Source organism: Sorex fumeus, unplaced genomic scaffold (assembly GCF_029834395.1).
Source record: "Sorex fumeus unplaced genomic scaffold, SorFum_2.1 ptg000019l, whole genome shotgun sequence".
Taxonomy (NCBI): Eukaryota; Metazoa; Chordata; class Mammalia; order Eulipotyphla; family Soricidae; genus Sorex; species Sorex fumeus.
In genome coordinates this window covers 1,722,359-1,794,447 of record NW_026606076.1, presented here as the reverse complement: position 1 = coordinate 1,794,447, position 72,089 = coordinate 1,722,359, and positions in this window count along the sequence as shown.

Genomic DNA, 72,089 nt, shown 5'->3' with positions numbered 1-72,089 from the left:
ATCAAGTGGATCAGGCCTCCTCCGGGCACACGTTTAAAGGACAAGTGATACTTCAGTCGAAGGGGGACACTGAAGGCCAATTAGTGGCAGAACACGAGGACCTTTCACTTCCAGTGCCTATAATGTGACCAACAAGATTTTGCCAGCTCTTGGGGCACTTTTGTGGTTGTTTTTTTACTCCCCCCCATCCATACCCAGTGGGTTCCTGGGGTCTGCCTTGCTCCGGAGGCTTTAGGAGGATATGAGGCTTTGCTCGTTGCACTGGGGGGATTTAGCATGGCAAAGGGGTCTCGAGTGTGAGTGCATTATCCTTGGGGCATCTTCACCTCCAGCTCTGCGATGGAGCAACATGGCCTGGGGTGGAGATCAGCATGGGGGGCTGTGGGTCTTGAGTATGCCGCACCTGCTGATGGCAGAAGTCTTGACCATCCCAAACTTCTCAACCAGGGGTTGTGCCGGGCCCTGTCCTGCAGCTTTCTGTGTAGACATGTGTATGTCAAACTGCCAGATCACTTTGAGCGGCCGCTCATCAGCCCCCAATGGTGAGGAACCCTGTTGAAGCCAGTCTTTTTCATTGGCACCTGCCAGGAGGAATCCTGGGGGCCTGGTCCTAGCATGTGGCTGAGGGTTGTAAATGAATAAACAAATGAACGTCGGGACTCAGAGAGAAGGTCTTGCGGCTCTTTGCAAAGTATTTTTGTGAATTTTATTTGCTTCTTAAATACAAAGACTCTCTGCTCGACATGTTATTTGTTCAGCTCATCTCTCTCCCATCTATCCCAAACCTGGCGACTCCCAGATGTCTGGATCACCTGATCCTATCCCGTAAACGAGGAAAATGAACCTTCCTGACCAGGCAAGTACCTGGTCAGGAATATTCGAAGCCTGGCCCTTTAAGGCTCTGGGTGACGTCACAAAAGCCGTGACCTTCATCCGACGGCCCTGGCGGTCTGTGCCGAAGTGCAGGCGGGTCTCGTGGTTGGGAAGGTGAGGAGCGGGTGAGGGGCCCCCCAGGGGAGGCAGGGGGGTCCCGGGAGGTCGGTTTCACCGTTGCCCGTCCGGGTGGTCGCTCTGAGCGCCTGAACCTCCGGGGGCTCCGCCTTGTGGGCGGCGGGGTCGCTCCGTGGCGGTGGCCCGGGGTGGCGGCCCCTCACCCGGGACGCACCGAGCGCTCCCACCAAGAGGTTTATAAATTGATTTTGGGGGAAACAGGGTCCTTGATACTAAGGACGATTTATTTAGAAAGATGTGTAAGGGGGGACCACGGCCGCCCGGGTTCGATCCTGGCACTGCACAGCGTCCGATCACAGCCTGGAGTGAGCCCTTGGCAAAGCCCCCCAGACCTCCCCAAAAAAGTGGGTGGGTAGAGGAAGCACGTGGTCGAGGAGAAAAACGAATTGGAAGCGCGAAGGTCGTTCTGAAAGTTCCAGAAACAAGGACAATAACTGAACAAGCAAAAGTGAAAATAAAAATTTTAATTTTTTTCATGTGTTTTAGACCTTTTCCCAGTGGCGCCCAGGACTCCCTCCCTGGGGATCCGAGGACCCTTCTGGGTGTCGGGATGCGAGGCCAGTGCCCTCCCTGCTGACCCATCGCTCGGGCCCCTCCCAAAGCAGAAAGTGCCAGAGCTAGAGGGAGCCTCAGTCTCCCCCAGATCTGATGGGGCGAGTGAGGGCCGCTCAGCGTTATCTTAGTTTCGGGGCGACAACCAGCACCTGGTCAGTCACAGTGTGGGTGGATCATCCCAAGCAGTGTCCCCAGGACATCCCGTTCCTTGTCCCCTGTCATTCCTTAGGCGGATTGTGGATTAGGACTAAAGCATGGGATTCCCTCCTCAAAGGGACCTGGGTGCGCATTTTTTTTCTTGTGGGGGTTGTTGAGCCCCACCTGGCAGTGTTCAGGGGTCACTCATGGGGTTGCTCAGGGTACCCCATATCTGGGTCAGCAGCATGAAGGAAAAAAACACCCTCCCCTCTGTCCTGCCGTTCTTGGGAGATGGCGAGGCTGAATGGGGGGAGGGGCACGGCATATTCCTCATATGCTTGAGGCCCAAAGCATTTGGCAGAGCCTTTGATTTTCACTGGTTCTTGTGCATTCAGTGGGTTCTGGGAGTTCAGGGAGGTGGGGAGCTTCTCTTTCCTTTTGATTTATTTATTTTGCATTTGGGGTCACACCCAGCGAGGCATTGTGGTTACTCCTGGCTCTAAATCCAGCAAGCACTCCTAGTGGTGCTTGGAACCATAAGGGATGCCCAGAATTAAACCAAAGTTGTCCACCACCAAAAGAAATGCTCATTTGTCTATGCTGTCACTCAGGCCCCAAGGTGTGGAGCTTTAAGGCAACTCAGGTTGCGGTCTGGAAGGGTGCAACAGGGTGGAGCTGCAGTGGGTCTTGCAACCAAATGTGCCATCTTAGCAGGAAGTAGCTTGGGCACTTCCAGAGTGTGCCCTAAACCCTTTAATAATGCAATTTAGGATCACTATTGGCCACCACACCTTTATGCGTTTAAATGAAATAATGATTCAGTCTGTAGGAAGTACAACTGCAAGACTCAGTTACTGCTCCTGCCTTTGCATTCAGGGATCACTCCTGGCTGGGCTCAGGGCACCGTAGGGGATGCCAGGATTCAAACTTGGCTTGGCCGAGTGCAAGACAAGCACCTGCTATACTGTGTCTCCAATCTCTTTACACAGAAATTTCTTTTTTTTTTATTTTTAGGGTCACAGCCAGCGATGCTCAGGGTTTACTCAGGCTTTGGATTCAGAAGTCACTCCTGGCAGTGCTGGGGGACAATATGGATTTAGGGAATCGAACCCGGGTTGGCCGCATGGAAGGCAAACTCCCTACTGCTGTACCATCGTTCCGGTTCCAGAAATGTCTTTATTACTTAATTTATTGTACTTTTTTTGGCCACAGCAGCACTCAGTGCTCAGGGGTTACTCTTGGTTCTGAGTTCATGTATCATTTTTAGCAGTGCTGGAGTGGGTGAGCCTATGTCCTGTTGCATATTGACCCCGGATTAGCTGCTTGAAAGAAATGCACCCTATAAACTTACTATCTTTGCTAACCCTATGTGATTATATTTCATCAGAAAAAAGAATTTCTGCCTCACCTGTCCCGATTTCAAGCATCTCCACTGTCCATCTCTCCAAGACCAGGGGTGTGCCCTGCTGTTGAAGTGAGTTCTTGCAGAAAGGGGTTTTCCAGGGATCAGCTGCAATAGGTTCTAAATGTCTCACTCTTAGTGGTGGTGCAGTAGTACAGCCAGGAGGGCATTTGTCTTTCTTGCGGTGACCAGAGTTATAACTGCCACAACATCACTAGGTGATACTCTCCTCTGAGAATCACTAGGTATGACCCCAACCCTCCCACTCCAGAATTTGTCTTGACACATGAGCATTCTTTGAGCATCTTTTTGGTGTTGGAGTGTTTCTCTTGTCTTTCCCTCTCTCCCCCGCCCCCGCTCCATTTGCTACAAACTTGGAGATAAACAGAGACTCTCCCCCTCTTGTGTCTGTGTGTCTGAGATGCAGGGGGAGCCATGCCATGTCCCCCAAAGGTAAATCAGGTGCTCAGCCCTCTGAGCTTCTCTCCTTGGGTATATCTCACTACTTGGGGAGCAGAGGAGGTGAGATTTGGGGCCACACCTGGTAGTACTTGAGGTCTGTGCCCTGCTCTGTGCTCAGGGGACTAGTGGACACTGGATACCAGGGAAGGCCCTCTGGGCTTCCAAGTGGCTGTCATCTCCTTCAATCTGGTGTGCTCTCTCCTGTTTCTACCTTCATTGAGGGCTCTTGCATGTGAAATTTCTTGAGCCCTTTCAACAGATGGCTGTGAAGGGAAAAAGGAGTTCTAGGCTCTGGGCAAAATTATGGACTTTAAAATCTCGTTTGGGCTAAATTTAATTTTTCTTTTCTTTTTTTTTTCTTTTTTCTTTTTGGGACACAGCGGTAATACACAGGTGTTATTTCTGGCTTGGCACTCAGGAATCACGCCTGGGAGTCATTGGGGAACTGTATGTGATGCCGGGGACCGAACATATGCCCTGCCAACTGTACATCACTCTGGCTCCAAGTATAATTTTTAATCCTCTTTTTCTTTTATTAAATCATGTACCCATAGTAGTAAAATCATAGTCTGAAAACCTGGCCTGTAAGCTCTGAGCATTTCTGCATGTGGTCTCAAAACAAAACAACAAACCCAGAGGACTGACTATTCAGAATATATTACTAGATTTCACACCTCTTCAGTTGGCAGTTAACTCCTCATAGCCTTTTTTGGGCAGAAGGCGGATTGGCTATGCAGGATTTTGCCAAACCCAGCAGTACTCCGTGATCACTCCTTGGCAATTCAGGTTGTGAAGTTAAGTCTTTTGCGTTCATGACAAGTGCCCTCCCACTCACTGTCAGCTCTTCCAGGCCGCTGCAAACCTTTGAAATTGCAGCCTGTACTTCTGGCTCAGGTTTGCACCAGGAGGCCCCAGGTGCCAGCAACCCTGCCCTGACCTCTATCTACCAGCTGGGCCTCATCCCTGCCCCCTGCCTGTATATTTCTCACAAGGTTCACATTATTTATATAGAATTTGAATTCCTGCAGTCAGAGATAGGCCAGGAATGCAGGACGGGTCCTTGCAAGCAATCTGCCATGGTACAGTCTCCTGTACAACGCAGTATTCCCCAAGCACCACTCAGGTAAGCTCAAAGTTCTGCCACCTGTAGCAAAATCCAAACCTGCATTCTATAAAACTGGTTGGTGGAGGTTGACTTGTGAACAAATTACATATATCGATATAGATATACACACACATACACGCATATATTTGTGTGTGTATATATATATATGTATATATATATATATGGTCATACCCTCTGGTTGCTGCTAAAAGGTACCAAACGGTACTCAGTGTGTTGCCGGGGTATACAGGTCAGCCGTTTACAAGGCCAGTACCCTACCAAACTATAGTTCTGGCACCTAAATTTATTGATTTATTTTTGGTTGGCTACACCCAATGGAGATTAGAGTTTACCCCGGCTCTGTTCTCATTGATAATGCTAGGTTTGGGGACCCTGTGAGGTGATAGGGATTGAACCCTGGTCAGCTATGTGCCAGACAAGGAACTCGTGGTCTGTGCTATCTCTGTAGCCATCATAAAAATGCTTTTATGCTAGGTCGAGAAAGTTGTTACTCAGTAAGCCTCAGCTCCTTGTAGCAGAGGAGAAATGATGAACCAATGTTAAACCTAAATTGTTTAGAACCAGAATCCAACCAAGGTAAATGGTTTTGTTTTTTTTTTAAACAAGAAAGTTTTGGTTTTCCAGGAGTCAGGACATTGGCTCAGGAATCCCACTGGGTGTGCTAGGAGCACATTTCCTTAGGGCCGGAGCCACAGTACATTGGGTAAGGACTTAACCATCCAAGCAATCAACCCAGGTTCTATCCCCTGCATCCCATCTGGTCTGTCCCAGATTTATTCCTGCATGTAGAGCTAGGAGTAAGCCCTGAATCTGCCGGTTGTGGCCCCGAAACAAAAATCACACAAAGTCACACTTATATATACACATATACATGCATGAACAATGGCGAAAGAACAATAGGGATTCAGGAGAAACGGTGAGTTTTTGTCGCAGGGATAGATCAAAAATAGGAGATTTTTTTTCTTTTTTGGATGATAGCTGGCAATGCACAGGGATTACTCTTGGCTTTGCACTCAGGAGTTACTACTGGCAATGCTCAGGGGACCATATAGGATGTTGGGAATCGAATCTGGGTTGGTCGCGTGCAAGGCAAACACACTACCCGCTGTGCTGTCTCTCCAGCCGCAATAATAGGGGATTTTTAAGTACCAGAAATTTGAGTCTTTTAGTGTTTCACTCTCGAATTTGTCTTTTTACATCATCCCCCCCCCCCTCTGCGGTAGAATTTGCCTTTTTTCTTGTTATATTTTTCACCACAGCATACAGTGCTCAGGGTTTACTCTTGTCTCTGAGCTCAGGGATCATTTGACAAGAGTCAGGGTAACATTTTGTGTTTAGATATCATTGGTTCGATGTTCGTTGACAATGCAGGATCAGGGGACTTCTTACCCCCAGGCCCCCAGTGTGTGACCGACCAGTCCAGCATTTGCCTCTCCACCCCTTTATTCGAGTCCATCCCCCTTGCAGCACAGATTCACTTGGGTGGCAAAAAGATTCTCAGTGCCTAGACTCTGGCTCTTTAAGGTACCTAATAGAAACGGAAGTGATGTCAGAAGTGATGTCATAAATGTCAGTTCGTTTTCCGTTCCTGACTCAGACACTGGGGCTGTTGCTCACTTGGCAAAGGACAAGTAAATTTGCGCCCCATCCTGGAAGGGGGTCTCTGAAGAAGGATTTAGTTGCAGGACTCGAGCAACCTCCTGTGAACACCCCGCGCCTTCCCGTTTCCACTCTGAGCCGAGGGGCCGAGCCAACTTGGGGGAATTTTGCGCTGGTTTTTCACTTATTCGCCAACATCCAGGTGGATCGTGAGGTGTGGTGGAGGTTTTGGGGGGAGGCAGAGCTTTGTGGGTGCAGTGGGGGCTTTCTCAGGGTTCAGGAGTGACAGTTGTGAGTTCGTGATTCTGGGGTGCCTCTTTGGCCACGATCCTCTGCGGCTCAGGATGGGGCAACAGTGGGTGAATGTGGGACTCAGCCAGGGGCTTGGCCGTACCAACCTTCCCAGCACTCCCATGTTTGAAACATCAGCCCTATGCTCGATTCTGTAGAATCTCCAGATTCGAGGGGCAGAGCTTCTGTCCCTCCACCTAATGGCAGGAGACCTGTTGCTGGTCATTTTCATTGTCTGCCGTGAGAGCCCGGGTCAGGCTGGGGATCGGGAAGGGTACTTGCTGGTGGCTGCGATTTGCTAATGAAATTGTATTTGGGGGGCTATTTTTGGTTCTTTAGATTTTGGGGGGGAGAGGGTACATACACAGAGATGCTCATGACTTACTCGAGTCTCAAGCTCAGGTATTATCCCTGGAGCTACTGGGGGCCATATGGGATGCAGAGGATCGATGGGTTCATCTAGTCAAGCACCCAACACACATTATTGCCTTCTAACCACAATACCAGCGTATCTTTTTCTGGTTCATGAATTTCAGCTCCCTAACATCAAGCTGCAAAGTACCCCTGACTCCTCATCTCTCCCTGAGCAGACGACACCTGCATTTGTGAATAATACTGAGGTCCCCAGGACAGAGTGCCCAGGGGCATATCCTTGTCCACCCTGCAAGAGAGTGTCGAAGGTTTCTCCACTCTAAGTCACATGGTGGAGCCACATGCCAGGCTACGGTTCCCACAGGGCAGCACTGCTTCCAGCCTATTTGGGAGCTCCTGGGCTGAGAGTCGGCCCCTGTCAGGGCCTATAGGGACTTTCCTTTGGGAGCCGTAGAGGAATCCGGGGATCAGAGAAGGCTGTTTTTTCCTCCCCTGTAGCTTGGGCCCAGCTTCCTCTCCTTAAGTGCAGCACAGATGCCAACAAAATTTGCATCCCCAGTGGAGACAGGAACTTATGCCATTGTCTCCCTGAGGTGGAATTGTGAGGCTGTGCGGGAGGGTGTGGCTGGTCTGAGCTCAGGAGTGGGAGGGGGTGCTCATCTCTGGTGCTCACTGTTCTGACTTTCCAGGTCTTTGCACGGAGCCTCCTGCTGATCCTCAGAACAACAGTGACAGGAGAAGATGGTGATGAGGCTTCTGGTAAACCGTCCTCAGGTAGGAGTAGACAGATAGAATGAAATGAGTTAGTAAAAGGAGTGCCCAGGCTTCCTGGGCCTTCTGTTTTGAGATTCTTTTGGATGGATTCCAAGATGAGACTTTGATCGGACTGTCCCATTCTGCTGTTTGAAGCTGCTTTTGTGTATGCTTGTTTGGTTTTATTTAGCTTTGGGGCTGACCCAGTGGTGCATGAGGAGTACTCAAAGCTCAGTGCTCAATGCTGATTCCTGACAGGTCTAGGTGACCAATGGGATGCTGGAGGTCCAAAGGCTTCATCTTGGGTTTTCTGTTTTATTTGGGGTGGCAGAGCAAGGATTCTCACTATCACTCCTTGCGCTGCACAATGGCATTGCCCTTGGCAGTGCTTGTGGGACCATATGGGATTTTGGGGATCGCCAGTCCTACGTGCTGTCCCGGGAACAGCTGTCCTGTTACGCCAATCTGCTGCTTCGGTTTCTTTTGCATTGTTTTTGTCATGAGCTGTCCTCTTGACTCTGGGCTCTGGATTCAAAGCTTACTGGCCTCAGAGCACCCTGGGGTGTGCTGGCCCCATTTTCGCCCTGGCAACTACTGTGACTTGGGCCCCGAGACTTGCTTTTCTCCTGTTTTGTCCTTCCTGCGTTGGAGAGACTACCTGCTCGGTCATATAGTCTTACGTTCACATAATCTTGTGTGTGGATTTCTGGGCATGCACCAATCCCAAGGAGAAAGAGCCAAGGATCTCTGAGGCCAGTAGAGATGTTGGGGTCCAGAAACTTCTACCTTCTTTGAGCGGGATTTGGGGTGGTCCTGAGCAGTGAGTTCCTACATGCGCACATGCCATGCACCGCTCTGAGTAGTTGTCTATATGGACTGCCAAGTTCTCAATTCTACTGGTCATGAGCTCTGGGGGTGCAGTGGTGAGCATGCAGTGGTTTTTGCTACACTCAGTGATAGTCTTTTGGAAAGTACAAGTCTGTGTTCAAGTGATCCTCTCTACAGTGCTCACTGCACCAGTGGTGCTCGAATTGGCCCTGGGGTTACCAGGAAATTTAGATACATCCAAGAACCTTCTGTATAACGTCCTCCCGCTTTAGCAGATCCAGCTGCCTTATGTGATTTCTGGGGCCCGTCAACAATGCATGTGCATGGAGGCTGGTTCATTCAGAGCGGAGAGGCCCAGCGACAATATAGGACCCTGGCTCCTGGCCTCACAGTAGTGGCAATGAGGCTAAGATAGAATCTGACTCCCACCCTCTCCGTGTGTTGACTCAGGACGCAGTGACCTTCCATGACGTGGCTGTGCATTTCACCCCGGAGGAATGGTCATTCCTGGCGGCCTCTCAGAAGAAGCTCTACAGGGACGTGATGCTGGAGACCTACCAGCATCTACAGGCTGTCGGTGAGAGCAGTGTGGAGACAACCGTGTCTGAACAGACCCGGGTGGGCTCCCTGGCGTTGGGAGGCAGCTGTGTGTGGGAGGTAGCTCTGTGACGGGCTGGGACGGGCTGGGATGTTGGACAGCCGTGCAGTAGCTGTTCGCTCCCTCATTTTTTTTTTAGGCTTTACCTGTGGATACTCAGGGCTTACTCTCAGCCTTGTCCTCAGGAATTAGTCTTGTAGGGTCGCCAGATCCTATTGGGTGATTCCTATCAACCCGTTTCGACTGTGTCCATGGGAAGAACCCTATCTGCCCAGTTATTGCTCAGGTCCCTTTAAATAGTTCCATCCATTGGTGCATCAATTTACTTTGTGTACTACACGAAATTTTGTGTGTTTACAGCAGGGAGTGCCTTGCAGTGCCCGATGGTGACCTGTTCAATAATTTGTTAAATCACCTGGTTCCCCGAACAATACCAGGTCTGCTCAAAAACAAAACCTTTTGTAGAATTGCCAAGATCCTCACAGTTTTCCACTATTCAAATATTTTGTTTAGTGTGGGACTCTTTGGACTTTGAGAACCACAGAGATGTACTCTTAACTACATGGCATCATTTTGCTACATTTTTTTGACAAGTGCTTGAATTGCATGTTTTGTTCAGTTTCAGAACGGAAATCGCGACTTCAGGATTTGGCATTACAGCACTTTGATTTGGGAATGGGGTCAGCAAGTACGAGTGAGTTGGTAAGATTCGCTAATTGAGAATAAATATTATTATGCCAGCAGGAGCAGACCAAGTATGTGATTGTTAAGGTGGAAGCCTGAGAATGGCAGGGAGGAATTTCAAAGCCTGATGCTTGGAGTAGAGGACCCTTAGCTTTGTTAGGTGCTGAAATCAAGCATGTATAAAAATACTGTTAGTTTTGATTTGCTTGACAGTGGTAGTTGTTTAGAAAGCTAATTTGTGCGCCCTAGAGATGGTGTAGAGGGAAATATACTTGCTTTGCACAGGAATGGATGGTCCTTACCCAGCACACCTTATAGACACCATAGACCCACAGAACTGATCCTAGATACTGCATGGTGTGCCCCTCCATCCACACAACCCCCAATAAATAGAAACTACAAAACAGAAAGAAAAGAAAACTTCATTGATCCTGAAAGTCATCCCTTGTGGTGAGAGCTTTGCAATGGCCATGTGGTCTGTCTCAGCTGTGTGATGATGCAGAGTTGTCTTCACCCCTGCATCACAGATTCCATACTACACTTTAACAAAACCCACATGAGGTTGTACTTCACTTTCTCTTGAAATGGATGCGTCCGTTTTCTATAGAAGGAATTGTTTCCAGTTGTATTCCTTCATTAATTTAAAGGGGATGATGTCACAGAATTTACTGACTCTGCATCCATCAATTTTGTGCATCCAACTTACAGTAACATGTAGTTGTTCTATAGTAAAACTATTCATATGTCAGTAATTGAATTTGTGCGGTGCATATGTGTGAAACCACATCTGAAGGGCTCAGTTTTTGGACAGGTAGTCTCAGTGAATAAGTCAATAATTAGAATCCTCTGTTGTTCTACAGGAAAGCTGCCACCCCAAGTGGAATGGCTCTGATCCTGCACTGTACAATAATGTCTCGTGTGAGCAATCCTGCCCTCAGCCCCATGAGGATGCCGAGACAGGCGGGATGTCTTCTGAGGGTGATCAGAATGGCGAGGGCTACCTCACTCTGAAGAAGCCCTCTCCTGGAAAAAGGTCCTTGGAGTGTGTTATTCTCAGTTCAGAGGCACAAAATCCCCCAGTGCGGCAGCTGCTAGGGAGAGGAGCACTGTTTAAAGTGAGTCCCTCACAGTAACATACCCTCAACGACAGTCACCATGAGCAGAACCCACCTATGTGTAGGAATGTGTGGGAGACTCCACATGTTCTCAGCACTGTGGTATTCCCTTAGAAAACCACAGTTGACAGAATCTCCAGAAACGTCAGCCCCAAGAACAAAGTGTGAGTCAGGGGTTGCTCCATCATGACCATATGAATATAAATTCAGGAGCGAAACCTTTTGCATGTGAAGCATGTGGGAAGGCCTTCGATCAATCATCACATCTTATGCATAGGAGAATTCATACAGGAGAGAAACCTCATGAATGTCAGACATGTGGGAAGGCCTTTATTCACACCTCTAGTCTTAATAGACATAGGAAAACTCATAGTGGAGAGAAGCCTTATATATGTCAAGAGTGTGGTAATGCCTTTACTCGATCCTCAAGCCTCAGTATACATAGAAGTATTCACACTAGAGATAAACCATATATATGTAAGGAATGTGGAAAGGCCTTTACTCAATCCTCAGGCCTCAGTATACATAGGAGAATTCACACTGGAGAGAAACCGTATATATGTAAGGAATGTGGGAAGACCTTTGCCGTAGCCTCAAGTCTTAGTGTACATAAGAGAAATCACACTGGAGAGAAACCTTATATATGTAAGGAATGTGGGAAGGCCTTTACTAGAGCCTCAAAACTTACTGTACATAGAAGAATTCACACTGGAGAGAAACCGCATCTATGTAAGGAATGTGGAAAGACCTTTGCTTGGGCCTCCACACTTAATGCACATAGGAGAATTCACACTGGAGAGAAACCATATATATGTAAGGAATGTGGCAAGGCCTTTGCTGTAGCCTCAAAACTTAGTGTACATAGGAAAATCCACACTGGAGAGAAACCGTATATCTGTAAGGAATGTGGGAAGGCCTTTGCTACATCCTCAAAACTTACTGTACATAGGAGAATTCACACTGGAGAGAAACCATATATATGTAAGGAATGTGGGAAGTCCTTTGCTGAATCCTCAAACTTTAGTGTACATAGGAGAATTCACACTGGAGCGAAACCGTATGTATGTAAGGAATGTGGGAAGGCCTTTGCTGGAGCCTCAAGACTTCGTGAACATAGGAAAATCCACACTGGAGAGAAACCATATATATGTAAGGAATGTGGAAAGGCCTTTGCTGGAGCCTCAAGACTTACTGCACATATGAAAATTCATCTCAGAGGGAAAGCTCATCAGTGTCAGACATGTGGGAAGGCATTCACACGGTTCTCTACCCTTACTCTACACATGAGAATTCATAATGGAGAGAAGTCTTAGATATGTCTGGAGTGTGGAAAGTCCTTTACTTCATCCTCACAATTGACTGTACATAGAATTCACAGTGGAGAGAAACTGTATATAGGTAAGGAATGTGGGGCGTCCTTTGCTGAAGCCTCAAGCCTTAGAGTACTTAGGAGAATTCACTGGAGAGAAATCGTATATGTAAGAAATGTGTGGTGGCCTCTATATGTCCTCAATACTTAATGTACATAGGAGAATACACACTGGAGAGAAACCATATACATGTAAGAAATGTGGAAAGGCCTTTTGAGAAGCCTCAGATTTAGTGTACATAGGAGCATTCACGCCGGAGAAAAACCTTTTATATGCGAGGAATGTGGGAAGCCCTTCTGCCATTCTGAATCCTTGCTAAGTACAGGAATATTCACAGTGGAGGGAAACCTTATCAGTGTCAGTCTTTTGGGAAGTCCTTCATTTGGTGCTGTTCTCTTACTCAGTATGTGAGAGTTCATACTGGAGACTAACTGCATATATGTCAGGAATGTGGGAAGGGCTTCATGTACCCCTCACACCTTAATAAACATATAAATGTTCATGTTGGATGGTTTGATCCCTTAATAACAGTCTCTAAGGACAGAACAGGACAAGTCAGTCAAGCAAATTTCCTTTGGACACGATGGTCAAGGGTGTTAAAAAAAGTGCAGTTAAGAGGGAAGTAAGCCTACCTGCTTGGGACAGGCTTCTTATGTCATTGAAAGGTACCTGCTGATTTTCACCGTGGCTATACCTATGCCAATATTCTAGTGCTTGGAATTGCTTGTGTATTAACTTGGAAATAATGGGTCCTGGTGATGAAAATAAGGAAGAAGGTGACTGAATGAACAGGTACAGAAACAACCCCTGCTCAGAGCTGTCACGGCTCTCTACTCTTGTTGTTTGCTATGCTTCTGGCTTGCCCCAGAGGGCCTGGTTAGCGGGAATTATGGCAGGAATCAACTAAGATGCAGCATTGAATAGTTTGAAAATGAAAAAACAGGAAAACCTTCATTCTTCATTCTTTCCTGTGTTAGGATTTGGAATGCTTGAGCGCCCTGAAAATCCCGGTGCGAACTTGAGTGCCATGTCACGCCAGCTTGTAGTGCGCTTTCACGCTTCTTTCTTACTTGATCTGGATATCCAGGCTTTAGAGGATGTGGAGCTTTTGAGGTGTGCATTGGACACTGCTCTGTGGCACAGGTGTAATGGGTGAGGGTGCGTTATCCTGAGGGCCCCTGCAGCCACGATCGCATCCAGGTCCAAGATTGCACTGGGGGGTGGGCACCTGGACTTCAGGCTTTGGTTTGAGGAGCCTGCAGAGAGTGGGGGTCTTGGCCATATCATTCCTCCCTACTTGAGAGTGCGAAGGACCCTGTTTCGAGCCTTTGGACTGGACATAACACTTATCGAAACTCCAGATATGTTCCCGGGCAGCCCTCAAAGGAAAGGGAGACTTTTGCGGTTGGTCATTTTCATTGGCTTCCGTTCTGGGTTTGGGACTTTGGGTCGTGTTTGGACAAGTGAGAGATATTTTGCCTCTGAAAATTTACTCTTTGGATTTTTTTTTCTTTTTGGGTCACACTCAGCGTTGCACATGGGGTTATTCCTGGCTTATTCGCTAAGGAATTACTCCTGGTAAAGCTCAGGGGGCCATATTGTTGCTGGGATTCAAACCTGGGTTGGTCACGTGCAAGTCAAACGGACTACCCGCTCGGCTATCACTTTAGCCCCTCTTATATTAATTTTAATAAGTTTTTTTATTCAGGGGAGTTGGAAGGGACTCTTTGAAGCTCAAGGTGTACTCCTGATTCTGCAGGTCAGGAATTATTCTGTGGTGCTTCTGGGTTCCTATGGGATAAGGAGGTTTGACCTGGATCAGCAAGGCAAGAATCCTACTATCTTTACAGTGAGTCCAACCCCACTATTGTTTTTATTTACATATATAGAATTTCTACTTCCTGGGAGTATGGTGCTGCCAGCAGGTCAATGTGTGCCGGTAAGGCGAGTGCATCAGCAGCCTGATGGCAACATCAGACTTTCAGATACCTCAAAATTGCTGCTCTGCCTTTGGCCAGACTCCAAAAACTTTGGGCAAAGTCTTCAAAGAAAGTAAACGGCCAAAAGTTAGGTATGTGTAAGACACACCAACAAACCATTTCCGGCTCAGTTATATAATTGGAGGCAAAGTCTCTCTGGTTCCTGATGAAACTGCTTAAAGGTTATGATCCCAGAGACTCAGAGATAAATCTCGGAACCCAGCAGCTTTTGGCAGAGATGTGCCCAGTTCCCGCAATGAGCTACCAGCGACAAACCACAACAAGGGGGAAAGAGTGTGTATCTCCGCCTGATCCCACTTGGTGGCTCGGTGGCCACCATCTTCCATTGGACAGACAGGTTTGGGCCTGCAATGACAAGAAATGCAGGGCCTAATGGGATAGGGGTGGACTCTGCCCTTTCCTCCCCACCTCAATGAGACCCCGAGTCGCCGTCCACGTACGGATTCTCTGGCTCTTGATCACTCGGCCATGATCCCAGAGTCTCAGAAACAAATCTTGGAACCCAGCGGCTTTCAGCAGAAATGTTTCTGCTCCCAGGAGTAGGTTACCAAAGCTGGGTATTTCAGGTCGGAATAGGTTTCGTGCCTGGCGGCTCAGTGGCCGCAATCTCTTATGGCTTCTGGACGGTTAGGTTTGGGACTGCTGTGAGGAGAAATGCTGGGCCTAACTGGATGGTGGTGGAGCCGGCCCTTTTTTCCCCACCCCAACAAAACCCCGAGTTGTCTGGTGCCCACGATTGACCTCAGTGGCTCGTGATCAAGGTGCGTAATGGCCATGATCCCAGAGATTCAGAGACAAGTCTCGAAACCCAGCGCCTTTTAGCAGAAATGCGTCTGGACCCTGCAGTAGGTTACTGTCCCTGGTTCACCCCAGCGGTAATTGGTGCTGTCCCCCCAACTGCTCCCACTTGGCGGGTCGGTGGCCTCCATCCTCCAAAGGCCTTTGTAAAGTCAGGTTTGGGCCCACACTCACGAATATGCATGGGGCCTCTCAGGATGGGGTGGAGCCGGCCAATTCCTCCCCACCCTAACAAGAGCCTATGTTATTACCACGAACCGCCTCTCTGGCTCGTGATAATGCTGTTTAATGGCCATAATCCCAGAGACTCAGGAACAAATCTTGGAACCCAGCAGGTTTTGGCAGAAATCCCTCCAGACTTAGTTGTTAAAATTTCAGAATTCCAAAATCATGTTATTTATAACCAGCAATCGATGAAGAATTATCTTCTGTTGTGTTTTTGCCAGATTTGAGTGCTAGGGTAAAATCCCAGATAATAATGGTGAGTCTCATGTCAAAATATTGATGTAATCAAAGTAGAGTTAAGAATGTGGAAATTATCTGCCCCACAGTTAGGGGGAGGGTGTAGAATGGCGGTATACTTGGGTTTTTAGTGGTGGAAAATGGGCACGGTGAAGGGACCGCTGTTTCATTGTATGACCGAGACTTAAACCTGAAAGCTTTGAGAGTGCTCTCCCGTTTTTTCCCGTTTCCGTGCATTTATTTAGAAATGCCCAGAGAAATAGTAGAGAAAGTAGGATGCTTGCCTTGCATGTGGCCAACCCAGGAGTCCTCCATTCCAAAAAATCTTTGAGTTGCTCATTGGATATTGAGTGTCCCCTTCTCATCCCTAGAACATGTGATGTGGGGGTGTGTCATGGGGTAGGGTTGTCCTCTCCCAGGAACTGTTCATTATGGAGGGATCCTGTGCTTTGCTTTCTTGACTTTGTTGTCTTTCTTCCTCATCTGTCAGGTATGTCGAATAGTCCATATGTTTCAAGGCCCTTGTGTTAGCGGCTTTATAACTAGCCTGACTGTACACCTAAAGGCTCAGCTGCCCTTTCTGGGCCCCGGTTAGTCAATCTGACACCATGCATATCTTTGCTTTTGGATCATTGCAATGGTTTTTTGAATATGGGAAGAAATTTAGTTTTCTTTTTTGTGGCGCCTGGGGATGCTCAGCAGTTATTCCTGGTGGTTCTCGTAAGTTACTTTTGTCAGTGTTCAAGGATTAACCCCTGTCAGTCTCATGCAAGGCAAATGCCTACCTGCTGTAAGCTTGTGTGCACCAAAAACTGTTTTATTGTGTGTATGTTAAATTGTGACTGTGAGCCCATCGTGAAGCTAATTAGGACCAGAACAGCAGTGCATCACCGAGGGTGCTCGCCTTACAGATGCCGCCTACCTTCGATGTCCAGCATCCCCTATGGTATCCCATGCATCACTGTGTCTGATTAAAAACAAAACCCAAAAGGCTTTTTTGGGGATTGCCGAACTCCTCCCAACAACACTTCCCACAGATTTTCCCTTTCTGTAGGCTTGCTAGGACTGAGAGAACTATGGAGATGGCCTCCACCTGCTTGGTCATTCAACTGCATTCCATTCAACATTGGACTAATTCTCATTGTGCGTTTTGTTTGATTTCAGAACTCAAATCACAGGTTCCGGATGTGGCATTACAGCAATTTGCTTTGGGTACAGGGGAATTGCATACAAGTGTGCTGTAGGATTCTCTTGTTAAAACTAAATAGTATGTCATTGGAGTGCTCAGTCACCGAGCATGCAACTTGAAAGGTGGGGTCTGGCTCCATCCCCACAACCACATCTATGGTCTCAACATCACAGGAAAAATATCGGAGCCTAATGCTGGGACTAGAGGGTCTTTATCCTAAGTGGGTGCCGAAATCTGAAAATGTATTTTATTGTATTGTTTTTTAAAGTTTTCATTCAAGTGCCAGTATTTTCAAAGTTATTGATAGTTGTGTTTAGGCGTACAATAATTGAACACCAGTGCCCGCATCAGCTCCCCTCCTCCCGTGTTTCCGTATTCCCTCCCCACCCCAGTCCCCACTCTACCCCTGCCTGTCATCTGGACAAGCACTTGACTAGGTTTCAGTGCTTAAAACTTAGATCTCTTGTTTTCTGTTCTGTTGCATCTGTGTTTTGGGTAAATGGCTACACCTCTCACTCATGTCACTGGCATAAATGAATCCCTGATCCCTGTAAACTTCTGGTTCTCTTCCGCTTCAAATTTCTTTTCTTCTTTGTCCTTCCTTCTTTTTCCTTCTTTGGCTTCTCTCTAAAAACTGGAATCAGGGATGATTTCATCAGCCCCTTTAGAGTACATTTCCACATCCAGTGTTCGGTATTCTACAGATGAGTGACAGCATCCTCTTTCTGTTTCTTTTTCTGGCTACCTTCACTCAAGACGGTATCTTCCAGTTCCAACCTGTTGCTGCATAAAAGCAGTAATTCTAAAACCTAAAGTATATATATTTTTATTTATTAATTTTTTTTTGCTTTTGTGGTTACATCCAGCGATCCTCAGGGGTTAATCCTAGCTCTCCGCTCAGGAACTATTCCTAATGGTACTTGGGGGACCATATGGGATGCCTGGGATTGAACCTGGGCCGGCTGTGTGCAATGCCAAATGCTTACCTTTCTACTCTGACACTAACCCACCCAAAGTTCTTTTTATTCTAGGGTAAATACTGTGACTTTACATTTAATAGACAGGAAGGACAAGTGTGATTGGTGTAATGAACTCGATGGTTCAGCACTAGTGGTTTTGCATTAGGAAAGGCACTTGCTTGGCACCAGGAAAAAAGCTTTGGTTCCATCCCAGCACCCCACATGGCTCCCAGAGCCCCAGCAGCAGGAATCTCTGAGCAATGCTGGTGTGACCCTCTCCCCACCTAGTAAATAGAACAAGATAACAAAAACCTCATTGATCATGGAGAGGAATCTGATTCAGGTGCGATGTTTTCAAAGGTCTTCTGTCTCGGCTGTGTGGGGATGCATCATTGCCTTCGCATGAGTATCCCGGGCGCCAAACTGAGCTAGAACCAAACCCAGTCTCAGCCCCCTTTTTTCCCTCTAAAATGCTTCTTCAATTTTCTGTAGAGGTTGTTATTTCCACTTACTGTATCTGTTCTTTGAGTTGGAAAAAAATTACACAGCTATGTGACCTGCCGTCGGTCTATTTTGCTTGTCCATCTTGCTGAAACGTTATGTTGTTCCCTGGATAATTCATCCACGTGTCAGAATTGCAATTGAGTAGGGTAAATGTTAGAAACCAAGCTGCAGGTCTAGAATTTTTTTGACGAGAAGACTATCAGGCACAGCACAGTCATTGGAATCCTTCTCTGCTGTTCTTTGGGTAGCAACCAGCCCAGGTGGAATTATTCTGGTCATGCACACTGTGAAAAATCTCGAGTGATCAGTTATGCCCTCAGCCCCATGAAGATGCCAAGATAGGTGGGAAGTCTTCTGTGGGTTTCCAGTAGGAAGTAAGCGCCCACGCTGCAACAAAGCTCTCCCCTGGGACAAGCTACTCTGCTCAGTCCATGGTTCCAGACTGCCCCAGGTGAGAAGACCCTGGACTGTGGGAGAGGAGCACTGTTTATAGTGAGTCCAGATATGTACCCCATAAGATCTGAATGCTGGAATCGAACCCAGGTTACCCAAGTGAATGAAAGCACTCACGAGGTTCTTGTACAGCAACACCTGTGGTAGCGGCTTGTTTGATCCTTAATTATCCCATACTTATCCCTGAAGCAAACCGAAGGGTGGAAAATTCGTAAGAGAAACAGGCCTGGGGAGGGACGGAAATCCCTACAGTTCCACTTCATCGCGCTTCACAGAACTGCTGCGGGCCAACCTTTCCCACGCTTAAGATTTCCAGCCCTTCTCTTTGCTTGAGTGTTAGATATAGGGTCATTAATCAGGTAAGCCGCTTGGGTCGCTGCAGCAGGAAGAGGGCGGTTATTGCTCTTGGCTTGCAGTCACAGGTCCCTGGTTCTCTGTTTGGCTCTCCATACAGCCCACCATCATGTTGGAGTGATTCCTGAGTGCAGAGCCAGGAGTAACCCTGAGCATTGCTCGTGTTGGGCCCCCAAACCATGAACAAACCAAATCAAACCAAAACAGCCTCAGTCCCGTGATGGCAGATTCCCCCACCCTAACTTGGTGGGTTCTGAGCTGTATCTTGCTGTATCCCTGAACTCTTTTCTTTGTAGAAGAGTGTTGGGGCATCCTCAGAATGTGGGGTGATGGCACGTGGGGTGGACTATAACTGGAGACCTTTCCAAAGAGCTGGGCCACAGACAGAGCAAAGAGGGCTCATAACTTTTCTTGTTCAAAATGAACTGAACAACAACAAAATAATCTCACCCTGCTTGTAACCGACCAGGTTCAATCCCAGGTACTAGATGTTTCCCAGAACCCTGTGGGCACACACCAAAACAGTCCCCCACCAAAAAAAAAAACCCTCGGAGCCAGAGTTACAGTGGAGCTGGTAGGATGTTTGCGTTGCATACAGCCAACTTGTGTCCTATCTTTGGCATCGGATATGGTCCCGCAAGTACCACAAGGAGTAATTTCTGAGTGTAGAGCCTGGAGTAAAGCATGAGCATTGCTTATTATTACCCCAAAAGCAAAAAAATATTCCTTGGAAGAAGTGACGTATTTAGATTTTCCACAGAAGGAGATTGCCCAGTTTTAGGCTCAATATTTCTGTGTTAATTAAAATTCTTCTTAACACACCCTAGTTCCTCAGATGGCTGTTACCTTCACCCCAGACATCTGGAGATGCTGGAGTTGAATCTGGCCTCTGCCACCCTCCTCCACGGAGAACAGAAGACATGGGAATTCTCATGTGTATAGGAACCTCAAAACTCAGGACGGAAGATGGCACCCTCAGGAATTCTGGGTGCTGTGATATGTGGACATGGAGTCTGGAGACTTTTAGATCTGAGTTGATTGGACACATCATACTGCGGGAAGGCAAGGCTCTCCTGTGTCACCCTGTTCGCTCTCGGGTAGCTGGCTCTGGAGCACTGCCCACTGGATGTGCCTCCACACATCGAGTGAGTAGGGTGAGCCCCAAGCAGCAGGGACACCCGGACACAGATCCCCAGTTTATTCTCTGACCCAAGGCCCAGTCGGATGCAGGCAGGGTCGGAAGATGCTGGACACTTTCATCCCCTCCAGCCCTTTGCGGGTGTAGGAGAGTTGAATCCACCAGAGGCGGCCTCCTCTTGTCACAAGGACCCCTCAAGAATGAAGCAGAACCATTGTGGTGCTCCCCCATTGAGGTCTGGGGTCATTCCCCAACCCCCACCACACCCCACCGGGTTCACATCTCCTGATCTGACTATATAATTTGGGGGAGGGGGTCGGAAGCAGTGGTGGCGGGCCCCACGTCCTTCTGGAGTCCGACATTGGTTCCCACATTCAGGGACCCCCCACTTGCCCTGCTCCTGCAAATGCCTGGGAAAGCCAATGAGCGGTCTCCCTCAAACAGAAGGGAATCCAATCCAGGCTTTTACCTAGGTCGAAGTCCCGTTGCTAAGGAGGTTGCCTAGGCAGGTTGGGAGTGGTGATGATCTTCTTTGAAATTCCTTTCCTGGCCTTTTCTTTCAGCAGGAGCTTCTTTGGTTCTGTTGCTGGCCACAGGTGAGGGCATGATCAGGCCTTAATTCCTGTTTTTTTGCAAGGTTGGCCTTCACAACTTCAGAGCTATTCCCAGGAAATTTACTGCCTTTGCCTTGGGAAGGGGGGCCTTCTCTATCTACCTGCATGCCTACATCAATTCCGTCCAAACCATTAGGAGGAGCTGGACGTTAGGACTTTAGGAGACCTCAACCCTGGCCCCAGAGGAGTGACTCCTGAGTGCAAAGGCAGGAATAAATAAGCCCTGAGCATTGCTGACTGTGTTTCTATCCCCTAAGTTGCGTATCCTAAGGCTCCCAGTGCTGCCCAGGTAGCTGATTACTCCCTGTGGTACTAGGTGTCCATGTGATACTGTAGGTGAGCTCAGAAAAACCATCTACAGGCAGAGAAAACCTTGATCACAGGGATCACTGAAATCGCTCACATCTGTCATTCATAAACATGATCCCCCCTGACATAGCGCTTTCTGTTCAGTTCAAAAAACAAATACTTATTTGTTTGGGCGGGGGTAAGGCACAACCAGAAATGCCCAGGAGTTACTTATGGCTCCTCAGGCAGGATCACTGCAGGTGGGCCTGGGAGGGATACGGATCATATCCCATCATCCCCTGCAAGACAAACGCCCAGTAGTCGCTAAAATCTGAATTTCAATTTACCTTGAATGCATCATTCAATCTCCCCCAGGCCTTGGGTGGGATACACAAGGCCTCCATTATCTCCAGATTCCTCATGGCTTGCCCTTTGACCATTTTATTTTTCATTTTTGTGTCCCACCTGGGTGATGCTCAGGGTTTTCTCCTGAATATGCACTCAGGAATTTCTCTGGGAGTGTGGTACTTGGGGGATGCCATGGCAAACACTGTGCTCCAACCTTTTGATCTTTTAAATAAACACTCCTAGTTCATTCTTTATGGTACAGTTGTCAAGTTCAAATTAAACTAGTGACTTCAGTACTATGAGGAAAAGGGAATTGCTGGTGATTGCAATTCAGGGAAACACAAAGATCTTCCCATTCTGTACGCTCTTAAGAGTTATTGCCACTCTGTATTTTCATATGCCTACTAAGGCCTGAGTTCCTTATGAACCTGAATTAACCTCCTGAGTTACCTTTTATACCAAACTATAATAATAATAGTAATGATTATTATTTCATATGCGTGTCCCAGCACTTGGACTTGATGTGTATGTTAACCTGTAAATAATGGGTCCTTTTTTCTTTTTTTTTCTTTTTCGGTCACACCCGGAGATGCACAGGGGTTACTCATGGCTTTGCACTCAGGAATCACTCCTGGCTGTGCTCGGGGGACCATATGGGATGCTGGGAATCGAACCTGGGGCGGCCACATGCAAGGAAAACGCCCTAACTGCTGTGCTATTGCTCCAGCCCCTGTAAATAATGGGTCTTGCTGATGGAATCCAGGTGAAAACTGATTAAATAAGAATTAAGTAAATGGGTAAAAAAACCACCCCTCGAACAAAGCTGTCAGTGTCACTCTTTTTGTTTTCTTTTTTTTTTTGTCAAACCCAGAGATGCACAGGGTTTACTCCTGGCTCTGCACTCAGGGATTACTCCTGGCTGTTCTTAGGGAACCCTATGGAATGCTTGAAATTGAACCTGGGTTAGCTGCATGCAATGAGACCGCCCTACTCGCTGTGCTATCACTCCAGCCCAGTGTCTCGTTTTTGCTTGGATTCTGGTTTGAGGCAGAGACCCCGGTTGGCGGGGTTTATGACAGAGATCAACCAGGATGTTGCAGAGAATCCTTTTTAATGGAAAAAGAGGCAAACGTTCACACTTCAGGCCTTCCTCTGTTATGTTTTGAGGAGTCACACCTGTTTTGCTCAGGCCGCACTCTTGGGTCTGAGCTCATCCATACCTGCAAGGGAGGACATAGATATCCTTATGGGGATCTGGACTTAGAATCCGGATCAGTCTTGTGCCATCAAGCACCTTCCCGCTGTATCAGTTCTGCACTGTACTGTTGTATTCAGATTTTTATTAGATTTCCCTTAACATTGAGGATAAATATTTCTGAAAAGTTTAGGATAATGGCTCTGTCATTATTCTGTAATGGGTGGATTAGAGATAGTTGAAATGGACTTGACTGTGCACAGAAAGATTTCTGATGGTTCTATGAAAGGATGAAACATGCCTCTTGATCAAAATACTTTACAAATGGTGGGAACCTGGCAGAATGCCCAAACTCCCATCTCAGCAGGCAATACCATCAGCTGTGATGACTAACTATAAAGGGTGGTCATATTCCTGGATTTTACTCTTCTCATTTCAGTTATATTAGAAGAAAAGATGACAAAACATTGCATTTGCAAGTGGTAAAATCTCAACCCTACTAGCCACCAGAATGATTAAAACTGTTTTTGGTCTGTCCAAAAGATCAAGTCTACAAAATGATCTAGTACAACTTGGTGCCCATTAGCTCCTATGTGCCTCAGTTCTTAGGGTAGGTCCATACATTAATTTATTTATTGAAATATATTTTAGGTAATTCATGCCATACTTGGCAGTTCTTAGGAGTTTGTGTTGTTTTGGATGCCAGGAATGGAACTCAGAAAAACCATGTTTAACACAAGCATGGGCTGGAGAGATAGCACAGCGGTAGGGCATTTGCCTTGCAATCAGCCAACATGGCCAACCTGAGTTCAATTCCTCCGCCCCTCCTGGAGAGCCCGGCAAGCTACTGAATGTATCTCGCCCACATGACAGAGCCTGGCAAGCTACCTGTGATGTATTTGATATGCCAAACACAGTAACAACAAAGTCTCCAATGGAGACATTTCTGGGCCCGTTCAAGCAAATCGATGAACAGTGGGAGGACAGTGACAGTAACAACACAAGCATTAAGCCACAGTACTAACCTCTTTCCCCATACTCTTGGTTGAAAACGTGTTTCTAGAGCTGTGTGCTGGGGTTTCCTTGTATATTTTTATATAGTGTGTTTTCAAGGGGTACACTGTTCACTGTACAGTGCACTCTGATGTTCTTCCCAGCTTTTGCTCCTGTCCAGTGTCTCTACAGCTCTCTGGGTTGCTGCTAGGCCAGTTCCTCTGCATCTTCAGGGCTGGCTTCAGAGTCACTGCACCCATTTTGATGAATGACTTCCCAGAGAAAGTCACTGTCCCATGACCCATTCACAACCTACTTGAGTGTTTTACTTTGAATCAATCTGCTTTTGTTTTTATGATGGACATGTGTGTAGGATCATAGGTTCCATGTTTAACAAGTACAGGACCAAGGGAGTCTGCCTTAACTCACTGCCCTGAACTCTGTGACCAGCCCCTCCGGCACTTACCTCTCCTCTACTTTATCTGAGCTCATTTCTCTTGCACTGAATCACCTGGTCTGGCACTGGTCTGTCTGCACTTGGAACCTGGCACTTTAAGGCTCCTTGGTGAAATGGATGATGTCACAGAAGGGAGTCTTCCATGTGCACCTTTACTTCCTAATGATGTCCAGTGGATCAGGCCTCCTCGGGGCACACGTTTAAAGGACAAAGTGATACTTCAGTCGAAGGGGGGCACTGAAGGCAATTAGTGGCAGGGCATGAGGACTTCTCACCTCCAGTGCCTGTAATGTGACCAACGGGATTGCGCCAGTTTTGGGGGCACTTTCGTGGTTGTTTTTCACTCCCCCTCATCCATATCCAGTGGTTTCCTGGGGTCTGTCTTGCTCCAGAGTCTTAAGGGGGATATAGAGCTTACTTGGGAGCTCTGGGGGGATTTAGCATGGCACAGGGGTCTCGGGTGTGAGTGCATTATCCTTGGGGGCATCTTCACTTCCAGCTCTGCATTGGGACAGCATGGCAAGGACGCAGAGCTGAGCACGGAGGCTGTGGTTCTTGAGGATGCCGGACCTGCTGATGGCAGAAGCCTTGACCATCCAACCTTCTCAACCAGGGGTTGTGCGTGGCCCTGTCCTGCAGCTTTCTGTGTAGACGTGTGTATGTAAAACTGCCAGATCACTTTGAGCGGCCGCTCCACAGCTCCCAATGGTGAGAGAACTTGTTGAAGCCAGACTTTTTCATTGGCACCTGCCAGAAGGAATCCTGGGGGGCTGGTCCTAGCATGTGGCTGAGAGTTGTAAATGAATAAATAAATGAACGTCGGGACTCAGAGAGATGGTCTTGGCGGCTGTTTGCAAAGTATTTTTGTGGATTTTATTTCTTCGTCAATACAAAAACTCTCTGTTCAATATGTTATCTGTTCAGCTCATAGCTCTCCATCTATCCCAGACCTGGTGACCCCCTGATGTCTGGATCACCTGATCCTATCCAGAAAGCGAGGGAAAATGAACCTTCCTGACCAGGCAAGTACCTGGTCAGGAATATTTGAAGCCTGGCCCTTTAAAGCTCTGGACAAATGTGCAAGTGACGTCACAAAATCCGCAACCTTTATCCGCTGGCCTTGGTGTTTGGTGCGGAAGGTCCTGCGGGTCTCATGGTTGAGGAAGGTGAGGGGCGGGTGAGGGGGCAGCTAGGGGGGCAGGGAGGTCCCCGAAGGTCGGTTTCCCCAACGCCCGCCCGAGTGGTCGCTCTGAGCGCCTGAACGTCCGCGGTCTCCTTCTTGTGGGCAGCGGGGTCGCTCCGTGGCTGTGGCCTGGGGTGGCGGCCACTCACCCGGGACACAACGAGTGCTCCTGCCGAAAGCTTTATCTTGTTTATAAACTGATTTTGAGGGAAACACGGTCATTTTTACTGAGGAGAACTTATTTAGGAAGATGCATAAGGGGGGGACGCGGCCGCCCAGGTTCGATCCCGGCACCCAACAGCGTCCGTTCACGGCCTGGAGTGAGCCCAGAGCCTGGAGAAACCCTTGGGCAAAGCCCTCCAGACCCCCAAAAAAGGGGGGGTGGGTAGAGGAAGCACGTGGTCGAGGAGAAAAACAAATTGGAAGCGATAAGGTCGTTCTGAAAGTTCCAGAACCAAGGACAAAAACCGAATAAACAAAAGAGGAAAAAAGTTGTTTTTTTAAATGTCTTTTAGACCCTTACTCGGTGGTGCTCAGGACCCCCTCCATGGGGATCCGAGGACCCTTCGGGGTGTCGGGATGCGAGGCCAGTGCCCTCCCTGCTGACCCATGGCTTGGGCCCCTCACAAAGCAGAAAGAGTCAGAGCTAAAGGGAGCCTCACTCTCCCCCCAGATCTGATGGGGCAGGTGAGGGACCTCAGTGTTATCTTAGTTTGGCGGCGATGACCAGCACCTGGTCAGGCACAGGGGTGGGTGGTTCATCCCAGCAGTGTCCCCGGGACATCCCGTTACTGGCGCCCATTTGTTCCTTAGGCAGATTGTGGAGTAGGTCTAAAGCATGGGATTCCCTCATCAAAGGGACCTGGGGGCGCATTCTTTTTCCTCATGGGGGGTGTTGAGCCCCACCTGGCAGTGTTCAGGGGACAATACTGGGGTTGCTCAGGGTACCCCATATCTGGGTCAGCAGCATGAAGGAAAAAACACCCTCCCCTCTGTCCTGTCATTCTTGGGGGGTGTCGGGGCTAGATAGGGGAGGGGTACGGCATATTCTTTATGTGCATGGGGCTCAAAAGCATTTGGCAGAGCCTTTGATGTTCACTGGTTCTTGTGCATTCAGGGGGTTTGGGGAATTCAGGGAGGTGGCACGCTACTCTTTCCTTTTTATTTATTTATTTTGCATTTTAGGTCACACCCATCGAGGCATTATGGTTACTCCTGGCTCTAAATCCAGCAAGCACTTCTAGTGATGCTAGGAACCATAAGGGATGCCCAGAATTAAACCCACGTTGACCACCTTCAAAAGAAATGCTCATTTGTCTATGCTGTCACTCAGGCCCCAAGGTTTGGAGCTTTAAGACAACTCAGGTTGCGTTCTGGATGGGTGCATCAGGGTGGGGCTACAGTGGGTCTTGCAACCAAATATGCCATCTTATCAGGAAGTAGCTTGGGCACTTCCAGAGTGTGCCCTAAACCCTCTAATGATGCAATTTAGGATCACTATTGGCCACCATACATTTATTCATTTAAATGAATTAATTATTTAGTCTTTAGGAAGTACAACTGCAAGACTCAGTTAATTCTCCTGACTTTGCACTCAGGGATCACTCGTGGCTGGGCTCAGGGCACCGTAGGGGATGCCAGGATTCAAACTTGGCTTGGCCGAGTGCAAGACAAGCACCTCACCTGCTATACTGTGTCTCCAATCTCTTTACACAGAAATTTCTCTGTTTTGGATTTTTTGGGTCACACCCAGCGATGCTCAGGGTTTACTCAGGCTTTGCATTCAAGAATCACTCCTGGCAGTGCATGGGGACCATATGGGATTTCGGGAATTCAACCCGGGTTAGCCGCATGGAAGGCAAACTCCCTACCTGCTGTACCATCGTTCCGGCCCCAGAAATGTCTACATTACTTTATTTATTGTACTTTTTTGACCACAGCAGCACTCAGTGCTCAGGGGTTACTCTTGGTTCTGAGTTCATGTATCATTTTCAGCAGTGCTGGAGTGGGTGAGCTTATGTCCTGTTGCATATTGACCCCGGCTTAGCTGCTTGAAAGAAAAGCACCCTGTCAACTTAGTAGCTTTGCTAACCCTATGTGATTTTATTTCCTCAGAAAAAATAATTGCTGCCTCACCTGTCCAGATTCCAAGCATCTCCACTGTCCATCTCTCCAAGACCAGGGATGTGCCCTGCTTTTGAAGTGAGTACTTGCAGAAAGGGGTGTTCCAGGGACCAGCTGCAATAGGTTCTAAATGTCTCACTCTTCGGTGCTAGTGCAGTAGTACAGCTAGAAGGGCGTTTGTTTTTCTTGCGGTGACCAGAGTTATCCCTGCCACAACATCACTAGGTAATATTGTCCCCTGAGCATCACTAGGTATGACTCCAACCCTTCCACTTCAGAATTTGTCTTGACACATGAGCATTCTTTGAGCATCTTTTTGGGGTTGGAGTGTTTCTCCTGTCTTCCCCTCTCCTCCCCTCCCCTGCTCCATTTGCTGCAAACTTGGAGATAGTCAGAGACTCTCCCCCTCTTGTGTCTGTGTGTCTGAGATGCAGGGGGAGCCATGCCATGTCCCCCAAATGTAAACAGGTGCTCAGCCCTCTGAGCTCCTCTCATTGGTTGTATCTCATTACTTGGGGAGCAGAGGAGGTGAGATTTGGGGCCACACCTGGTAGTACTTGAGGTCTGTGCCCTGCTCTGTGCTCAGGGAACTAGTGGACACTGGATACCAGCGAAGGCCCTCTGGGCTTCCAGGTGGCTGGCTTCTGCTTCAGTCTGGTGTGCTCTCTCCTGTTTATACCTTCATGAAAAGTTCTTACACGTGAAATTTCTTGAGCCCTTTCAACAGATGGCTGTTAGGGGGAAATGAAGGAGTTGGAGGCTCTGAGCAAAATTATGGACTTTAAAATCTCGTTTGGGCTAAATTTAAATTTTTTTCTCTCTCTCTTTTTTGTTTTTGGGACACAGCGGTAATGCTCAGGTGTTATTTCTGGCTTGGAACTCAGGAATCACTCCTGGGAGTGCTTGGGGGACTGTACGTGAAGCCGGGGACCGAACATATGCCCTGCCAACTGTAATATCACTCCGGTTCCAAGTATAATTTTTCATCCTCTTTTTCTTTTGTAAAGTCACGTATCATAGGAGTAAAATCGTAGTCTGAAAACCTGGCCTGTACGATCTGAGCATTTCTGGATGTGGTCCCAAAACAAAACAACAAACCCAGAGGAATGACCATTCAGAATATATTACTAGATTTCACGCCTCTTCTGTTGGAAGATAACTCCTCATTGCCTTTATTTGGGCAGGAAGGGGATTGGCTATGCGGGCTTTAGCCAAACCAAGCAGTGCTCCGGCATCACTCCTTGGCAATTCAATTTGTGAGGTTAAGTCCTTTGCGTTCATGACAAGTACCCTCCCACTCACTGTCAGCTCATAGGGTCATACCCTGTGGTTGCTGCCAAAAGGTACCAAACGATACTCAGTGTGGTGCCGGGTTATACAGGTCAGCCATGTACAAGGCCAGTACCCTACCAGACTATAATTCTGGCATCTAAATTTATTGATTTGTTTTTGGTTGGCTTCACCCAGTGGAGATTAGAGTTTACCCCGGCTCTGTTCTCATTGATAATGCTAGGTTTGGGGACCCTGTGAAGTGATAGTGATTGAACCCTAGTCCGCTATGTGCCAGACAAGCAACTCGTGCTCTGTGCTATCTCTGTAGCCTTCATAAAAATGCTTTTATGCTAAGTTGAGAATTTTTTTTTTCTGATTAACTACACAATTGACTTTTTTTTGCTTATTGGGTCACCCCGAGTGATGCACAGGGTTTATTCTTGGCTCATGCATTCAGGAATTACTCCTGGCAGTTCTTTGGGGACCATTTGGGATGCTGGGAATAAAACCTGTATTGGTCGTGTCCAAGGTAAACACCCTACCCACTCTGCTATCACTGCAGTCCCCAAAGTTCACCTTTTGTGTTTTTGTGCTCGGATCACAGCCAGAAGTGCTCTGGGCTTACTCCTGACTCTGCACTCATGAGTCAATCCAGGGGGGCCTGGGGTACCCTATGAGAAGTGGGGGTTTGAACCAGATTTACACATTAACAGATGTTCCCAGTCTCTCCTGGCGTCTCTCACTGTCCACATTTGGTGCTCTCGAGCCACTTCTCCACCCTGGACAGCTGTTGCTTTGGACCGATGATAGTAGAATGAGGACCAGACTGGTTGCTGATTAGTTGCCGTTTATTCAGTCTCTTGTCTCTCCCAGCTCTATCCAACCCTCTCTCTAACTCGCTCTCCAATGTTCTCTGTGACTCCTCTCCAATCTCCCCAGCCACTCTTACTCTCAGCTCTCAGCCTTCTCTCTAAGTCGCAACAATGTCCTCTAACTCTGTGTCTCTTCTTCTCTCACTGTATCATTGTCATCCTGTTGGCCATCGATTGACTCAAGCAGGCCCCAGTAATATCTCCTTCTTCCTATCCTTGAGAGTTTTAGAAGTGCCACATTTGAGGCTCTTTCAGGGTCAAGAGAATGAGAACCATCATTGTTACTGGGTTTTGGCATATTGAATACACCACAGGGAGTTTGCCAGACGCTGCAGTGTGGGCAGGATACTTCTGGTAGCCTGTAAGTTTTTCCAGAGTAAGACTAGATAATAAAGTTTTGTGTGGCTGCGCACTTCCCAGAGCATGGTTTATAGTCTTTGGGTCTTGGCCATTGATGGGATTACATGGCACTGGGGGCAGTTGGTGATTGTAACGCCTACATACTGGAAGATGGGAGATCTGGGTGGAGGAAGCCCAGTCCCAATATGAGCAGCTTGGACATCTAAGCCCCGGGTCAAGCACACCTGGGTTTCTCTGCCGGTTCCTTCAAGTGTGAGGCTCGTCCGAACTTGTGGAGAGTGGTCTTAAGCATGGTTGTGGCTCGAACAAGAAGTCTTCAGCTGCCGGGGCTCTGCTCAGGGTGGGGAGGGAAATTCAACACACCCTCCTCCAAAAGGCAGCAGTAAGACAGTCAGACGCGGAGGCAGGAGACTGCTGTTCTCTTCCAGGAGCAGGGTTTTATGGTCTCTGGGTCTTGGCTATTGATAGGATTACACGGCACCGGGGACAGTTGGTGGGTGTAACGCCTACATACTGTAAGATAGGGGAACTGGGTGGAGGAGGCCCATCCCTTTTCTCAGATTCCTTCATTCCCCGTGTCTCCCTGAAGCTGCTCTTTTTGTTCTCTCACCACGACCCCAATCCACGCCTCCCCACGGGACGCCCAATGAAAAATGGTTTTCTAGACTTCCCCATCACCTGCAGCCCACGAAGGCAAGCAGCCTTTAAGGTGTGTTATTGCTCTCCGTAGACCAGCAACTTAATGGTCATATTTAGTTTTAATTCCTAATGATTACCATTATGTATGGACACAGTAAAAGACACTTTTAGGCTTGTTGGTGACTCTCCTGGGGACTTTCCACAACAGATTCAGACTCCAGTGCTCAGGCCGGATCAATCACTCCTAATCTCAGGAGCGTCCAAGTCTAGTTATTACATTTTGTTTCATGACAGGATTTGTCCATGACCAGGCTCTTATAGATAAGCATTATGGTACTTTGTCCAGGCCCATTTCGATGCCAGGGTAGCTAGCTCACCACTTGCCCTGGTCCATCTAGCCCCTCATCGGACCAATAATTTGGGGATTGAGGAAGTAAGGGCAACTGAGGCTTCAGTCAAGAGAGTAGATGTCCAGGATGTAATATTATCTGGAGACCATCAACTCTCAAGCTCAGGCTTGTCTTTTTAACTGTCCTCCTGTATCCATACAAAAAGCAATTGCTCTGAAATAGCTAACCATGCAAAAGACATTAAGGAGAAGAGAAAGACAATATTTATAAGTCAAAGTCTTATCAGGAGACAAAGGTAATTGAAAGGTTATGGGCAATCAAAAAACATAAGCTCTCACCAGCCAGGGAGCAAGGACAGACCACTATTATCCTACAATACCTAGTGATCCTCAGTGGTTTCTCCTGGCTCTGCACTCAGGTATTATTTCTGATGGTGATCGGGGAGACTCTACAGGATCCTGGGGATTCAACCTAGGTTGGCCATGTGCAAGCAACACCCTTCCCAGATCTACAGTTGCTCTGGTCTCAGTTGGAGAGTTTAGATGCACATAACTGTGCACAGAATGTTGTTTGAAAGGATGGAAGGGGTGCCTTGATGAAATCTTTTATAAGTGGGAATATGGGTCAGCTCCCAATCTCCCCACATCTCAGCCGACCATTCCGTTTACCTGTGATTACTCACTAGGTTGGTCACATTCCTGGATCCCACCCATGTCACTTAACTAATATTAGAGGTAAAAAAGGAAACATTTATGATTGATTGGAGCAAAATTCCATCCATCCATGAGTCAGATGGTGCTCAGGGGACCAATTGGAATTCTGGACATTGTACCTAGATTGACTGCATGCAAGGCACTGTACTAGCCTGATACTGTCAGTTTGAAATCAGGTTTCTGAACCTGCCTCCCGGGGTTTTCTTTGTAGCTGAGAGTCCACTGCTCGCGTGTTGTCAAGGGGTAGAGCGATGGCCAGACCTTGTTCTCTGATGTTCTTACCAGCCTTTGCTCCTGTTCTATGCCTCCAGCTCTCTGGGTTTCTACTAGTCCAGTTCCTCTCTGAATTCCCAGGGTTGGCTTCGGAGTCACTGCTTTCATCCCCATCTGGATTTATTACTTCCCCAAGAAACTCATTGCCCCGTACCCTACCAGCTACCTACCTGCAGAGCTTGATTTCTTTTGACATGATAACTCTCATGGCATAGACTAATAATTGGAATCCTCTGTTCTACATGGATGCAGCCAGCCCTGGTGGAGTGTCTCTTCCTGCACACTTTGATAAAGGCTCAAGTGAGCAATTTGGCCTTCATCCCCCCCAGGGATGCCGCGACAGGTGGGATGTCTTCTGAGGTTGATCTGAAGATCACCCTTCCCATGTCCTCAGCACCGTCACTTTCCCATAAAAGCCCATAATGGGCAGAATCCCCAGAAATATAAGCACTGAGGACAAACTTTTGAGTCCAGCATCACCCCAGTGTGACTATGTGAACATCCACACAAGAGAGAAACTGTTTAAGTGTAAGGACTGGGGGAAGGCCTTCAATGGATCCTCATACCTTATACACAGGAGATTTCATACTGGAGAGTCTGTATGCATGTAAGCAGTGTGTCGAAGCTTTTCTCTGACTCATACATCTTAGTAAAAATGTAAAAGTAAGGCCATCCCATTGATCCTCGATTTGCTTGAGCTGTCCCAGTAATGTTTCCATTGGAGACTTTGTTGTTAATATGTTGGCATATCGAATACGTCACGGGGAGCTTGCCAGGCTCTGCTGTGCAGGCAAGATACTTTCGGTAGCTTGCCGGACTCTCTGAGAGGGGCGGAGGAATCGAACTGGGGTCGGCCATGTTGGCTGCGTGCAAGGCAAACGCCCTACCGCTATGCTATCGCTCAGAATATCTTAGTATGCACAGAAAAAGTCAAACTGGAAAGAAACCACATGCATATACGGAGTGGAAAGTCTTTGCTTATTCCACAAGCCTTAGTACACAGAAAAACTCACACTGGAGAGATAACTTGTGAGCAATGTAGGAAGGCCTTTGCTTATTCCTGAAGTCTTAGTTTCATAATTTCTGTTTCGTAGAAAACCCTTATATATGTGAGGTAGGTGGAAAGGCCTTTCATTTCCTCTCAGGTCTTTCTGAGCATGGGAAAGTTCATACAGGGGAATGAAACACTATTTGTGTCACTACTGTGGAGGGTCTTCACTTACTATTCAAACTTTTCTGTCCATAAAAAAACGCACATTGCAGTGAATCTCTCTCTCTCTGTCTCTTTCTCTCTCTCTCTCTCTCTCTCTCTCTCTCTCTCTCTCTATATATATATATATATATATGTAAGGAGTGTGGCAAGGCATTTGCGTATTTTGCAATCCTTTTGAGGCACTGAAATTTTCATACTGGAGACAAATCTTATGTTTGTAAAGACTTTGGCAAAGCCTTCACTTCCTCCTAACTCCTTATTAAACATAGGAAAATTCATACTTGAAGAAAACATATGTAGTGGTGTGGGAAGATTTTTACTCAATCCTCAAGCTTTGCTGTGTGAGAGAAATTTATCCTGGATTGAGGCCTTATATATGAAAGGACTGAAGGAAAATTTTGGTGCAATTGGCATAGCTTTCTGAACAGGAAAATTCACAGTGGAGAGAAAACTTATAAGTGTAAGGAATGTGGAAAGGTGTTCAGTTTGTCTTCAGCCCTTACTGGGCATGTGAGAAGTTATTTTGCAGTGAAACCTTATATCTGTCAGGAGTGTGGGAAGGACTTTCCTAGATCCTCGGGCTTTATTATTCATAGGAGATTTCACAATGTAGAGAAGCTATATAAAAATATACATAATTATGTATTTGTAAGAATCTATATATTTATGTAAGAACGTGGAAAGCGCATTATTCGCACCTGCGACTTTAAAGAGAATCCTGGAGAAAATCCTGTAGGTAAGGAATACAGGAAGGCCTTCCTGTTCCCTCAAACTTTAGTAAATATAAAAGTTATGCTGGATCAATCACTTCCATAATAACAATGGCCGGCGTCAGAAAAGGGCCCTGAGGTAAAACAATTTTAGTTTCAACAAGTGTGTGAGGTATGGATACAAAAGCTCAGTAAGGAAGGAAATGATCCCGTTACATGTGAAAGCTTCCTGTGATACTAGTACTGTAAGTGAAAGGTACTTGCTGATTATCCCCTGCACCATGGTTATGACAATGTCCTGGCATGTGGACTTCCCAGTATGTTAACTGGTAAATAATGGTTCTTAGTGATAAAGCAAGGTGGAAGGAATTAAATAAGAAGTAAATAGGTACAAACATTGCATTCTGCTTGGTACTGTCAAGACTCACCATGGTTTCATTCTTTGCTGTGACTCTGACTTGGGTCAGAGGCCCTGCTTCGCAGAGGATCATGGCAGAGATCAAGCAGGATGCTGTGTTGAGCCCTTTTGAGGTTGGATAGACAGCCAAACCTCCATTCTTCAGGCCCTTCTGTATTCTGTTCTGGTCCTCACATCCTGCTGTGCTGTCCATAATTTGTGTCCAGGTCAGCCACATGCAAGGAAGCACTTCACTCCCTGTAGCATATCTGCACTCATTGTATTCAGTTTTCCGTTGGATTTACACAAACATTGAGGGTAAATGTTTTGAGACTAACACTTTGGAAGCAGTAAAATCCTAACAATCTGTTATACACGAAAATGGGACCATATAGAATCCAGATGATTGAACCTGGGTGAGCTGCGTTCAAGGCAAACGCCCTTCCACCGTGCTTTCGCTCCAGCCAACCAGCATTTACCTGCTCTTTCCTAGTTGTTCTCTGCGGAGCTAGTGTCTGGCCCTTTAAGGCTGCTTGCAGAAGCGGAAGTGACGTCACAGCAGGGCATTTCCGTGTTTGCGTGCAAGCCGCTGGATCTGGCAACCGTTTGTTACCAGGTGAAGGGAGAAGAGGCTGACCCCGTCCAAGGGGTCTGTAAAAGCCGGTTTCGTGGCAGGTCACTAGCGGCCTCCCGTGAGCGCCCAGCCCTGCGCCTCCCGGTGTCTGCACTGAGGGGCGGGGCCAAGCCAACCCTAAAGACACTTTTAAGCCCCTTTTTCAACCGATATCCAGGTGGTTCCTGAGCCTGCCAGGGTTTGGTGGGGGACGCGGAGCTTTGGTGAGAGCAGTGGGGGTTGTGCAGGTTGTCCCCTGCAGCTCCGCCGTGGGGCGGTGGCGGGTGGGCGCGGGGCTGAGCGCGGGGGCTGCAGAGCGTCGGGGCTGGGCCGTCCTGACCCTCCCAGCACGGGACTGCGCTGGGCCCTGTCCTGGACGCTTTGGCCCGGACCTCCCTGCTGCAAAACCTGCAGATTCACTTAGAGGACCGGAGAGATAGCACAGGGTTAGGGCGTTTGCTTTGCACCTGGCCCACCCAAGATCGACCTCCGAGCTCGACCAGGACGGGTGCCGGAGCGCAGAGTCAATTTCCTCATCCATATCGCAGGTGGTGCCTCCAAAACTATAAAAGGACTGTTCAGTTTTCAGTGGGAGGAGGGGCAGCGTCCTAATGGCAAATGACACTGTAGCCCTCGGTCCCTATTCATTAGTAGCCTGGATTTCCAGACCATCCCTTGGGCGAGGTTCTTGGGGTGGTTGCGGTTTGAAAATGAAAATTTACAACCTATTTTTGGTTGAATTTTGGGCACATATGTGGAATTACTTTGGGAGCAGCACTCTGGAATTCTTTTTTTTTAAGTTCTTTAGGGGTCATAGGAGATGCTGAATATCAATCAGGGTCAGCATGGGAAGCGCCCCTCCCAGCTTACTGTCTCTGACTCCACATTGTTGTTTTTTCTTACGGAGAATTTCTGTATCCTAAAATCAACTTGAAAATTGCACCCAACTCTTCCTCTCTCCCTGATCAGGCAAAACTCGGTATTACACTGAGTACTGAGAGTTGAGTTCAAATAATGTCTGGGCATGTGCTGCATGCATTTGGTTGCCATGATTGGTCTCCCCACCCTGGCCGGTGAAGGGTGACAGAGGATCGAAGAAGGAAACAGGGGCCAGGCTGTTGGTGATCTGCTGGATATTAACCCAAAGTGTTTTAGGCTTCATCTGTGAATTGCCCCTTTTCCTCCTCCCAGAGAAGCTTATCATGTCCTTGCTAACACCCCTAATTTAGTTAAAGATTATCTTAAACATTTCCTTTGTATTTTCCCTTGTGTTGTCTCAGTTCCCCAGGTCAGTCTTGTTTACTTATAAACCATAACTTTCTGGTAATTCTCAAGTTTGTATTTTTACTGCTTTGTAGTTGAAAGGCTGTGTATTTGTACCTGCTTTTCTATTTCCCCTAGAGATTATTTATAATTTTACTTACTATACAGAATGTTCTTTGGTTAAACAGAGTAAGACCATCAATGCTATGCTCCTAATATTTGGGAGTGGATTGACTCTGAAGTCATCTACTCCAGGGCATAATTGCTTGGTGATCATTACTTGACTCGGGCTTCAGTTGCTGTAGTTCCTAACACCCCAACAGGGAAGTTCTGCCGTGGGACTTGGATGGACCTGTGGCAAGTGGCAAAACTACCCCAGCTTCGAAATGGAACATTCTAGAAAGCAAGTGTGCATGGTCTTGATGAAACTGTTACAACGTTAGAGACAGGATCCCCATGGGGAAATACAAGGTGAACTGGACTGAAGACTTAGTCTGGGATTTACAGTAAAAGCCTTGCTTGCTCTCAGAGCCCAGAGAAGTAAGTGCTAAAAGCCTTATTTGCTCTGGGTGCTGGAGAGATAGCACAGCGGGTAGGGTGTTTCCCTTGCACGCGGCCAACCTAGGTTCGATTCCCAGCATCCCATATGGTCCCCTGAGCTAACCCAGGAGTACCTCCTGAGTACAGAGCCAGGAGTAACCCCTTGTATCACTGCGTGTGACCCAAAAAAGCAAAAAAAAAGCCTTATTTGCTGTCACAGCCCAGAGAACTAAGTGTTGGGATCTTTGCCTCTTACTGTGTTTATCCAAACAACTACAAGTGTTGATAACTTATACAACTAGAGGAAAAGATAAAAGCAATATAGATTTCCCTGGGAGACAGAGTGTATCCTTGGGTGAATCTCCCTATGAGAATTTCCTCTTCCAAATGTTTATCTGCGTAACTGATCAGTCACTCCTATGTTATGGTGCTTAACTGTCCCTTTTTGATGCCAGAGTATCTCACAGCTATCCTGGGTCCATCCAGTCTCTTGCTTTTAGGGTGCTAAGAACAAAGGGCATCTGAGGCTTAATCTCATAAACATGAAATGCCCAAGAGTATATAGTATCTGCAGTCAATTAACTCTGAAGTTACAAAAGCATAGTATTTCCTTCCTTTGTCTATACAAAGCTGAGGGATGGGGGCATGGCCATCCCAATCCTCCTAGCACAATCCTCCCAACCTGGGACTACACTGGTCCTTGTTCAGGAGCAAAAAAAGGACATTTGTCTAAAGTAAACTGTAGAGGATATAAAGGAAAGAGAAAGTCAAAATTTCACTTCCAAATACAAAATCCAGAGATCTCTGATGAATCTGACTTTACAATTCACAGGTTGTGGTTATGGGAAATGGGTGATTGTCGTATAGTGGAAGCAGAACACAGGGAAGTTAAAGATGTATACTAAGGAAATGGGAGTGATTGGGATGGGTGTTACTCAGTAAGCCTCAGCTCCTTGTAGCAGAGGAGAAATGATGAACCAATGTTAAAGCTACATTGTTTAGAACTAGAATCCAGCCAGGGTAAAGGGTTTTTTTTAAGCAAGAAAGTTCTGGTTATCAGGAGTCAGGACATTTGATCAGGAATCCCACTGGGTGTGCTAGGAGCACATTTACTTATAGGGCCAGATCCCTAGTACAGTGGGTAAGGACTTAACCATCCAAGCAATCAACCCGGGTTCTATCCCCTGCATCCCATCTGGTCTGTCCCAGATTGATTCCTGCGTGTAGAGATAGGAGTCAGCCCTGAATCTGCTGGTTGTGGCCACGAAACAAGAATCACACAAAGTCACACTTATATATACACATATACATGCATGAACAATGGTGAGAGAACAATAGGGATTCAGGAGAACGTGTGAGTTTCTGTAGCAGGGATAGATCAAAAGTAGGGGATTTTTTTTCTTTTTTTGGATCACACCTGGAAATGCACAGGGATTACTCCTGGCTCTGCACCCAGAAGTCACTCCTGGCAATGCTCAGGGGACCATATGGGATGCTGGAAATCGAACCCGGTTGCCTGCGTGCAAGGCAAAAGCCCTACCCTCTGTGCTATCTCTCCAGCCCCAAGAATAGGGGATTTTTAAGGACCAGAAATTTGACTCTTTTAACGTTTCACTTTCAAATTTGTCTTTGTACATCATTTTACCCCCTTCAGTAGAATTTGCCTTTTTTCTTGTTATATTATTCACCACAGCCTACAGTGTTCAGTGTTTACTCTTGTCTCTGAACTAAGGATCATTTGACAAGAGTCAGGGTAACATTCTGTGTTTAGATATCATTGGTTCGATGTTAGTTGACAATGCAGGATCTTCTCCTTACCCCCAGGCCCCCAGTGTGTGACCAACCAGTCCAGCATTTGCCTCTCCACCCCTTTATTCGAGTCCATCCCCCTTGCAGCACAGATTCACCTGGGTGGCAAAAAGGTTCTCCGTGCCTAGACTCTGGCTCTTTAAGGTACCTAATGGAAACGGAAGTGATGTCATAAGTGCTGTCATAAGTGTTACGGTTCATTTTCCATCCCTGACTCAGACACTGGGGCTGTTGCTCACTTGGCAAAGGACAAGTAAATTTGCACCCCATCCTGGAAGGGGGTCTCTGAAGAAGGATTTAGTTGCAGGACTCGAGCAACCTCCTGTGAACATCCCGTGCTTTCCCGTTTCCACACTGAGCCCAGGGACCGAGCCAACTTGAGGGCAATTTTGCGCTGGCTTTTTACTTGTTCGCCAAAATCCAGGTGGATCGTGAGGTGTGATGGAGGTTTTAGGGGGACGCAGAACTTTGGGGGTGCAGTGGGGGCTCTCTCAAGGTTCAGGAGTGAGAGTTGTGAGTTCTTGATTCTGGGGTGCCTCTTTCGCCACTATCGTCTCCAGCTCCGGTATGGGGCAACAGTGGTGAATGCGAGAATCATTCGAGGGCTTGGCTATTCCAACCGTCCCAGCAGTCCAATGTTTGAACCATCGGCCCTAAGCTCGCTTCTGTAGAATCTCCAGATTTGAGGGGCAGAGCTTCAGCCCCTCCACCTATTGGCAGGAGACCTGTTGCTGGTCATCTTCATTGTCTGCCATGATTGCCGCGATCATTAGGGGTATGTGGGGGGGAGGGGGCCTGCAGGTGGCTGAGGTTTGCCAATGAAAATGTATTTGGGGGGCTATTTTTGGTTCTTTATATTTTAGGGGGGAGATAGAGCACATACATGGAGATGCTCATTACTTACTCGAGTCTCTAAGCTCAGGTATTATCCCTGACACTACTGGGGGTCACATGGGATGACAAGGATTGATCAGTTCATCTAGTCAAGCACCCAGTTCACATTATTGCCTTCTAACTACAATACCGCTGTATCTTTTTCTGGTTCATGAATTTCAGCTCCCTCACATCAAGCTGCAAAGCACCCCCAACCCTTCATCTTACCCTGAGCAGATGACACCTGCCATTGTGGTAAATACTGAGGTCCCCAGGACAGAGTGCCCAGGTGCATGTCCTTGTCTAACCTGCAAGAGAGTGTCGAAGGTTTGTTCACTCTATGTCATATGGTGGAGCCACATTCCAGGCTACGGTACCCACGGGGCAGCAATGCTGCCAGCCTGCAGGGGGGCGCTAGTATTCGGGAGCTCCTGGCCTGAGTGTCGGCCCCTGGAAGGTCCTACGGGGACTCTCCTGTGGGAGCCAGAGAGGAATCCGGGGATCAGAGAAGGCTGTCTTTTCCTCCCCTGTAGCCTGGGCCCAGTCTCCTCTCCTGAAGTGCAGCACAGATGCCAACAAAATTTGCATCCACCGTGGAGACAGGAGCTTTTGCCATTGTCTCCCAGAGGTGGAATTCTGAGGCTGTGCCCGAGGATGTGGCTGGTCTGAGCTCAGAAGTGGGAGGAGGTGCTGCTCTCAGGTGCTCACTGTTCTTACTTCTCCAGATCTTTGCTCGGAGCCGCCTGCTGATCCTTAGAACAACAGTGACAGGAGAAGATGGTGACGCGGCTTCTGATAAACCATTCCAAGGTAGGAGTAGACGGATAGAATAACATGAGGTAGTACGAGGTGTGCCCAGGCTTCCTGGGCCACCTGTTTTGAGTTTCTTTTGGACGGATTCCAAGATGAGACCCGATCGGACCGTGCCATTCTGCTGTTTGAAGCTGCTTTTGTGTATGTTTGTTTTGTTTTAATTGGCTTTGGGGCTGACCCAGTGGTGCATGAGGAGTACTCAAAGCTCAGTGCTCAATGCTCATTCCTGACAGGTCTTGGTGACAAATGGAATGCTGGAGGTCCAGCATGCTGCAGGTCATCTTGGGTTTTTTGTTTTATTTGGGGTGGCAGAGAGAGGATCATTCCTTGTGCTGCACTCTGGCATTGACCCTGGCAGTGCTTGTGGGACCATATGGGATATTGGGTATCGCCAGTCCTACGTGCTGTCCCCGGAACAGCTGTCCTGTTACGCCAACCTGCGGCTTCGGTTTCTTTTGCATTGTTTTTGTCATCAACTGTCCTCTTGACTTTGTGCTCTTGATTCACAACTGATGTACCTCAGAGCACCCTGGGGTGTGCTGGCCCCGTTTGCTCCCTGGCAACTACAGTGACTTGGGCCCCCAGACTTGCTTTTCTCCTGTTTTGTCCTTCCTACTTTGGGAACACTACCTGTTAGGTCATATAGTCTTACGTTCACATAATCTTGTGTGTAGATTTCTGGGCATGCACCGATCCCAAGGAGAAAGAGCCAAGGACCTATGAGGCCAGTAGAGATGTTTGGGTAAAGAAGCTTCTACCTTCTTTGAGCGGGATTTGGGGCGGTCCTGAGCAGTGAGTTCCTACAGGCACACATGCCATGCACTGCTCTGAGTAGTTGTCTATATGGACTGTCGAGTTCTCAATCCTGGTGGTCATGTGCTGTGGGGGCGCAGCGGTGAGCGTGCAGTGGTTTTTGCTACGATCAGCGATAGTCTTTTGGATCGTACAAGTCTGTGTTCAAGTGATCCTCTCTACAGTGCTCACTGGACCAGTGGTGCTCGAATTGGCCCTGGGGTTACCAGAAAAGGCAGATACATCCAAGAACCTTCTGTGTAACGTCCTCCCACTTTAGCAGATCCAGCTGCCTTATGTGATTTCTGGGGCCCGTCAGTCATGCGTGTGCATGGAGGCTGGTTCATTCGGAGCGGAGAGGCCCAGCGATAATATAGGACCCTGAGTCCTGGCCTCACAGTAGTGGCAATGAGTCTAAGATAGACTCTGACCCCCACCCTCTCCGTGTGCTGACTCAGGATGCAGTGACCTTCCATGACGTGGCTGTGAGCTTCACCCCGGAGCAATGGTCATATCTGAAGGCCTCTCAGCGGAAGCTCTACAGGGACGTGATGCTGGAGACCTACCAGCATCTGCAGGCTGTTGGTGAGAGCAGTGTGGAGCCAACAGTGTCTGAACAGACCGTGTGGGCTCCCTGGGGTTGGGAGGCAGCTGTGTGTCCAATAGTAGCTCTGTGATGGGCTGGGATGTTGGTTAGCTGTGCGGTATCTGTTCCCTCCCTCGTTTTTTTTAAGGGTTCACCTGTGGATACTCAGGGCTTACTCTCAGCTTTCTCCTCAGGAATTACTCTTGTGGGGTCGCCAGATCCTATGGGGTGATTCATATCAACCCGTTTCGACTGTGTCCATGGGAAGAGCCCTATCTGCCCAGTTATCGCTCAGGTCCCTTTAAATAGTTCCATCCATTAGTGCATCAATTTACTTTGTGTACTACACGAACTTTTGTGTGTTTAATTGGTTTTGCTGTTGTCTTTGTTTGGGGGCACAGTCCACAGTTCTCCTGTCTCTGTGATAAAGGATGACTCCTACGAATGCTCAGGGGCCATGGTGTACCGTGGACTGAAACCTCTTGGCAACTTAAAATGTTGGTGCCTCACCCCCAGTACTTTTGCACCAGTTACTAAAGTCAGACGGTTTTTGCATTTTCTTTTTTCCTTAGAGATTAGTGATTATTCCTGCCAGTGTATTCAGGATCCGCACCTGGCCTTGCTCCAAGACCATATGGGCTGCCTGGGATCAAACCCACATGTGTGTGCAGTGCTTCTGTCCTATGTGCTGTACTATCTATCTCCCACTACAGGGGATTTGATATCTCGTCTCTCAACTCATTTGACGCTGGCCTATATCAGTGCTTGGATTTACTTTTAATGGTTCTTGTGAGACTTCAGCAGAACTTAAGGTTTGCTCCTGGACTCTGCACTCAGAGATCTCTCCTGGCTGGCATGAGGGACCCTAGGTGATATCGGGTATCACAACTGGATTGGCCGTGAGAAACTCCTGCTCTGCTCTCTTTCTGGATATATTTTTCAGCTTACAAAATAAGGGTTTCTTGCCACCCTTGGCCATTTCCAGATTTATTGTGCACTTAGTTTTACTGAAATCCGTGACGATTTCATGAGGGGCTCAGGAAACTCCATATACTGCTGGGCCTAGAGAGACAGTACACGGAGGAAAGTGATTTTCTTGCAAGCAACGCACGTGGGTTAAATCCCCGGCATCCCATGTCATCCCCGAGCTCCACAGGCAGTGATTTCTGAATAGAGAGTCAGGAGTCACCCCGGAGCATTGCCAGGGGAGACCCCAAACAAGACAAAAACCAACAACATACTGTGCTGATCATCCCCCTGTCGGCCATACACAAGGCCATGTCTAGAGTATTTGTAGTATTATCTTGGGTCTTACCTCTTGAATAACTAGAAATATGTGGCATTTTGGAAATGGACATTCTGTTCATGCCTTTAGGATATTTGCCCAGTTATATCAGGAAAACATGGGGATTTCCTGTCACCTTTTCCATGTCATTTATCCATGCCTCTATCTCTGTCGGGGCAGGTCACTCTGTGAGGAAGACTGCGGTGATCTCCTGGCTGGAAGGAGGAGCCCTGAGGTCGGGGAAGAGAGGCGTGTGAGCGGGTGAGTGTCTGAGGACCCTTCCTGGCTCAGGCCCTGTGCAGTGTATGGGTGCCCTGAGCATGTATGAAACACGCTGCTGAGACCGGGGCCTTGGTCTCCTGGATCCTTGGGTCTGTGCCGCACTCACGCTGTTCTTCATTCCCCTGGACTGTCAGTCACAGAATGATCCTGTAATTTGCTTCCATGGCTTTCGAATAAGTAAGACCATAACAGAGCTAGTTTGGATCTTAATGATATTATAGCAGGGAGTGCCTTGCAGTGCCTGAAGATGACCTGTTCAATAATTTGTTCAATAGCCTTTTTCCCCAAACATTACCAGGTCTGCTCAAAAACAAAAACAAAACCTAGTGTAGAATTGCCAAGATCCTCACAGTTTTCCACTATTCAAATCTTTTCTTTAGTGTGGGATCTTTGTACTTTGAGAACCACAGAGATGTACTCTTATCTACATGGCATCATTTTGCTACATTTTTGGACAAGTGCTTGACTTATGTTTTGTTCAGTTTTAGAACTGAAACCGCGGCTTCAGGATTTGGCATTACAGCACTTTGATTTGGGAATGGGGTCAGCAAGTACGAGTGAGTTGGTAAGATTCGCTAATTGAGAATAAATATTATTATGCCAGCAGGAGTGGACCAAGTATGTGATTGATAAGGTGGAGGGCTAGGAATGGCAGTGAGGAATTCCAAAGCCTGATGCTTGGAGTAGAGGACCCTTAGCTTTATTAGGTGCTGAAATCAACCATGTAGAAAAATACTGTGAGTTTTGATTTGCTTGACAGTGGTAGTTGTTTAGAAAGCTCATTTGTGCGCCCAAGAGATGGTGCAGTGAGAAATATAATTGCTTTGCACAGGGATAGATGGTCCTTACCCAGCATGCCTTATAGACACCATAGACCCACAGAGCTGATCCTAGACACTGCATTGTGTGCCCCTCCACCCATAAAACCCCCAATAAATAGAAACTGCAAAACAGAAAGAACAAAGAACGTCATTGATCCTGAAAGGCATCACTGTGGTGAGAGCTTTGCAGTGGCCACGTGGTCTGTCTCAGCTGTGTGACGATGCAGCGTTGTCTTCACCCCAGCATCACAGGTTCCACTCTGAGCTTTAACAAAACCCACATGAGGTTGTATTTCATTTTCTCTTGAAATGGATGCATCCGTTTTCTATAGAAAGAATTGTTTCCAGTTGTATTCCTTCATTAATTTAAAGGGGAGGAAGTCACAGCATTTCCTGACTCTGCATCCATCAATTTTGTGCGTCCAACTTACAGTAACATGACGTTATTCTATAGTAAGACAATCCATATGTCGGTAATTGCATTTGTGTGGTGCATATGTGTGAAACCACATCTGAAGGGCTCAGTTTTTTGATAGAAAGACTCAGTGAATAAGTCAATAATTAGAATCCTCTGTTGTTCTACATGAAAACTGCCACCCCGAGTGGAATGTCTCTGATCCTGCACTGTATGACAATGTCTCCAGTGAGCAGTCCTGCCCTCAGCCCCATGAGGACTCCGAGACAGGCGGGATGTCTTCTGAGGGTGATCAGAATGGTGAGAGCTACCTCACTCAGAAGAAGCCCTCTCCTGGAAAAAGTTCCTTGGAGTGTGTTATTCTCAGTTCACAGGCACAAAATCCCCCAGTGCAGAAGCTGCTAGGGAGAGGAGCACTGTTTATAGTGAGTCCCTCACAGCAACATACCCTCAACCACAGTCACCATGAGCAGAACCCCTCTACATGTAAGGAATGCAGGGGAGCCTCCCCATGTTCTCAGCACTGTGGTGTTCCCTTAGAAAACCACAGTGGAGAGAATCCCCAGAAAAGTCAGTCCAAAGAACAAAGTGTGAGTCAAGGGTTACTCCATCATGACCATATGATTATAAATTCAGGAGCGAAACCTGTTGCATGTGAAGCATGTGGGAAGGCCTTCGATCACTCATCACATCTTATTATGCATAGGAGAATTCATACAGGAGAGAAAACTCATGAATGTCAGACATGTGGGAAGACCTTTATTCACATGTCTAGTCTTAAGAGACATATGAAAACTCATAGTGGAGAGAAGCCTTATATATGTCAGGAGTGTGGTAATGCCTTTACTCAATCCTCAGGCCTCAGTATACATAGGAGAATTCACACTGGAGAGAAACCGTACAAATGTAAGGAGTGTGGAAAGACCTTTACTCATTCCTCAGGCCTCAGTATACATAGGAGAATTCACACTGGAGAGAAACCGCATATATGTAAGGAATGTGGGAAGGCCTTTGTTACAGCCTCAAAACTTACTGTACATAGGAGAAGTCACACTGGAGAGAAACCGCATATATGTAAGGAATGTGGGATGGCCTTTGTTACAGCCTCAAAACTTACTGTACATAGAAGAATTCACACTGGAGAGAAACCATATATATGTAAGGAATGTGGGAAGGCCTTTATTTAAGCCTCAAGCCTTAGTATACATAGGAGAATTCACACTGGAGAGAAACCGTATATATGTAAGGAATGTGGGAAGGCCTTTGCTACAGCCTCAAGACTTAGTAAACATAGGAACATTCACACTGGAGTGAAACCATATATATGTAAGGAATGTGGAAAGGCCTTTGTTGTAGCCTCAAGGCTTAGTGTACATAGGAGAATTCACACTGGAGAGAAACCGTATATATGTAAGGAATGTGGGAAGGCCTTTGCTACAGCCTCAAGACTTAGTAAACATAGGAACATTCACACTGGAGAAGGACCATATATATGTAAGGAGTGTGGAAAGGCCTTTGCTTGGGCCTCAACATTTAGTGAACATAGGAAAATTCACACTGGAGAGAAACCATATATATGTAAGGAATGTGGGAAGGTCTTTGCTGCAGCCTCAACACTTAGGAAACACAGGAATATTCACACTGGAGAAAGACCATATATATGTAAGGAATGTGGAAAGGCCTTTGCTTGGGCATCAGCATTTAGGGAACATAGGAAAATTCACACCGGAGAGAAACCGTATATATGTAAGGAATGTGGGAAGGCCTTTGCTGTAGCCTCAAGACTTAGTGTACATAGGAGAATTCACACTGGTGAGAAACCGCATATATGTACGGAATGTGGGAAGGCCTTTGCTGTAGCCTCAACTCTTAGGGGACATAGGAAAATTCACACTGGGGAGAAACCATATATATGTAAGGAATGTGGGAAGGCCTTTGCTAGAGCCTCAAGACTTAGTGTACATAGGAGAATTCACACTGGAGAGAAACCATATATATGTACAGAATGTGGGAAGGCCTTTGCTGGAGCATCAAGACTTACTACACATATGAAAATTCATCTCAGAGAGAAACCTCCTCAATGTCAGACATGTGGGAAGGAATTCACACGGTTCTCTTCCCTTACTCTACACATGAGAATTCATACTGGAGAGAAGCCTTAGACATTTCTGGAGTGTGGAAAGACCTTTACTCCATCTTAACAATTGACTGTACATAGGAGAATTCGTATAGTGGAGAGAAACCATATATATGTAAGGAATGTGGGAAAGCCTTTGCTACAGCCTCAAATATTAGTATACATAGGAAAATTCACACTGGAGAGAAACTGTATATGTAAGGAATGTGGAAAGGCCTCTGTATGGCCTCAATACTTAATGTACATAGGAGAATACACACTGGAGAGGAACCATATACTTGTAATAAATGTGGAAAGGCCTTATGAGAAGCCTCAGATTTAGTGTACATAGGAGGATTCGTGCCAGAGAAAAACCTTATATATGCGAGGAATGTGGGAAGCCCTTCTGCCATTCTGAATCCTTTCTAAGCAGAGGAAAATTCACAGTTGCGGGAAACCTTATCAGTGTCAGACTTGTGGGAAGGCCTTCATTTGCTGCTATTCTCTAACTCATTATGTGAGAATTCATTCTGGAGACAAACTGCATATATGTCTGTAATGTGGGAAGGGCTTCATGTAACCCTCACACCTTAATAAACATAAAAGTTCATACTGAATGATTTTATCCCTTAATAACAGTCTCTAAGGACAGAACAAAACAAGTCAGTCAAGCAAGTTTCCTTTGGACACTATGGTCAAGGGTGTTAAAAAAGTGCAGTTAAGAGGGAAGTAAGCCTGCCCGTTTGGAACAGGCTTCTCCTCATGTCAATGAAAGGTACCTGCTGATTTTCACCCGGGCTGCACCTATGCCAGTATTCTAGTGCTTGGAATTGTTTGTGTGTTAACTTGTCAATAATGGGTCCTGGTGATGAAAATAAGGAGGAAGGTGACTGAATAAACAGGTACAGAAACATCTCCCTGCTCAGAGCTGTTATGGCTCACTACTCTGTTATAGTTTGCTATGCTTCTCGCTTGGCCCGGAGGGGCTAGTTAGCGGGAGTTATGGCAGAAATCAACCAAGATGCAGCATTGAATACTTTGAAAATGGAAAAACAGGAAAACCTCCATTCTTCAGTCTTTCCTGTGTGAGGTTTTGGCATGCTTGAGCCCCCTGGAAATCCCGGTTTGGGAACTTGAGGGGCAGGTCACGCCAGCTTGTAGGGCACTTTCACGCTTTTTTACTTGTTCCAGACATCCAGGCTTTAGGGGATGTCGAGCTTTTAAGGGGTGCATTGGAGGCTGTTCTGTGGCGCAGGTGTCATGGGTGAGGGTGCGTTATCCTGAGGTCCCGTGCAGCCACAATTGCATCCAGGTCCAAGATGGTACTGGAGGGTGGGAACATGGATTCCAGGCCTTGGTTTGAGGAGCCTGAAGAGAGTGGGGGTCTTGATCATCTCATTCCTCCCTACTCGAGACTCTGCAGGACCCTGTTTTGAGGCTTTGGACTAGACATAACACTTATCGAAACTCCAGATATGTTCACGGGCAGCCCCCAAAGGAAAGGGACACTTTTGCGGTCGGTCATTTTCATTGGCTTCTGTGCTGTGGTTTGGAGAAGTGAGAGGTATTTGCCTCTGAAAATTTACTCTTCGGATTATTTTTTTTTTGCTTCTTGGGTCACACACAGCATTGCACATGGGGTTACTCCTGGCTTATACATTCAGGAATTACTCCTGGTAAAGCTCAGGGGACCATATTGTTCCTGGAATTTGAACCTGGGTTGGTCACGTACAAGTCAAACACCCTATCCGCTCTGCTATCACTTCAGCCACTCTTTGGAATAATTTTAATAGCTTTTTTATTCAGGGGAGTTGTAAGGGATTCTTTGATGCTCAAGGTTACTTCTGGTTCTGCATCTCAGGAATTATTCTGTGGTGTTTCTGGATTCCTATGGGATGGGGACGTTTGACCTGGATCAGCAAGGAACGCTAGAGCAAATCGACGAACAATGGGAGGGCCTTTACCTTTACCTTTACCTTTACCAGCAAGGCAAGCATCCTACTCGCTTTACAGTGAGACCAACACCACTATCGGTGTTTTTTTCCATATATAGATTTTCTACTTTCTGCGTGTATGGTACCACCAGCAGGTCAATCTGTGCCTGTAAGGCGAGTGCATCAGCTGCCTGATGGCACAGTCAGACTTCCAGATACACCGAAATTGATGCTGTGGCTTTGGCCAGACAACAAAAACTTTGGGCAAAGTCTTCGAAGAAAGTAAACGGCCACAACTTAGGTATGTGCGTGACACACCAACAAACCATTTCCGGCACTGCTATATAATTGGAGGCAAGTTCTCTGGTTCCTGATCAAACTGCTTAAAGGCTATGATCCCAGAGACTCAGAGGCAAATCTCGGAACCCAGAAGCTTTTTGCAGAGATGCTCCCGGTTCCCGCAATGAGCTACCAGTGACAGACCACCACAAGGGGGAAAGGGTGTGTCTCTGTCTGATCCCACTTTGTGGATCAGTGGCCACCATCTTCCAGAGGCCATTGGACAGACAGGTTTGGGCCTGCAGTGACAAGACATGCAGGGCCTCATGGGATTGGGGTGGACTCTGCCCTTTCCTCCCCACCTCAATGAGACCCCGAGTCACTGCCCATGTATGGACTCTCTGACTCTTGATCACTCGGCCATGATCCCAGAGTCTCAGTAACAAATCTCGGAACCCAGAAGCTTTTGCAGAGATGCTCCTGGTTCCCGCAATGAGCTACCAGTGACAGACCACCACAAGAGGGAAAGGGTGTGTATCTCTGCCTGATCCCACTTGGTGGATCGGTGGCCACCATCTTCCAGAGGCCATTGGACAGATAGGTTTGGGCCTGCAGTGACAAGACATGCAGGGCCTCATGGGATTGGGGTGGACTCTGCACTTTCCTCCCCACCTCAATGAGACCCCGAGTCGCTGCCCATGTACGGACTCTCTGGCTCTTGATCACTCGGCCATGATCCCAGAGTCTCAGTAACAAATCTCAGAACCCAGCGGCTTGCAGCAGAAATGTGTCTGGTCCACACAGTAGGTTACCAAAGCTGGGTATTTCAGGTGGCAATAGGTTTCGTGCCTGGTGGCTCAGTGGCTGCCATCTCTTATGGCTTCTGGACGGTTAGGTTTGGGACTGCTGTGAGGAGACATGCAGGGCCTAACTGGATGGTGGTGGAGCCGGCCCTTTTCTCCCCACCCCAACGAAACCCCGAGTTGTCTGGCACCTATGATTGACCTCTCTGGCTCGTGATCAAGGTGCCTAATGGCTATGATCAGAGAGTCAGAGAAAAATCTCGAAACCCAGCGCCTTTTAGCAAAAATGCATCTGGACCCTGCAGTAGGTTACTGTCCCCGGTCCACCCCAGGGGGAATTGGTGCTGTCCCCCCAACTGCTCCCACTTGGTGGATCGGTGGCCTCCATCCTCCAAGGCCTTTGGAAAGTCAGGTTTGGGCCCACACTCAGGAAGATACGTGGGGCCTATCAGGATGGGGTGGAGCCGGCCAATTCCTCCCCACAACAACATGAGCCTATGTCATTCCCACGAACCGCCTCTCTGGCTCGTGGTAAAGCTGTTTAATGGCCATAGTCCCAGAGACTCAGGAACAAATCTCGGAAACCAGCAGGTTTTGGCAGAATATCCCTGCAGATTTAGTTGTTAAAATTTCAGAATTCCAAAATCATATGTTATTTTTAACCAGCAATCGAAAAAGAATTGTCTACTGTTGTGTTTTCGCCACATCTGAGTGCTGGGGTAAAATCTCAAATAATAATGGTGGGTCTCGTGTCAAAATATTGAATGTAATCAAAGTAGAGAGAAGAATGTGGAAATTATCTGCCCCACAGGTAGGGGGAGACTGTGGAATGGCGGTATAATTGGGGTTTTAGTGGTGGGAAATGGGCACGGTGAAGGGATGGGTGTTTCATTGTATGACCGAGAATTAAACCTGAAAGCTTTGTAATTGCTCTCCCATTTTCCCCGTTTTCTCCCATTTATTTAGAAATGGCCAGACCAATAGTAGGGCAAGTAGGATGCTTGCCTTGCATGTGGCCAACCCAGGAGTCCTCCAGTCCACAACATCTTTGAGTTGCTCATTGAACATTGAGTATCCCGTTCTCATCCCTAGAACATGTGATGTGGAGGTGTGGCATGGGGTAGGGGTGTCTTTTCCCCGGAGCTGTTCATTTCCGATAGATCCTGTGCTTTGCTTTCTTGACTTTGTTGTCATTCTTCCTTATCTGTCAGGTATCTCAAGTAGTCCTTGTGTTCCCTGCTGTATAAGTAACTTGACTGTACACCTAAAGGGTCGGGTGCCCTTTCTGGACTTCTCTCAGTCAATCTGACACCATGCATATCTTTGCCTTTGGATCATTTCCATGGTTTTGTGAATATGGGAAGAAATTTTGTTTTCTTTTTTTGGGGGGCCTGGGGATTCTCAGCAGTTATTCCTGGTGGTTCTCGTAAGTTGCTTTTGACAGTGTTCAAGGATCAACCCCTGTCAGCCTCATGCAAGGCAAATGCCTACCTGCTGTACGCTTGTATGCACCAAAAATTGTTTTATTGTGTGTATGTTAAATTGTGACTGTGAGCCCATCGTGAAGCTAATTCGAACCAGAACAGCAGTGCATCACGGAGGGTGCTCGCCTTACAGATGCCGCCTACCTTCGATGTCCAGCATCCCCTATGGTATCCCAAGCATCACTGGGTCTGATTAAAAACAAAACCCAAAAGGCTTTTTGGGGGATTCCTGAGCTCCTCCCAGCAACACTTCCCACAGACTCTCCCTTTCTGTAGGATTGCTTGGGCTGTGAGAACTATGGAGATGTCCCCCACCTGTTTGGTCATTCAACTGCATTCCAATCAACATTGGACTAATTCTCTTTTTTTGTTGTTGTTGTTCTTTTTTTTCTTTTTTCTTTTTTACTTATTTATTTATTGAATCACTGTGGGAAAGGTTACAAAGCTTTCAGGTTTATGTCTCAGTCATGCAAATATCAAACACATTTCCCTTTACCAATACTTATTTTTTACCATGAAGAACCCCAATAAAACCCCACCCCCCACCCCTCCCCGTCCCTGTGAGGCAGATGAATTCTAGTGAACACTCTATCTGCTTTGATTAGATTCATTGTTTCAATAAAAGATTCACCACTATTATTTAGAGTTTACCCCCCCCCAAATTAGACATGCTGAAAAAGCATTGTGAAGTGATTTGCTTTCTACAGCTGGGTTCAAGAATTAAATGTTGGTTTTGGATTTCTGCTATTTTACCTATTGACCCTGGAAGTATTTCTACTGAAAGTCAGATAGTTAAGAAATTGGTTTCTGTGTTCTGGAGTCGTGGCCGTGCTGGAGAGCCGCTCGCGGGGGGACCGGTGGCCTCGGTAGGGCGTGAAGGGCGGAGCGAAACGCCCCCCTTCCCATGAGGTTTTAGTCGCCCCCACACTCCCGGCTCATACTTGCTGTCCACAAGGCTCCCATGTGGCCGCCATCTTTCTTTCCAGAGAGGAGAGGGCGAATGGGGCAACACCCTTTCCCCTCCAGCAGACTTGATGGCCTGGATCAACGCATAGTCCATTCACTTTTCTGCTCCAAGCTGCTGGGTTCTGCATTAAGTCCTTGTGCTTCTGGGGCCATGGCCGTGCTGCACACCGCTAGCGGGGGGCGACTGGTGACCTCGATAGGGTGTGAAGGACGGACCGGAACGCCCCCCGACCCATGAGGTTTTAGTCGCCCCCACATTCCCGGCTCATACCTGCTGTCCACAAGGCTCCCATGTGGCCGCCATCTTTCTTTCCAGAGGGAGGAGGGCGGAAGGGAGCAACACCCTTTCCCCTCCGGGCAGACATGATGGCCTGGATTAACGCATAGTCCTTTCCCTTTTCTGCTCCAAGCTGCTGGGTTCTGCATTAAGTTGGACTAATTCTCATTGTGCATTTTGTTTGATTTCAGAATTCAAATCACAGGTTCAGGATGTGGCATTACAGCAATTCCTTTAGGGAACAGGGGTATTGCATACAAGTGTGCTCTAAGATTCTCTTGTTGAAACTATTATGCCATTAGAGTGCTCAGTTGACCGAGCATACGACTTGAAAGGTGGGGTCCAGCTCCATCCTCACAACCACATCCATGGTCTCAGCATCACAGGAAAAATATCGGAGCCTAATGCTGGGACTAAAGGGTCTTTACCCTCAGTGGGTGCTGAAATCTGGAAATGTATTTTATTGTATTGTCTTTTAAAGTTTTCATTAAAGTGCCAGGATTTTCAAAGTTATTGATAGTTGTCTTTAGGCATACAGTAATTGAACACAGATCCCTGCATCAGCTTCCCTCCACCCGTGTTCCCGTATTCCCTCCCCACCCCAGTCCCAACTCTACCCCCGCCTGTCATCTGGACAAGCACATGACTAGGTTTCAGTGGTTACAGCTTAGATCTCTTGTTTTCAGTTCAGTTGCATCTGTGTTTTGGGTAAATGGCTACACCCCTCACTCATGTCACTGGCATAAATGAATCCCTGATCCCTGTAAACTTGTTTCTCTTCCGCCCCAAATTTCTTTCCTTCTTTGTCCAGCTTCTCTCTAAACACTGGAATCAGGGATGATTAAAGCAGTCCCTTTACAGTACATTTCCATATCCACTGTTCGGTATTCCACAGATGAGTGAACATCATCCTGTTTTTGTTTCTTTTTCGGGCTAACTTCACTCAAGACGGTATCTTCCAGTTCCAACCATGTTGCTGCATAAAAGCAGTAATTCTAAAACCTAAAAGATATATCACTTGATCACTTTATCCCCCTTTATTCATCAATTTAATCGGGTGCGTTCCAGTAACATCTCCATGCATGCCTGTTGCGTGCTACTGTAGCCCAATGGCATCTGTTCGTTCTAGGAACATGCAGAGCCTCAAACCGATCATTCAGGGTCTTGACGAAGAAGTCTGACCATCTTGTAGGTGGGCGTCCACGCAATCTTTTGACGTCCCGTAGAATCCAGTCAGTAATGGGTCTAGGCCAGTGGTTGTCTGTAAACCTCATTACGTGTCCAGCCCATCTGATTTTTGATTCCTTGGCAGATGAAAGAGCGTCCCTGATTCTTGAGTGTTGATGGAGATCAGAACTCCGGATTCTATCTCGCATTTGAGTGATGCATGATATTCCAAGCATAGCTCTTTTGATTTCTCTCTGAGAGACCCGAGTTGCGTTCTCATCCTGTTGTTGTAGGGCCCAGGTCTCTGAGTGATATGTTAATGAATGAAGAACAGTGGAATTGAAGAGATGTGCTCGTAGCTTGAGGTTCTTTGTCCTCTTAGTTATTTCTTCAACGCTCTTGAAGGCATTCCAAGCCGCTCTCTTCCTCCTGCGCAAATCAGGTGCCAAGTCATTCATCATGTTGATTTCTCGAACTAGGTATATATAACTGTTGCATTTGGAGATGGTGGTTCCATTGAAAGCGAATGGAGCGTCAGGAACGAGGCTGTTTCTCATAAACATTGTCTTCGTAAGATTCAGCTGTAGTCTGACCTTTCCACACTCACGGTCGAAGTAGGTCAGCATTTGTGTCACTTGGCTGATGTTTGGTGTTATTAGAACGATGTCATTAGCAAAGCAGAGGTGGTGTAGTTGCCAACCATCTATCTTTATTCCCATTTCTTCCCATTGCAGTAGGCACATGATGTTCTCGAGGGTGGCACTGAAGAGTTTTGGTGAAATGGTATCACCCTGCCGAACCCCTCTCTTGACATGGATGATTACTTCTTTTTATAATGGTGAGATCCTGGTAGTGAATCCGTAATAGAGCTCACGGAGGATCCTGATGTATTGAGTTTGTACACCCTGATTGGCTGGGGCTTCTATGACCGCTTCTCTCTCAACAGAATCAAAGGCCTTCTTTAAATCAATGAACGTTAGATAGAACAGCATCTTGAACTCATGAGAAACCTCAATGAGCTTAGTAATCATGTGGGTATGGTAGGTGGTACTTAATCCTTTTCGGAACCTGGCTTGTTCATATGGTTGTTCTTAATCTAGTGTTCTGCTAATCCTATTCAGGATGACTCGAGTGAACAGTTTGTAGATGACAGACAATAAGCAGATTGGGTGATAGTTGCCAATGCTGTGAATGTCTCCCTTCTTGTATAGTAGTACTGTTTTGCTGGTTTTCCATTGGGATGGAACCTTGCATTCAGTAGGTAGCGTGTGAAGAGCCGAGCCAGTGTATTGATGAGTACTTATGGTACGTTCTTCGGGTGTTCAGGACTGATCTTGTCTGGGCCAGGTGCTCTTTGTTTCTTTACCGACGAGATGGCGTGTTGAATTTCAGAAGGGAGAACATTGGGAGCGATATATCCATCTTGCGGAATGTGGTATGTGGACAAGTGGACGTGGCTATTAAAGTGATATGCGTAGAAGTCATGAATAATCTTCTCCATTGCTCTTCTGGAAGGGGTGATAGATCCATCAGGATGTCGGAGAGCAGTCATCTTTGTCTTTTAGTTGGTGAAGGACAGGCGGGCATTACGAATGCTTTTCCTGGCTTCTGTCGCATCTACCAGCATCGCTGTTCTCCTGTCTTTGAGGTCATCCTTGATGGCTTCTCTGCATTGTTTTGCCAGCTTGGACGTTCGTTGCGGTTGCCTGAGGCATGTGCAAGCCACGGTGGCGAATAAATTCAAGAGTGTTCAAAGAAAGGCGGTTTTTCGTGGTTATCTCTCTCGGCCTCAAGAGTCCCAGCAGCAGGAATGCCTGAGCAATGCTGGTGTGACCCTCTCCCCACCTAAGTAAATAGAACAAGATAAGAGAAAACTCATTGATCCTCGAGAGCAATCTGATTCAGGTGAGATGTTTTCAAAGGTCTGTCTTGGCTGTGTGGGGATGCATTATTGTCTTCGCACGTGTATCCCACTAAGCTATCCCACTAAGCTCCACACTAAGCTAGTACCAAACCCAGTTTCGTTCCCCTTTTATTTTCCCTCTAAACTGGTGCTTCAATTTTCTGCAGAGGGAGTTATTTTCACTTACTGTGTCTGTTCTTTGAGTTGGAAAAACATTACACAGCTATGTGACCTGCTGTCAGTCTATTTTGCTTGTCCATCTTGCTGAAATGTCAGGTCGTTGCCTGGAAATTCGATCCACATGTCAGAATTGCAACCGAATCGGGCAAATGTTAGAAACCAACCTGCAGGCCTAGAATTTTTTTGACGAGAAGACTCTCAGGCACAGCACAGTAATTGGAATCCTTCTGTGCTGTTCCTCGGGTAGCAACAGCCCTGGTGGAATTCTTCTGGTCATGCACACTGTGACAAAATTTCGAGTGAGCAGTTATGCCCTCAGCCCCATGAGGATGCCAAGACAGGTGGGATGTCTTCTGTGGGTTGCCAGTAGGAAGTGAGCACCCACGCTGCAAACAAGTGCTCCCCTGGGAAAAGCTACTCGCAGGCTCTTCTGCTCAGTTCATGAACACAAACCACCCCAGGAGAGAAGCTCCTGGCCTGTGGGAAAGGAGCACTGTTTATAGTGAGTCCAGTTATGTACCCCACAATATCTGAATGCTGGAATCGAACCCAGGTTACCCAAGTGAAAGAAAGCACTTGCATCCTTTGGCTCTCTATACAGCCCCACGATCATGCCCGAGTGCTTCCTGAGTGCAGAGCCAGGAGAACCTCTGCGCCTTGCTGGATTTGTGGCTCCCAAACCATGAACAAACCAAATAAAACCAAAACAGCCTCAGTCCCTTATTGAAGGATTAGCTCACCACAACGTGGGTGTTTCTGAGCTGTATCTTGCTGCATCCATGCTGCCTCTTCCTCCTAGAAGAGGGTTGGGTACCCTCAGAACGTGGGGTGATGAGGTGTGGGTTGCCCATAGCAGGAAATACTTCTAAATGGTCTGGTCACAGACATAACAAAGTGGCTTCTGAGGTTTTTCAGCTCAGACTGTCACTGTCACTTTCCTCCCACTTTTCATCGATTTGCTCGAGCGGGCCCAGTAACATTGTGAGACTTGTTACTGTGTTTGGCATATTGAATACGTTATGGGTAGCTCGGCAGGCTTTGCCTTTTAGGCAAGATACTCTCGGTAGCTTGCCGAGAGGGGTGGAGGAATCAAACTCGGGTTGGCCATATCGGCCGCATGCAAGGCAAACGCCATACCCGCTGTGCTATGGCTCCAGCCTTGCAGATTTGCCTTGCTGTGTCCACGTCAGGGTCAATCCGTCAATCCTCTGCACCCGTCGTTGTCCAGAGGCAAAGAGGGAGCAGCGTACTTGACCCCCAAGGTGATTCAGCTATGTCCCCACAAGATCTGAAGGCGGGAATCGAATGCTGGTTACCTGTGTGAAAAACTAGCAACCTCAAGGCTCTCCTACCTCACCCTTTTGAAGCTCTGTGCTTGATCTTTAATTACCCTATACTTAACACAGAAACAAACTTAAGGGTGGAAAATTCTTAGAGAAACGGGCATGGAGAGGGACGGAAACGCCCACAACCCCATATTGTGGCGTTTCAGCATAACTTGCATGGTCCAAATTTTCCCACGTTTAAGATTTTCAGCCCTTCTATTTGCTTAAATGGGGTCATTAAGGATCCAGCACGCAGCTTGGGCCACTGCAACAGGAGCAGAGTGGATAGTCGTTTTGCCTTGCATCCATAGGACCCAGGTATATTCATAGGCTTCCCAGATGGTTCTTCAATCATGTCCATAGTGATTACTGAGTGCAAAGCCAGGAGAAGGCCCTGAGCATATCCGGGTATGGGCACAACCATAAAGGAATAAACAAGAAAAAAAGTAAAACACAGAGCTTCAGTTCCTTGATGGCGAATTCCCTCACCCCGACCTGAGGGTGTCAGAACTGTGTATTCTTCCATTCCCCACGTCGGTCTAGAAAACGATTAGAGTACTCTCATAATGTGGAATGATGGGGTGTGGCTTGCCCATAACAGGAAGCCTTCAAAGTCATAGTCACAGGCATCAGAAGGTGCGTTCAGAACATTTTTGGTACAGAGAGAAAAGAACAATAAATGTAAGACAATAACCTTGCCTTGCTCATTAAAGGCTCAGTTCAATTTGCTGCACCCCTCGAGGTTTAGAGACATAGCTAGGGAAACCCACTCGATCCCCGAGGAGATTCAACTATCCACCCCACAAATATCTGAAGACTGGGATCAAACCCAGATTACTCAAGTGAAAGACAAGCAACCGTGGAAGCTGATTGCTTGATCCTTAATTACCCCATACTGAACCCTGAAGCAAACCCAAGGGTGGAAAATTCTTAGAGAAAGGAGCGTGGAGAGGAACAGAAACGTCCACAGCGCCATCTCGTGGCATTTCGGCGGAACTACCGCTGCCCGACTTTTCCCACGCTTAAGATTTACAGCCCATTTCTTTGCTTCAATGTTTGGTATAAGATCATTAAGGATCAAGCAAGCTGCTTGGGTCGCTGCAGCGGGAGCAGGACGGTTAATGCTCTTGGCTTGCAGGTACAGGACTCTGGCTCTTTCTCTGGCTCTCGATACAGCCCCACCATCATGCAGAAAATCATGAAGAAAAATCCCTGTCTCTTCCTTCAAGCAGGGGCAGAAACAGGAGATATTTACTGAGTCTGAGGTTGGTGAAGTTGATGGGACCTTCAGCCAGGCTGCGGGTGAATGCCTGTGTATTAATCCAGGGCTATCAAAACACACCGGTGACTTGGTTCCTAGAGACCCCGATACTTTGAGCTCAGGGAACTTTCTGATGTACCCATGGACTACAAATTACTGCCTGGGTTGCAAATGGATCAATTTAGAAAAGTTTTTAATCAAAGTCCCCTCAGGTGTTAACTTCAGAAACTTTCCCATTTCATCAGCCTGAGTCCGCAGAGTTCTGCAGGAGCACAGCAGATATCAAACTTGGGGATAATTGGCTTCTCGCAGAGAAATCAAAAGTTCCCATAGCCGATCAAATAGCCCTGACAACTTTTGAAGAGTAATTCCTTTTCTCTAAGGCTTCTCTCAATTTGGGGTTTATTGTGGAACATCCAAGTCTGAATTGACTTAGGAAAAGAATTATAAATGATATTTTTTTTTGTTTTTTTTTGTTACAGCCGGCGATGCATAGGAGTTACTCCTGGCTCATGGACTCAGGAATTACTCCTGGTGGTGCTCAGGGGACCATAGGGGATGCTTGGAATTGAACCCGGGTTAGCCACGTGCAAGGCAAATGCCCTACCTGCTGTGCTATCGCTCCAGCCCCTGATAATTCTTTTTTAAAATTTCAAAAAAAATTTTAATGAATCACCTTGATCATTACAGACTTACAAAGGTTACAGACTTACAAAGGTTTCATGTTTGAGTTTCACTCATATAATGATCGAGTACCCATCCCTCCACCAGTGCCCATTTTCCACCACCAATGTTCTCATTACCCCTCCTGCCACCCGCACCCTATTCCCCTGGCCCCTGCTTCTGTGACAAGCACAGACCCTTTTACTCACTCTCTCATTTTGGCTGTTATCATTTGCTATATATGTAGTAAGTGACCATCATGGTTGACCTATCGTCTACTTTCAGTATGCAGAAATGATAATTCTTAATGATAAAAACTATCATCCTGAATTTTAATTGGATCACTGGACCATATATATCACAATTACGACCATCCTGTTAATCGTCGATTGCCTCGAGCAGGCCCCAGTAACATCTCCTTTGTCCTAGCCCTGAGGGTTTTTTTTTTATAAAGTGCCATATTCAAGGCTCTTTCAGAGTTAGGAGAATGAGACCCATCATTGTTACTGGTATTTGGCATATTGGATAAGCTGCAGGGAGTTTGCCAGACTCGCCATGTGGGCAGGCTACATTTTGTAGCCTGCCAGTTTGTCCAAAGTAGGAATGAGATAGTAAGATGTCATGCGGCCGCAAATGCTGGCAGAGGAACAAAGGCATGAGGGTCCTGGGACCATATATATATATATAAATTTAATTTTCAATTTATATTTTTGGCTATTTTGGGGTCACAGCTGACGATGATCAGGGGTTTCTTCTGGCTTTGCACTCAGGAATGGCATTGCTCAGGTGACGAAATGGGATGCCGTGCTTCAATCCTGTATTGGCCTCCTGCAAGGTGTGAACACCCTACTCGCTGTACTGTCGCTCATTCTCCCATTGCCAGATCATACTAAGGATCAAAAGAAACATGCTTTGAAAATGAAAACAATTGAATCTCTGCGTTCTATCATTAGGAACTTAATTTATAGTGAATGAAGCAGTGAAATGCTTGTAGAGTAAAGCTTGATATAAGAGCTGGCTTCATACTTCTTAAAACATTTTCTATCAGCCCTGTCTGTATTTTATTTTGTGGCAAATTTCATGTCTAATACTGTAACTTCTTAGGGTTATAGCAGACTCTTTCCTGTTTATCCATTCTTTAAATAGTTTTTTATTTGTTGACTTGGTTTTTTGTCTTATGTTAATGTTGGGCAACACCTGGTTGTACTCAGGGCTTACTCCTGACTCTGAACTCATGGATCACTCCTGGCAGGCTTGTAGGACCATATAGGATGCTGGTGTTTGAACCCAGGTTGGTCACATGCAAGGCAAGTGCCCTCCCAGCTGTACTATCACTCCTGCCCTTTTAAACATTTGGATCTGGAGATTCTTAACCATTTGACAAAATATTTGTGAACATTTTTAATGTGCAACTTTCAGAAGTTATTGATAATCCATGGGCTAAATATTACTGATGATATGTCAGTGTTATTAATTTAACATGTAGGGACTGGAGAGATATAATACAGTGAATAGGGCGCTTGCTCTGCATGAGGTCGACTCAGATTCCATTCCTGGCATCCCAAATGGTCCCACACACATCGCCAGTAGTAATTTCTGAGTGCAAAGCCAGTACTGAACCCTGGTCATTATTGAGTGTGGTATCTCCAAAAATTTTTGCCATGCATTTGTGTGCAAAAGAGATTAATAAACCTTTACGTTCACATTTTAAATGAAAAAGCTATATTATGTAGCATTTAGAAATTAAATGCACCGGCGAATGGTTTGTGATCTAGTAACAGAATGTTTATTTTAAATAGGAAATTGTTAGTGTCATGTTTCAAAGGTGAGATTTGGGGGATGCTATGGGACAATAGTACTGTGGGTAGGGCATTTGGCAGCTGACCTGGGTTTGAATCCTGGCACCCCATAAGGTCCCCTGAGCACTGCCAGGAGTAAGCACAGAACCGATAATAAGCTCTGAGAACCGCTGGTTTTTGATCCCCGCAAACCTAAATATAAATAAGTAAATAAATAAACAAAAGCTGAAATTTGAACAAAGACTCAGAGGGAATGAGTGCATGAAGTAAGCATTTTCGGAGAGCGACCTTCCAGCAGAGGAGGGATGTTAGTTGGTGTGTCCGTCTGAATGGCTTCTTTATTCCAGTTCATTCCAGACAAAATAAACAGCCTTTCAGGGGCTGGAGAGATAGTGCAGTGAGAAAGGCGCTTGCCTGGCATATGACTGACCTGGGTTTGGTCTTCAACATCCCAAGAAGTGCCAGGAGGAATTTCTGAGTGCAGAGCCAGGAGTGAGCCCTCAGCATCACTGGGTGTGACTCCCCAACTAAAAACAAAACTAAGATAAAATGGGATGAACCTTGCTCAAGGAAAATGAGATTCAAGAGGAAAAAATCCCAGCACCCCGACTTGGTACTTTAATCCATACAGTTCTTGATTAGTGGCGAAATGCTACACTGAGTAGGGCAGAACCTCTGATGAGCTGCTCCTCAGTGACGTCATGTAAGCTTGGAGGAAGGGACCGATTCCCATCAGTCTTTAAGCAGGGAAAGAGGAGAGGTGAAAAGAGGAAAGTGTATTGGTTTTTATTTATTTTATGATTATTATTCTTATTTGGAACCACCATGAGCTCCAGTTACAAAGCTTTCATGTTTGAGTTTCAGTCATACAATGATCGAACACCCATCCCTCCAACAGTGCACATTTTCCAATACCACTGTCACCACTATCCACCCCGCACCGCATCCCACCCCTACCCCTGCTCTATGGCAGACAATTTCCATCATACTCTCTACTTTTGCAATATAGACACTGACAGACTATCACACTTGGTCCTTTATCTGCTTTCAGCACACATCTTCCATCCTGAATGATCCCTCCAACGCTCATTCACTTAGTGATCCCTTCTCTATTCCAGCTGCCTTCTCCCCTAGTTCAGGAGGCAGATTTCCAACAATGGAACGATCTTTCTGGCCCTTGTCTTTACTGTCCTTGGGTGCCAGTCTCACATTGTGTTATTTTATATTCCACAAATGAGTGCAGTCATTCTATGTCTGTTCCTCTCTTTCCGACTCATTTCACTTAGCATGATGCTCTCCGTAACTATCCACTTAGAAGCTAATTTCATGACTTCATCTTTCCTAAGAGCTGCATAGTATTCCATTGTGTAGATGATATGTTTTTTACATTATTTTTATATTTTTTTTCTTTTGTTCTGTTTCATTTTGTTTTCTGGGCCACACTTGGCAATGCTCAGAGATCTCTCCTGGCAGGCTGAGGGGTAAAAGTTGAGTGAGGTTTGACTGCCCTAGGCTAAGCAAAGCTGTTTGAATACACCTGACAGTAGGTAGACTGAGAGATATCTGAGATAACATCAAACAGGAGATCCAGGAAAAATTAACGGTAAAAGGGAGAAGATATATTTTTGATGTTGTTTTGTGTATTTTTGTTTGTTTGTTTTGGGGGAGCATACTTGGCTCTGCTCAGGGATCACACCAGAGAGGCTCAGAGGTCCTGAAAGCATCAATTAAAATTAGGTGGACAGGGGTTGGATTACTTAGACAGTGGGAAGGGAGCTTGCTTTGAACACTACCGAGGCTGGGCTGGGTTTGATCCCCTGCACCATTTATGGCCCCGGAAGGCCACCAGGAGTGATCTCTGAACACAGAGCAAGGTGTAAGTTATGAGTATATTATTTTGTTTCTAAGTTTTGCCATCGTTCGCACATCTTGGAAATTTGTGTTTTTGTCACACGAATACTGTGCAGATATTTTCTCCTGTTCATTGAGGGAGTATTTTAATTTTGGCCGCCATTCTTTGGCAGTGCAGAAGTGCAGAAGGAGGAATGGGTGTTGGACTATTGTATGGCTGAAACACAACCATGAACAATTTTGTAATGCTCTAATTCACTTTGATTCAATAAAAAATAAATAATTTATAAATTTTGACCCCAGTTCTTACCACATCAATGTGAACACATTGCCAATTTTACTGAATACAATCTGTAACTGTAATTGTAAGTGTGGAAGGGAAACCATATTGCCCCTCAGAGACAGGTTTCTCTGTAGAAAAAAAACCCAAATTATCATCTTATGGAGGGTTACTAAAGTTTCCATTTAAAATCCTACCATAATAGTGGTTGGAGTGTTAGTACAGCAGGTAAAGTAGTTGCCTTACATGCACCTAATCTGAGCATAATCCTGAGCATCCCGTATGATCCACTAAGCCCCACCAGGAGTATTTCCTGAGTACTGCCAGATGAGGCCTCAAAACAAAAGAAAAATCCAAAGTATTATTACCACATCCTTTAATGCATGCAGTGAGTTTACTCTAGGTACTCAGATAGTGCATTAACAGAGGGAGATCCAACCAACAGGCTTCCGAGGCCTGCTTTTGGACCCAAGACTGGACTTCTCTACTGCCTTGCCTCATTGCCAGGGGAGAGGGAACATGTTTATAAGACCTTGTAGATATTCGCGTAATCAAGAGACAAACAATTTAAACTGAACAAAATACCACAATATATATTGAGAAATAGATAACTTCTCTGTCACTCCAGTAAAACACCTTAATCTTTCTGAGTATTACATTGAGGGTATTACCATACAACATGCCCAGAGCTATGAGCTTCCTACAAACCACTTTCTATTTGTCTCAAAAGATTTCAAGATCAAAACGCAATCATGAAAGTTTGTAAGTCTGTAACTGTATCTCATGTGATTCATTAAAATAAAAAACATAAGATTTCGAGATTAAAGAAAACAAAGATGGAGGCGCTGTGTGTATTCGTTTGAATGTGAAATTCCGGTAACTGTCAGCCACCTTTTATTTTGTTAGCCTGCATCCGTGAACCAGAAATGCCAAGGAAAGGCAGGGTTGCCTGAGTTTCTTTGTTATTTGAGCTGCAATATTCGGTTTGGGGGAGCCACGTTTGTAATGGGTACATCAAAACTCACTGTGACAGATGTCAAGTTCAAAGTCCTGGGCTGGCCACATGCAAGGCAAGTTTTGTAGAATTAGGAAGTGCTAACTCTCCTCTCCCCCAATACAAATGTAGCAGAATTCTAATTCTAGATATCAGTGGACTCTATGATTTCTAATGAATTAGAGCCAAGGTCTGGGTATTTGTTCTGGGTTTTGTAAAACACACGGAAAAGCTTATAAACAGGCATTGGAGGACTAGGTTTGGTGATGAAGCACAGGGTCTGTAGTCTAACGGTCAGCATCTAACAATACAGAAGAGAAGCTGGTGGCTGGAGCACAAAGGTTTCCTGGCTAAGGATCATGCGCCTTTGAGCCCGCCCCCAGAAACCAGACCGCAGGGCGCTAGGCCTTAGCAACAGCCAATGAGAGAGGAGCGGGGCAAAATGCAGACCAATAGGAGGCGTGTCCATAGGTATTTCCTGGCCCTGGGGCAGGGTTTGCTCATTGCCTTTTTCGCCATCCAAGAGTTAGTGTGGACTCTGATCTGTGAGGATGAGGACTAGAAAATTGCTTTGTGGATCCCGAGTATCTCGAGCATCCCAAGAATCCCAGGAATCCCCAGATGACAGGTCAGCAGGATGGGGTCTGCTTTTGCCTAGAGCGGGCCAGGGGGGAAGTGACCATGGGGAGGGTGGTGCCTCACCCAGGACTCAGAGGGTCCCACTGGAAGGTGGTGGGTAAGTCCTGGGGGGGCAAGTCGGATTTGATGGCTGGTGACCAGCACAGTTTGGACCCGGTTGGTAGAGGCATCTATACTGGCGACATCAGGGATTGGGTTTGGATCTTCCTTGAGAAACTTTAGGGGAGTATCCTTCTGACAGCTACTCGCCCTGCTTTCCATGTTCTAGGAGAGCCACCCTTGAGTGTCTGAAATACTTTTGCTGTGGGGATCAGGTGCCAGATTCGGAACTGATAACCAAGGGTGAAACACCCATTTCTCACCTGTCCAGCAATTATATTTTTAAAAAAATATTTATTTTAAAAACATATTTTAATTAATTTGGTGGGGAATAATTTTTGTCATGCTCTACGCAGCAGTGTGTTCCTCCCCCCACACCCCGACTCATTTGGACAAAGCAATAAACGGATCAGAGATGTGTTTGTCAATTTCTTGTTTCTGACGACTTCAATGAGGAGTAGGGAAGGAGAATTGAGAGGCATCATATTAAAACGTTATCAGTTTCTGAGAATTTAAGTTAGGTTATTTTTTAACTTTATGATTTAACTTGGCTGTGATTGTGGAGCCCAGAGCCCAGCCAGCTTCCCCACTCTAGTGCACTGATCTTAACTTTCTATATTTTGATCGTGATGTCTCGATTTCAGGGAAACAGTGTGTCTTGTATCTTCACTTGACTCAAGTGGAGAAGCTTCAATTTATGCTATTTCAACTGTAGCAAATACATTCTTCACACCTAAGATGAACACTGAAACTTCGTTTTTGTTTGAATTTGAAATGGGTTCAAAACGCTGCCACGGACCAGGGCAACAACTGAAAGGGCTGGGGTGCGTGCCAGGCTGGCAAAAGACCCCAAGTTTGAATGCGGGCTCCCTTTGTTCCCCCCTCCCCGCATCTGCCCCACTGGGTGTGACGTCAGCAGCACCAACCCTGGTGGCCCTCAACACTGAAGGTGAACACTGAACTGCACCCCAAACCTTTGGACCCGCACCTGGGTAGTTTTCCAGAGAGGGGGAACCTGCCAGGCACCTCCGTGGAGCTCCTCCCTCCTCTCCAGGAACGAATCAAAATAAAATAAGCTTACAGAAATGCCCTGCGTAGAGAATACTTACTTGTTTCAAGCATTTAGTGTTCCAAGACCAACAGTGTGATTGTCCCTCCACCAAGATCCCCAGTTTCCTTCCCAATTTATTGTTTATTCCAACAAAACATTGAGAACGACAAATAGAAGCATCAAAAACTAGATCAGTAAGGGCTAATTAGTGCACATCTGAGTCTTTTAAAAATGTATTTGTGGGGCTGGAGCGTAGCACAACAGTTAGGGCGTTTGCCTTGCAGCGGCCAACCCAGGTTCGATTCCCAGCATCCCATATGGTCCCCTGAGCACCGCCAGGAGTAATTCCTGAGTGAAGAGCCAGGAGTAACCTCTGTGCATCGCTGGGTGTAACCCAAAAAGAAAAAAAATGCTTATTTAAATTAAAATTTCATTTTTATAACTCACTTGATAACTTGACATCCGTTACTCATCGATTTGCTCGAGCGGGCGCCAATAATGTCTCCATCCATACAGGTCACGTACTATTGTAGCCCAGTGGATTCTGTTTGTCCTAGGAACATGAACGAAGAGCCTCAAACTGATTGTTCAGAGTCTTGATGAAGAAATCTGGCTATCTCTTAGGTGAGCAGCCATGCGATCTTTTGACGCCCTGGGAATCCAGTCAGTAACGGCTTTAGTCCAGCAGTCATCTCCAAATCTCATTACATGTCCAGTCCATCAGATTTTCGACGCCTTTGCAAATGAGACAGCATCCCTGATTCTTGACTGTCAATGGAGGTCGGAACTTCCCCTATTCTTTCTCTCATTTGAATGAAGCGTGATACTCCAAGCATAGTTCTTTCCACTCCGCTTTGGGAGACATGAATAGCGTTCTCATCCAGTTTTCACAGGGCCCAGGTCTATGAGGCGTACGTTAATGCAGGTAGAACAGTGGATTCAAAGAGATGTGCCAGGAGCCAGAGGTTCTTTTTCCTCTTAGCTATTTCCTCGACGCTCTTAAAGGTGTTCCAAGCCACTCTCTTCCTCCTGCGCAACCCAGGTGCCAGGTCATTCGTAATGTTAACTTCTCGACCTAGGTGCACATAACTGTGGCATTTGGAGATGTTCATTCCATTGAGAGCGAATGGAACATCAGGAACAAGACTGTTTATCATAAACATTGCCTTGGTGAGATTCAGCTGTAGTCCAACCTTTCCACTCTCACAGTCAAAGTCAGCCAGCCTTTTTGCCACTTGGCTAATATTTGGTGTTATTAGAACAATGTCATCAGGAAAACGGAGGTGGTGTAGTTGCCGACCGTCTATCTTCACTCCCATTTCTTCCCATTGCAGTCATTGCATGACGATACCGAGGGTGGCACTGAAGAGTTTCGGTGAAATGGTATCACACTGCCAAACCCCTCTCTTGACATCGATGATTACTTCTTTGTAGAGTGGTGAGATCATTGTAGTGAATCCATAATACAGCTCACAGAGGATCCTGATGTATTGAGTTTGTACGCCCTGTTTGGCTAGGACTTCAACGACAGCTTCCATCTCAACAGGATCAAAGGGCTTCTTTTAATCAATGAACATTAGACAAAGGGGCATCTTGAACTCCCGAGATACCTCAGTGAGCTTGGTTATCGTGTGATTATGGTCAATCGTGCTGAATCATTTTCGGAAACCGGATTTTGCTTGTATGGTTGTCCTTCATCTGGTGTTCTGCCAATTCTATTCAGGAAGACTCGAGTTAACTGCTTGTAGATGACAGACAATAGGCAGATTGGGCGATAGTTTTCAATGTCTTGGATGTCTCCCTTCTTGTAAAGTAGTACACTCCTGCTGGTTTTCCATTGGCGGGGGGGGAACTTGCATTCAGACAGGCAGCATGTGGAGAGCAGTGCCAGTGTATTGATGAGTCCTAACGACAAATTCTTCAGGTGTTTGTGTCTGACCTTGTCTGGGCCAGGTGCTGTTTGCCTATTTACTGATGAAATGGCATGTCGGATATCAGAAGGGAGAACGTTGGGAACGACATATCCATCCGCGAAATTTGGTATGTGGGCAGGTGGATGTGGCTATCGAAGAAGTCCAAGTAGAAGTCATGGATAATCTTCTCCATTTCTCTTCTGGAAGATTTGATAGAAACATCAGGACATCGGAGGGCAGTCATCTTAGTCTTATAGTTGGCCATGAAAAGAGGGCGTTGTGAATGCTTTTCCCGTCTTCTGCCAATTCTGCCAGGACTGATGCTCATCTCTCTTCAAGTTCTTCCTTTATCGCTTCTCGGCGCTGCTTTGCGAGCTCGGACATTCGCTTGCGGTTGCCTGAGGCTAGCACAAAGCAATGTTGGCAAATAAGCTCAAGAGTTTTCGAAAACAGGCATTTTTTGTGACTATCTCTCTCTTGGCATTTCTCACACAATCATGGAGCTGCTGAACCAGTCAATCATATTCCTTGTCAATGTTTTCTATGATGGCATCTTCCCATGTTGCTGCAATAGTGCCAAAGAGCTCCCAGTTGGTGGTCGTTCGGGGAGTTCTCTTCTTAAACTTTGCAGCCCTTTCTCCCCACTCCGTGAAGTAGAATTTTGCATGAAGGAGATGGTGGTTCAATCCTGTATGGAATTTTGGGACAATAGCGACATCGGTTAGGCAAAACCATCGATTTAATATGATGTGGTCAATTTTGTTTTGGAACCATCCACTGGGAGACTCCCATGTCCAACATTTAGATTCGGCCTTCTGGAACTATGAGTTACCATGGATAGTCTTGGTCAACATGATGAACTCAGACAGTCTTTCACCCTGTTCCTTCCATTCTAGGCCATGGGTCCCGATGTTGAGTTCTTTGTCTGATCTTATTGCTCCTATCTTGACATTAAAATCACCAAAAATGATCTTGTAGAAGCGTGGTCTTCTTTATAGTACTTTTCAGCTTTCTGTAGAACTTCTCAATTTCTCCTTCATCATAATTGTATGTTGGTGCGTAGACAACGAAGAAAACTACTTTTATAAAGCAGTTGACAATATTTGACAACTGCTTTATATTTGACAATTACACTTTATAGTTGAACACCAATTTCACAACCAATAGACCTTCCCACTAACATATTTTAGATGTTTCCATTTCGAATCCCAACCTCTGCCCCAAAGCAGAACTAAAGTAACTTATTTTCTATTGTTTGTTAGGAATAAATCACTAAAAACGCTCCAAAAACTTTCCTTAGGGGAGTGTGTGTGAAGATTATTGTATTTCACCCAAGGGCCATTAAAGCCTTCTATGAGAGATGACTAATATATTGTTAAATTAAACAGCATTTAATGTGGTGTGCTACTTTTGGAATATGAGTGTTGTGAGGTATGTGATACTGTGTGGCTGCAAAGTCCAGGATTTCAGTGCCCAGGTCTGGGCCCCTTGGGGTGGGGAAGGGCTTCTCCTGCTCTCTTCCCGGGTACCCTGTATGAAACAGCCTGGCTTGGAGTCCAGCAGCATGGCTATCCCGTGTGTTGTTTTATGCTGTCTTCCAAGAGAGAAGGACAGTGAGTCTCTGGATCATGTCCATTGATGAGATTATCTGGCCATATTTTATTCTTGAGCACTTTGCCACGCCGGTAACGGCGTCGCCTACGTAGCAACATGCTGCAAGGGGGCTCAGGCAAGGGCCTGGGTCCCTGGGAATGGGAGGTTCGTGACCTACGGGTTTATGCCTACGGCAGCCCCCTTTCACTGTTTTCTAGGCACCTCTGACATGCAGTCTTCACTTGCCATTCTGTGGGAATAGGAGCCTGCTTGTTAAATATCTTGATTTAACTTTTGGCCTTGGAAAGATGCTTGCTAGTAGGGTTAATATTAGTTTTTGCAAAATTCTGATTTTTACATGCCTGCTAGTAAAGTAGAGTTAATATTAGCTCTTATAAAGTCCTGATTTTTTTTAGTTTATGGGTAGGCGTTTTTAGGGAAATAAAAACTTAATGTCAGTAAAAGTAGACAATAAAGGAATTATAAGGAACATAATATTTCACTCAGATATTTTTTTGGAACAAGCGGATCTTCTGCCCTAATCTTAAAACAGAACGTGTACGTGCCCCCTGATGTCTTGGGAACATGACCCATGGTCTGATGTAATGTGTGCTTTGCCACGTTGTTTCTGTAACTGTATAAAAAGAAGAACTCTGGATGCAATAAACCGCAGCAGCACTCAACCTCTCTTGTGTTGGTGTCTGTCTGTCCAACGCGCCGAATCTCCTGCTTTCCTGTGCACCTTCGCCTGGTCTCCCCTCAGTCTGGTGGTCTTCGACCGAGCCAGTCTGCGGCAGGTGGCGCCCCAACAGGGACCGGAAGGACAGGTAATCCCCCCTCTTTCTTTCTTTTCTCTCTCCAAAGCAGAGATCGGCTCCTGCCAGGATTCCGCGGATCCGCCGGTAAAGGCTCACCGGTTAAGTGCAGGTAATCAGGTAATCAGGTAATCATGGGTGTACAGATGTCAAAAGACGACAAGCTCTTTGCAGCTGTCGTGCGGCGCATGTTATTAGAAAAAGGTTTAAAAGTTACTGATTCAGCTCTGTCAGAATTTTGCGTGTGGTCAAGCATCTTTGTCCTTGGTTCCCAGGAGGTGGTAGTCTAACGCTGTCTGAATGGCGGAAAGTGGGTAAAGCTCTGCATAAGTATGGCAAGGAGGAGGGAGAAGAGAAACTGCCTCCTTGATCTTATCCATTGTGGTTACAAATTAAGGAGTTACTAACACAAACGTCTGATTTAGAAGGTCTAGAGGAGGAAATCGACTCTTCCCTTATTTATGCAGAAGTAGCACCAGATGAGGGTCCACTGGGGCCCTCTGCTCCCCTATTAGAGGAGGAGGAGGATGAGGACGAGTGGGGTGATTGGGAAATAGCTAGGGAAATGGCAAAACGAGATTGGGAAGATGAATCTCGCGAACATCACCCCCCTGCCCTTAAGGCATTCCCCGTTGTCAGGGCTAGAAGAGCAAAAAGGCCAGTTCCAGCCCGCAGATTGTATCCACTACTTGTGGGCTTCCGCGGCGCAATGGCTGAGGCTCGGCACCTCGGGACACTTCGTTTGCCTTTACTGTTATGGAGGCACTCGAAGGTGACCTGCGTTGGGAACCTATTCCTTTAAAAACTTTGCAGGAGTTACGGGCAGCGGTCCAGTCCTCAGGAGCTTCTGCTCCTTATACTTTACAAGTTGTAGACATGCTGGCAGCCTCTCGGATGACACCATATGATTGGCATCAGGTCGCGAAAGCAACTTTATCCCCCGGAGACTATGTGCTCTGGCGGACTGAATATGAAGACAAATGTAAAGATACAATAAATGATATGGCAAATAAACGGGGTGCTAAGCCAACTATGGATATGTTAATGGGAACAGGGGACCACGCAACCACTAGGGCTCAGATACAGATACCCGGGGAATTTTTAGAGATCGTCACCAGGAATGCCGTAGCGGCATGGGCAAAATTGCCCCCTCCCGGGGTAAAAGGCACCACATTATCAGGCATTATCCAGGGCAATGGGGAGACCTATCAAAACTTTATCTCCCGTTTAGAAGAGGCCGTGCACAGAATGCTCCCTCCTTCGGAAGGGACAGAGATGCTTATTAAGCAACTCGCCTGGGAAAATGCCAACACTCTGTGCAAAGACTTATTAAGGCCCATTAGGAAGACAGGGACTATTCAGGATTATATTAAGGCCTGTGTTGATGCCTCCCCGGCTGTTGTTCAAGGCATTGCTTATGCCGCCGCCATGAAGGGACAGTCCTTTGGGACCTATGTAAAGAAAGGGCTTAGTGGCCGTGTGGATGCGGGGCCGCGGTGCTACAACTGTGGAAAACAGGGGCATATGCAGAGAGAATGTACAGAGAAGAAGGACCAGAGCTCTCGCCTGCCCGGTCTGTGTCCTAAATGTAGGAAAGGCAGACATTGGAAGAGTGAATGTAAGTCTAAATTTACCAAGGATGGAGTGCCGCTGACAGGGAATAAGAATAAGGAACAGTCAAAAAACTAGATGAGGGGCGTCCCCTTAGCCCAACACAAGAAGAGGGGAAGGGAGCGGCCGAAAAGTCGGCTCCGTTAAAAACAGATGCTCCTACAATCCACTCCCTACCCAGAGGAACACCCGGGAGTGCTGGTCTGGACTTGGCCTTTCCTGTTGATATTATATTATCTAAATGGGATGGCATTACAGTAATTCCAACAGGTAACAAGGGCACACTGACCCCCGGCACCATGGGGCTTGTCATTGGCAGAAGCTCCAACATTAATAAACATCTGGAAATTGTGCCCGGGGTGGTTGATTCAGATACTGAATCAGACATAAAAGTAATGGTAAAGCCTTTGAAAGAAACTGTACAGCTGCAAAAGGCCAGAGAATTGCGCAGCTGTTAGTACTGCCCTATATTCCCTTGCCGACACCTGTTCTTACAGGAAGCAGAGGCTCGGGACAGTTCGGGTCTACAGACGTAGCCATTGCGACTGAGGTTCCAGCCGACGTCGCTGCCTGGGTTAAAGAGATGGATTTCGCACCATTCAAAGTTATTTACATTAATGGAAAGCCGATTAGAGGAGTGCTCGATACCGGCGCCGATAAGACCTGCATAGCCGGTAGGGACTGGCCTCCTTCATGGCCCGTGCACACTACCGGAGCCACCCTTATGGGAGTTGGAGCTGTCATGGGAGCCACAGTAAGTTCCTCCATTTTAACCTGGAGGGCAGATGGGAAAGAAGGGACTATCCAGCCTTATGTTGTTGCCTCCCTACCC